The 72089-nt window shown below is 41.7% G+C and overlaps 3 protein-coding genes across 4 annotated transcripts; 1 reads left to right on the top strand and 2 right to left on the bottom strand.

Moving 5' to 3' along the window:
* The first annotated feature begins 38 nt into the window (after positions 1-38).
* edaradd (EDAR-associated death domain) lies at positions 39-14038 on the top strand. 2 transcript variants are annotated; one of them, XM_034214996.1, is made up of 6 exons: positions 39-268; positions 7598-7656; positions 8042-8084; positions 9649-9719; positions 11800-11851; positions 12631-14038. In XM_034214996.1, exons 1-6 carry the CDS (start codon positions 211-213, stop codon positions 13017-13019), a joined length of 672 nt encoding a protein of 223 aa, XP_034070887.1. In that variant the 5' UTR covers positions 39-210; the 3' UTR covers positions 13020-14038. The 2 variants fall into 2 exon arrangements, with proteins under 2 accessions (XP_034070887.1, XP_034070886.1); XM_034214995.1 differs by having other exon boundaries at positions 9646-9719.
* A 204-nt stretch (positions 14039-14242) lies between these two features.
* On the bottom strand, positions 14243-20727 carry si:ch211-125o16.4 (neuroblast differentiation-associated protein AHNAK). Its single transcript, XM_034214994.1, has 5 exons — positions 20522-20727; positions 19078-19168; positions 18806-18923; positions 18504-18679; positions 14243-18199 (listed from the first exon to the last, which is right to left on the bottom strand). Exons 2-5 carry the CDS (start codon positions 19081-19083, stop codon positions 14621-14623), a joined length of 3879 nt encoding a protein of 1292 aa, XP_034070885.1. The 5' UTR covers positions 19084-19168; positions 20522-20727; the 3' UTR covers positions 14243-14620.
* Positions 20728-41304: 20577 nt separating this feature from the next.
* Positions 41305-71431, bottom strand: exo1 (exonuclease 1). Its single transcript, XM_034215022.1, has 14 exons — positions 70839-71431; positions 69617-69813; positions 69290-69409; positions 63266-63389; positions 62231-62368; positions 58134-58346; positions 56257-56444; positions 55998-56100; positions 55709-55922; positions 55173-55350; positions 51121-51658; positions 49993-50082; positions 45958-46148; positions 41305-41522 (listed from the first exon to the last, which is right to left on the bottom strand). The coding sequence occupies exons 2-14, from the start codon at positions 69775-69777 to the stop codon at positions 41447-41449; spliced, it is 2334 nt and encodes a 777-aa protein (XP_034070913.1). The 5' UTR covers positions 69778-69813; positions 70839-71431; the 3' UTR covers positions 41305-41446.
* Between the last annotated feature and the right edge of the window lie 658 nt (positions 71432-72089).

Below are 72089 nucleotides of genomic sequence, written 5' to 3'. Positions count from 1 at the left end.
ATTAACGACTTCGAAAGGGACTTATTTGTATTTCCGAGCCGGTCTTGAATGCAGCAGTGCTCCTGTAGTGCGGTGTGCTCGCGGAGGAGTTCAGTGTGAGCTGCCGCCGCTGGCTGCCGGCGCTTCATCCCTCAGTGAAGGACTACTGTCTCATTCTACTCTGCTATCCTCCAGACAAGCTTTATTCTCTATCCCGATACATTTCTCTCCATGGGGGACTTCACAGATTCAACAATGAGCAGTTTGAGGACGTATAAGGAACCATTTGGTAAGTAAATATTCAAGTTTCTTCGTATGATGTCTACATATTAGGTAGCGTACGGTGCGTTACAGTGTTAACGGTTTTATTCAACCCTTTAAAATATTCATTTGTTTTAAATCATTAGTTAATGTTGCAACACTGACATAAAGGATTCCTAAATTAATCTTATTATGCCTTATTATTGTTTGTGTTGTACTTACACAAATACTCATCGTAAGCTTAGGATATATTTAAAAAAATGTCTTCGTCATAATGATTTGCACAGTTTGTTAAGGGAAAAACAGCAAGTGTTTCCCGGTCATATCTCTGCCACCACAATATAAAAACTCCCTCAGTGTAATAATGGAAACACCGTTACTTTTGGCACAGTTTACCTATTTATAAAGTAGTGATCTTCATCCTGAGAAATTAATGATATGCACATGACTCACTTACAAACCAACTTTCTCAGTTGTCTTAAGAAGTTAAAAGTGAGAACTCTATTACAAAACCTTCTAATATCTAAATATAGTCACGAAATGAAATGTAAAATACACATGCAGATGTGTTTTGCTCTCATAATGTGATCATAGAATGTGTATCCTCCTTAGCTCATCAAATTCTACAAGCTACTACAGACCCCCTCACCTGTAGCTGTAGTCAGACACAGATTCGTTTTTTCCAATGCCTTACAAACGCTTTATACAGCATTAGTAAGTGATTAATAACCTTAAATGAAGACATTAGTTACAACTTTCTGCCATTGTCTATATTCAGTGATTCATATGATTCAACATATGTATTCATGATGAATTATTGTACACAACATTCACTTTCATTACCCACTCTCCATTGGCCTGTTGTTGTTGTTGTTGTTGTTATTTTGTACTCCAACATGCTGTCGATGCAAACATGTTCTCATGTCATGTGTACATGCATGGGCCCACATTCTATTAACACGTGACTTTACCATTTCCTCAAGTTCAACCACTCCTGCCTGTAGCAAACCTAAACCACGTTCACAGGCTGTGTTAGAATAAAGAGCACTGCAGGTGAATGTCTGTATTCTGATACACACTGTCGTTCCCTCACCATCACTACTAGAACACCTCTAAACTAATCCAGGATGTGGACTTAGGGCTGTTGCAATGTTTCAACTGGAGATACAATATGGTTTGGTTTTTACTTCAATTCATTTCACCAATGAAAATGTTACATCACCAGAAAACATATGTATAGTACAGCATGCCATGTTAAGATAAGATATACTTTGATCATTGATCCCAAATTGGGGATTTTTTTCGTTACAGCCTCAAGTATTAATTATGTGCAAGTATTGCACATAATTAGAAATAAAAAAGAGTAGAAAAGAAACAATTATACAATATAAACATCTCAAAATAGAAGATGAAACAGAACTAAAAGAGTGAAAATATTCAAGTTGACCATAAAGATACAAATCTGTAAACTATCTGACAAATAAAACACTATTGAAAGACCAAATTACAGCTAACACAATATATTTTTTACATTTAGTGTGCAAGTAGTATATCACAGCTGAGCTTTGTCTACATAAGCCACAGCAGCAATGTGGGCTCCTAGTGAGCCAATCAGATGTCACGTCTGTTCCGACCTCGTACCTGACCTTTCCAGTGTCTGGAAACTGTTGAACTTCTCTGAAATAGCTTTGTGCTCCAGGTCTAGGGTTTGACTAATATTGGTTCTTATTGTCTGATACTCATAGAGATATTTTTGAAGTTGATGTATTCGCTGACAGGAGTATCTTCTTTAGGCTTTAAGTGTTTTTAGAAGTTAAACAAAAGTCAGGGATTAGGATGAACACAGGTTTGGGTTTTGATCTCCAGCCATGATGGACCCAAACCTTCAAACTCGTCCCTGCACCCAATCAATTAAACATTGACTTTAATGAAATGTATTATGTCAACAGGTTCCACGTAATTGTATTAGGTTAGTTGAAAGTAATAATATTATAACCTGTTATTTTTCTTATTTTAAATGAATCATTTAGCTTTCAACTAACCTAATATAGCTATGTGAAATCTGTTTACATAATACATTTATTGGAAAAAAACTGAAACATTGACTTTAATTAAATGTATTATGTAAAGCAGGGGTGGCCCGGGGGCCAAATCCAGCCCGTGACTTCATTTTCTGTGGCCCTACAAGAGCTTGCAAAGAATATTATATGTTTATTATACGGTTACATGGTAATGTACAGAAGCACGTTGCCCATAAACTACATGTTTTTTCTCAGAATTTGACTTTTTATCTTCTAAATATGCCTTTTTTCTTAGAATGTGCCCTTTTCTCGGAATTTGACTCTTTTTTTTAAATGTTACTTTCTTTTTTTTCTTCTTTTTGAATTTGGCTTTTTTTTAAAAATCATTTTCTGACATTCTCACTGAAGAGACTTGTAATTATTTGCCCCAGACTTCTGATTTCAGACGTAGTTAATTATGAAGTTATTACCAGGACTGCACATAACTGGTGCGCATGCGCACCCCCCGCCAAAAAAAGAGCACCGGATAATTTGAAAAAAACGCATTTGCGCACCAGCAGAGAGAGAGAGAGAGATATTTGCGAGTTGCATAAGAACTGGTAAGATAGCAGGGTTTCCCACACACAGACTTTACAAAGTATAATTCGCGAGCCATTTATGTTTAATTTTTTGTATCCGTCCGCAAGCACGACAGCATCTGCGATCCCTCGCTCTACATTACATTACATTACATTACATTGCATTTAGCTGACGCTTTTGTCCAAAGCGACTTACAATAAGTACATTCGACCAGGAAGACACAACCTTGAAGAAAACAGAATCATATAAGTATATCAGGTTTCATAGAGCCAAACATTTCAAGTGCTACTCAACTGGCTATAGATAAGCCAGTCCTATATTAGTATAAAAGTGCTTCGTTAATCGTTCTAACGCTCGAAGCGGAGTCGAAAGAGATGAGTTTTCAGTTTGCGCCGGAAGATGTGCAAGCTATCTGCCGTCCTGATGTCAATGGGGAGCTCATTCCACCATCTTGGAGCCAGGATAGCAAACCCACGTGTTTTCGCCGATGGGAACTTGGGTCCCCCTCGCAGCGAGGGCGCAACGAGTCGTTTGGCTGATGCAGAGCATAGTGCACGCGCTGGGGTGTACGGTTTAACCATGTCCTGGATGTACGAAGGGCCAGATCCATTCGCAGCATGGTATGCAAGTACCAGTGTCTTGAAGTGGATTCTAGCAGTTACCGGAAGCCAGTGAAGCGAGCGGAGGAGCGGAGTGGTGTGGGAGAATTTAGGAAGGTTGAAGACCAGACGAGCCGCTGCATTCTGGATGAGCTGCAGAGGTCGGATGGCACATGCAGGTAGACCAGCCAGGAGGGAGTTGCAGTAGTCTAGGCGTGAGATGACGAGAGCCTGGACCAGAACCTGCATCGCTTTCTGAGTCAGCTGGGGACGTATCTTCCTGATGTTGTAAAGCGTGTATCTGCAGCAGCGGGTTGTAGCAGCGATGTTTGCAGTGAAGGACAGGTTGTTATCTAGGGTCACACCCAGATTCCTTGCAGTCTGAGTCGGGGAAACAACTGAGGTGCCGATGTTGATTGTCAGGTCAAGAGTGGGACAATCTTTTCCCGGGAGGAAGAGCAGCTCAGTCTTGTCAAGGTTGAGCTTGAGGTGGTGAGCAGACATCCACTGAGAGATGTCAGCTAGACAAGCAGAGATGCGTGCGACGACCTGGGTCTCTGAGCGGGGAAAGGACAGAATTAATTGGGTGTCATCAGCGTAGCAGTGGTATGAAAAACCATGCGGGCTAATGACTGATCCGAGCGAGTTTGTGTACAAGGAGAAGAGGAGGGGACCAAGAACCCCTCGCTATCGCGTGAAGGGTCTGCTTTATGTGCCCCGCACAGTAACCCCGCTGCGAGGCGAACAGTTCATGAGAGTGCTCACTAGCGCACCTCCCCCCCCTCCCCGTTCATAAAGTCAAGTACCCCTCAAAAGGTCCGGTTTATTTCATTTTAAGGATGCGCACCAAGCACCATCTCCAGGTGCTCCTTTGAGAACCAGGGCAAAAAAGTCATGTGCACCCCTGGTTATTACCCTATCTGATAATAATCCAATGCAGAGGCAATAATGTAATACAATACATGTAGTTATATATATATTTATATATGTTTTTTTATAGTCTTAAAGTTACAACCGGCCCTTTGAGTGCAGCCCTAATGCTGATGTGGCCCGCGATTAATTGAGTTTGACATCCCTGATGTAAACAGATTTCACATAACTATATTAGGTTAGTTGAAAGCAATCATTTTACGTTTGAAAATAGAAAATATTAAAGTTGAGTGAAAATGATACATTTAATTCAAGTCAACGTTTCTGTTTTTTCAGTGTAGGAAGCTGTGCGCAGTCAATCCATGCAGCAATTATTTGTCAAGGAATAATTTTAGCATGTAGTTCCCCCAAACTGTCATGTTTATATTTCTCTAGTTGTTTCCAGTGTTCTTGCTAAGCTAACCAGCGGCAGGCTCTGTAATGAACCCACGGAGATAAGATTGATATCAGGCTTCTCATGTAGTTTGCAGTAAGAAAGTGAGTACGCGTATTTCCCCTAAGGCAGAGTTACCCACTGCTTTTGTTCTGTATACTGTTCATTAAGCTTTGCAGTAATTATTTTCAGAATATTTCTTGTGTCACTCCGATCAGTAAGAAACATCCAGTTATTGTTAGGAGATGTGTTATTAAACAGCTAAAAGAAACATTATTATACCAGGCTAATCCTTAGCAGGTCGGGAAAACAAACAGTGAGAGACACACTTAGCACCCTTTGTCAGCGATGCTACACATGCAGCAGATAGTTTGACCAAGGTGTGTGTGTGTGTGTGTGTGTGTGTGTGTGTGTGTGTGTGTGTGTGTGTGTGTGTGTGTGTGTGTGTGTGTGTGTGTATGTGTGTGTGTGTGTGTGTGTGTGTGTGTGTGTGTGTGTGTGTGTGTGCGTGTGGCTGCTCTCAGTCTAGACTTGGCTCAGGTAATGCCGTTCAGCCAACAGCCACTATAGGCTGCTTAGACACTGTGCTGCGCTTCAGAGGAAACATGGGTGGTCAAAACGGAGCAAAGCTGTGTTCACCTGTGGAATTATGGCCCATAGCGATGTATTATGATGTGGTTTGTATTTCATCTCTTGAACTGTATCCAGAGCGTGCAGCTACATGCCGCTGCATTCCCAGAGAGAGAAACAATGCTGATCCGGGCTCCACTAGCACCTGATCATTGTAACTGAGTCCTAATGCTTAATATACTCAACTTTAAGGGGATACCACCCATGGGTGCAATGTTCACTTATCTACTGGAAGGCTTGCAGTTCTGAGCAATGCCATTTCAAGCTTAAAACATTGTTGAACACTTTTTTAAGTGAATATAAGGACTTTTTTAGATTAGTTTATAATACAAATAGTTCACAAAGTCACATTTCTAGCCTGAGGTGTAGTGTGCTGAGAAGAAGCTTACACTGTATGCAATACAACGGAATAAACCTTTGAGTCAATTCAAAAAAGGCAAAGGCAACTATTGTTTATCATTTCATAATCCAAAATGCCAAACGTTGTTGGTGCCTTTGAAATATCTGCTGCTAAATGTGTTTAACATGTAGTAGACTGAACATCTTTGGCTATTGGTTTGCTGTTGTTCAAAAAGACACTGAAGACATCACACAATACTCAATTGTATATAACAAATCAAACAGTTTATTGACTTACAGTGAATATAAATGATTAGCAAGTAATCAATAATGAAATGTATTGGTTAGTAGCAGCCCTAAAATGTTTGCTTCTACAGTACCGATATCTCAAATCAGTGTTCTGTACTGATTCACTTTGAAAATCTAGGTAACTAAATTCAAAGATTTCATTTTCTTCATGGAGTTTTTATTTTGAGAAGCTTTCAAGTGAGAGACACAACAGCTGTTGCCCCATAGGACGGATGAAGCACCTGCTGACGGACATGAAGAGATCATTATTCATAGTTCAGCTAGTTCTAAGTTGACCAGAGCAGTGTGAGCTCCACGCCTGACTGAAGTTCTTCGGAAAGTGGTGAGCAATAATATTCAAATCTATTTGCAGTTCATTTGTCTGAAATGGAAATCTTAGTTCCTCAAATATCTCTGCCACTAACCCCTACGGCGAGATATTTCCATTATTGTGCAGGCCAAATATAAGAGGGTGGTTTTAATGGAAGCTGAAGCAGGATGAGACTAAAATGGAGTGTGTAGAGTTCTGCAGTCAGCTATGAATGATTAACTAGAGTCTAATATTGAGCATAGAAATAGAGCGGCTGAAAGCAACATTGGAGCAAAGTGACATCACTTCCCTGTGTGGGCTGGTCTGCAGGAGTGTGGTGACGGGGAAGCACACAGTCTGACACCTCCTGTTCCTGCTGTGAAAACCTGTCATTCCATCAAGAGAAAGTCACCGTCACGTAGAGATTGTACTGACAGGAAGTGGCGCACTGTCGGTGTGTGTGTGTGTGTGTGTGTGTGTGTGTGTGTGTGTGTGTGTGTGTGTGTGTGTGTGTGTGTGTGTGTGTGTGTGTGTGTGTGTGTGTGTGTGTGTGTGTGTGTGTGTGTGTGTGTGGTGTGTGTGTGTGTGTGTGTGTGTGTGTGTGTGTGTGTGTGTGTGTGCTCTCTGAGGGAACAGCTCTCTGGAAGCTGTGTGGAGGAAACATCCTTCTTACACCTGATCACTTAATCCTTATTCTAGCTTCCCATGTGAAATACACTTTCCTCGTCATAGAGGGTAACCCAAGAAAGGCCAGAAGACTTCTTTATTTGTAGGCCTTTGGATACAAAGGCTTCACAGTGACGTAGACTGATGAAGGCCCACATTGCCCTGTCCAGGTATTTGTGGAGCTGAAGAGCTGCCTTTGTGCTGCCCTCCCAACTCATCCGTGAACGTGCTTGTTAGAAATATTCCTTTTCCCTGCTGAGAGGATTTGATTCAAGACATGTTGGTTCTGAACAGCATTTTCATTGTTTTTGAGAAGCTTTCACTGAAAGCTGTTTTGCTTTAATCAGGGATTTGGTATGACTCGGCTGGATCAAAATATATAAAGCATCTTCCGAATGACCGTTTACCTCCTTTAAATGATAATGATGTGTCAATACCACCTATTTTGACTTCCTTCATTAACATGTCCAATCTTGGTCATACTCACACACCAGAACACACCCGTCGGCTGGAGGATGTGGCTTTCTGGGCGTCTCTGCAGATGATGATTTGGTGATATGTAGGAAGTGGATAGAATGAGGTGATATCATACATTGAAGCATGTTTCTCCTTTCTGTGACAGACGTCATCAGCTCTGAACCTGTGGAGGACATAGACACCACCAGCTTCGTGGCAGAGTTTGTAAGTTTCTTTATTTCTTCCTCCACTCGTGTTTGTTTAACTGGCTCATTGTCTTGACTTGTCTTCCATTCAGTTTGCTTTGCGCTCATTTCTCATTGTTCTACCTCAGAAAGCAGAGTCTAACAGTAATCTGCTTACAAATGTACCATAACAGACCACACTGTGCTGTGATTGCTGGCGCCCGAGGCTGACTGAAGAACAGGTTTCAGCAGGCTGTTTCCTCTCTTTGCACACAGTCCTTTTCTTCCACAGCACATCTTGAATGTTGCCTCAGTCTTAACACACTGCAAGTAAAGCTCCCCAGAAAAGGCTTAACAGAGAAGACCACGGTTTCTCTCTTAACTCTGTTCACTTCTAATATGATGTTGTCTGCTCTCTCCCACAGTCCCTGGAGGCCAATTATCCAGTGCAGGTGACCGATCCTAATGGTAAATAAGTCAAACCACAATGGTCCAGTTAAATGATGGTCATAGTATTTATATGTATATGCTATAATCTAGTTAACAAAAAAGTGTTAAAAAAACCCAGAATATGATTTATAATTTAGATTCTTCAAAGTAGCCGCTACTGCAGAATGCTGTGGTAGCCATGCACAGATTCACCAGCAAAGCCCCCCCCCCCACACACTTCTTCCTCCATGCTTCATGGGGGGAACCACACATGCCATCCACTCACCTTCTCTGCGTCTGACAAAGACACGGCGGTTGGAAACAAAAATCTCAAATTTGGACTCATCAGACCAAAGTACAGATTTCCACTGATCTAATGTCCATTCTTTGTGTTTCTTGGCCCAAACAATTCTCTTCTTCTTGTTGTCCATCCTCAGTAGTGGACCTTTGCAGCGATTGGACCATGAAGGCCTGATTCACGCAGTCTCCTCTGAACAGTGGATGTTGAGATTTGTCTGCTACTTGAGCTCTGTGATCATTGATGTGGGCTCTAGGCTGAGGTGCTTTAATGTGTGCTTTCTGAGGCTGGTAACTCTTCTGTATTTATCCTCTGCAGCAGAGGTAACTCTTGCTCTTCCTTTCCCGGGGGGGGGGGGGGTCCTCATGAGAGCCAGTTTCATCATAACGTTCGATGGTTTTTGTGACTGCACTTGAGGATACATTCAAAGTTCTTGACATTTTCCGGATCGACTGGCCTTCATTTCTTAAAGTGATGATGGACGGGTTCTTGCCATAATATGGATTACAACAGTAGTCAAATAGGGCTTTCCACTGTGAACTAACTCTACCTCTGCACAACACAACTGATGGTCTCAAACACATTCAGAAGGCAAGTCATTCCACTAATGGACTCTTGACAAGGCACACGTGTTCATAGAAAACCATTCCAGGTGACGACCTCATGAAGCTGACTGAGAGAAGCCAAGAGTGTGCAAAGCTGTCATCAAGGCAAAACAGCGCTACTCTGAAGAATCTTAAATATAAATCATATTCTAATTTTTTCAACACTTTTTTGTTAACTAGATAATTCCATATGTGTTCTTTCATAGTTTTGATGTCTTCAGTATTAATCTACAAAGTAGAAACAAATTCAAATAAACATAAACCATTGAATGAAAAGGTGTTTCCAAACTTTTGACTGGTGAAATACGTATGTGTATGTGAAATACTGTTCAAGTATATTTGCCAGTGATGAATGTGTTTTTAAGCCGGCGTCATTATGACAAGTCTTCTGTCTGTCAGCCTATTCTCTTTAACGCCGTATCTCAGAGAAGCCTTTGAGGGAATCTCTTTACATTTGGCTCAAACGTCCACATGGACTACAGGAAGAATGAATTGATTAGCTATTGGTGTTCAAAGGTTAAAGTCACATTTCTATAAGGTTTAATATGACAATGTTATTCAAATGTAACAGGATAAGAGGATGAAGCAAAGACATTTTAGACAGACATGGATGCAAAGCCACTTGACTGCTTTGTGGGGTGATACTGTGGTAGTTGTAGTTTATGGGAATAAACTGATGTCAGTGATGTGTCTCCAGCAGATGCTGTGACCCTCCACCTGACCTCCATGACCTCTGGATACCTGAGCCCCTCCTCAGACAGAATACGACAGGTCCGTATGAATACCTTTAATGCACAACCTGTCAGGGTACCATGAATACTTGATCGTCACATTTCACAGAAACTTCCTTTTAAAAAGAAAAGTAACAGAAGTCAGAGTAATGTTACATAAGTATCAAATAAAGCTTAGTTTCAGTTTTAGATTTCACCCACATTTTAAACTATTGTCCACATATATGCGGACATAATTAGCATAATATGTTAGCATAACAACTTGTGCTAGCATCCGGCAGTTTCTATGTGCGGGGGACCGGTACTATACATTTCTATCCCTAAACGTTGGGGTACTTCCCAGGTTCACTATCCTGGCAACTGGACTACAAGGTTAGCAGTGGGAACAGAGAAGAGAATTAGATCATTCCAGTCTGTCCAATCCTCAGGAGAGAAATGAATGCATCCCTCCAGGCGAGTGTCCTGATTCTGTGTGTGGAGCCTTGATGTTCGTCAGTGTGCAATATGTGTTCTGTTGAGACATGTTTAACTGGCAGAAGTCAATGAAAACACATCAGGTCCACAGTGTGAGGCTCAAAACACACACCTGCAGCAAGCAAACTCTGAAACACAGAACAGACCCAATGTAGAGTGACGTGTTGGAGTGACGGATTACCATTAACCAGATTATGTAATCAGCATACAAAGAAAAGGTAACTGTATTCAATTACAATAGTAAATAAGTAGTCCGATTACGCTTACATTTTTTTTAAATAGAGATGACTAGCAGGATGACGGTGTTACAAAACATTTTGAAATAAAGATGAATATATTACAGGTAGAAGTACTGAATAAATTGTCTTTTAGGTTTATATTTAGGCTACTTTAATTCTTCTTTATTTTAAATACATTTATTTTGTAATGCAGTAAGTGGGCACCTGATTTATTCAACAAAAATACAGTCTATGCTTTTGATTAATGTATGAAGTTCAAACAGCCTTTGTAAACTTTACTGTTACTACATTTTACATCTTGGTTACTGATTACATTTTTGACGAATAACTAGTTATTGTAACGGATTACATTTGTAAAGTAACCCTCCCTCCCCTGGTGACATGAAAACAGCTGATCTGTGGAGTTTCTAAGGAGTTCCACAGTGTGTTTAACTTCACTATCGTGCACTTTAGAGCTTTGTACTGCACAGTGTTTGGCTCGACAGGTTCTCCCCCATTGGCTCGGCTGTGGTACACAAACTGTTCCATTAAACCTGACTACTAAACAGTTAGAGTAGTACCAGAGTAGATGGTGAATGGAATGAAAGCCAAAGAGAACTATCATGAGTTGTTCAGTAAACCCACACAATCCTGTGATCGTGGTCTAAACCTGTCACTCTCAATACAACATGCAATTATGTATTATTCGTTTCATTTCATATCGAATTTTATAATCACTCTCCATCTTTCAGATTAACAGACAAATGGTGGGCGTATTTACTGATAAATATTCCATTTTTGTCTTGTTTCATATAAACCCATACAGTATGTCATGAGAATACTGAGCAATAGAGCAGGGTTACGACCTCAGATTCATCCTGTCAGACTGTGTTGAGGGATAAAAGTGTCACTGTTACAGCAAGCTCCGTGTTCCGTGTAAGATCTTAGAGCTTTAGAAACATAATCGTCCCTAATGTGGAACATGGTCTTTGGCTTCACCTCATTTGTTATGAATGAAATGTGAAACAATAGTAAGAAACAGTCAAAACATTGGAATAATACAGTTCAGTTCCATCCCTTTCTCTGACAATCACTTTTTGTTTGTCTGCCTAGATCCTGAACAACTCGAGCTGGAAAGCGTGTTGTGTTTCTATGACAACCAGGAACTATGCATTTTCATGTAGTAGCTGTGGCAGACGTTCATATCAAACAAAGTGTTAAATACTGTGATTTTCCTCCTGTTTTTGTATATTTGAAAACATAACCAACTTAGGCATTATCAAACCATCCAATAAATGATCAGTCACACAGTACAAGGTTGTCATTGTGTTCATTTTGTTGCCATGTTTGACTTTGACTTTGTGCAGCTGTCTTTACATTGGATGTGATGTCATTCAAAGTCATTATGTGTCTTTCTTTGTGTTGTAGCCAGTTCAAGATGGAGTCGAAGAATGCACCTGCCCAACAACTACTTCACCAGGTACACACATTCATATTAAATAGGAACATCATGACTAAAGTCACTCATTTCTGGGAGATCCATAACGCTTTTTCTCCTAAAGAAAGACTTTGCAATTCCACAATTGTTGACTGCTTGAAAGAATACTTATGCCTGCTATGACAGAGGTGGGAGAAGTACTCGGATCTTGTACTTGAGTAAAAGTAGAAGTACCAGAGTGTAGGAATACTCTTACAAGTAAAAGTACACCATTTACCTCTGAACTGTAGTGGAGTAGAAGTACAAAGTAGCAAAACATTGAAATACTCTAGTAAAGTACAAGTCTCTCAACATTTAAAGTGTACTCAAGTACTTGAGTAAATGTACTTAGTTACTTTACACCACTGCCAAATAATGAGATCATTACTCAGGAATTAGCGAATCAAATTGCAGTGGGGCAACAGATAATTTATTGCTGACACCTTTGGGCATTAAATTGTAGGATATTTATATATAATAACAACATCAACCAAATCATCATGCATAATCCAGAATGATATGAACTTAATAAGTCAATCAGCACAACTATAACCCACCTTGTGCATCTGCCACTTTCCCAATTTGAAACATTGCCTCTGAATAGGAAGGTGTTGATATGTCTGCACCTGACAAATGTTAACATTAACAATATTTATTGTGAAAGTTGACAATATTGACACATGGGGGATATGGAGAAGGGTCAGAGTATGCCCCTTGGAATCTTGTCATTTGCAATGAAGACTTTCTCTAACTCAATTTTCCTTGTCCATCTCTGAGCGTAGACTTCCCCAAAGAGCTGCAGTTACTGCACAGCCCTTGTGAAAAGTGCTGCTGCCCGGCCCCCCCTCCCAAGATAAGTGACCTCATGAACGACAAAGACCTCCTGGATCTACTGCGGCTCAAGCTGGATCCAAACCACTGCACCATCAAAAACTGGAAGAACTTTGCTAGTCGCTGGGGGATGAGCTACGATGAACTGACCCTGCTGGAGCACCGGACCCAGGGCTCCCTGTCCCACAGCCCCACCCAGGAGTTCCTGCTGCGCTACAACCAGAAGACTGTCACGGAGCTCTCGGAGCTCTGCCGCCTGTACCAGCGCATCGACGTGCTGCGGCTGCTGCAGCGCTGGATGGAGAAGGACTGGCCCTCGCGCTGGCAACAGGCTCATTAGCCAGTGGGATTTCCTCTTCTTTCTCATATTTGTTATCATTAGTAACTTTAGCAAGTGATCTTAAGAATCTTGAGAATGATTAAAAAAGTGACCAACACTGTCAACTGCCTGTGGAGAATGTCAGCTGCGATGAGGAATCTCTGGATCTTACAGACAGTAAAGCACTTGGCTTTTGAAACATGTGTTGCTGTGTCAGCAGCATGGCCAATCAGGCTGTTGCTCTGTAGAGTGCACCACACATTTGGTCAAACTTGGTGATCCCCAATTTCTTCCTTTAGCGATATCATCATATCAAATGTGTTCATACTTTGCTTTAAATTAAAATTCCTATACAACTTACATTCCCAACATTATCACAGTTAATATACTTGTGTGCTTGTAAGCAAAGGTTAACATGCTAACAAACCAATTTCAGATGGTGAACACAAATAAATAAATAAAAGTAAATATTATCTCTGCTAAACAGATAGCATGTTAGCAAGGTCATCACATGCATGTTAGCATACTGAAGTTAGCATTGAGCTCAAAGCCTGTTGTGCCTAAGTTCAGCCTCAAAGAGAAGCTGGCCCGGCTGAGCACTCTGATGTGTGTCTGACATGTGTCTACATAGACTCAGAAGGAATGGCAGAGTATTTATTTTGTATAAAAGATGTTGTTCTTTGGAAATAACACTCCATGTTAACAGGAACTGTGTCACAACCTTTGAGAAATAATCGTATGGGCTCTGTCTCGTTTACCGTTATTCCATTGGTGGAATGTGAACGATTTCTCTACGATTGAAAAGTTGTATTACTCGCATCAATAATTATTATTATTTCATAAATGTCATCCTATTTTTGGTCTAACCCAAACAATGTTCTCAAACATTTTAATTGTAAAAAGTGTGAACTAAAACAACAGTTGAAAGTGTTCATGCAAACATCAACGGCCTTTGGCATTTAGTTTGTTCTTTTTTAAGAAACAACTGATTACTTATTGTACTTTTTTTTCAGTATGAAATAAACACATATCAAACTCTTTAAAAGCTTTATTCATTATTAAAGTAAATATTATGTAATACATAAAGTTACACCAACCTTTTGGGTTTTAACTAGGAATAATATGTTTTGTCTTATTCAAAAAGTTGATGTTATTATGACAACATCTTAGTTTCCAAATAATAGAAAGCAGAAAGCTTCCTGGAAAGAACTATGCAGTGAGGTATTCACTATAGTGAAAATGGGAACAGTGTTCTTATTTATTTATATTGAGTTTCTTTATTCAACAAACAAAGAACAAATACATTCATTCACAATTCTATTAGCATCTAAAGATGAATGCACTTCTCACAAACAGCTCAATGTGATCACGTGCAATACAGAGGCTTTCATGTAATAAGTAACATACTTCAAAATCAACAATCTTTAGAAAAAAAAAAGCTTATATAAATAACAGGAATATACACATAGTTAATAAACACACGTTTCTTGACTAGGCTACATAAAGTTATGCCATAAGAAGGATAATGTAGCTTATGTGGTCAATTCTAGGCAAATATTTGGTTAAGTTGGATGTATTTACAAAGTTTCTGGACTGTAGCTTTTCTTATAGCCTGGCAGGAATCATTCAGCCTCTGAATGCTTGATATTAAGGCCAAGCATGTTGGAGAGGCTCAATGACAATTTGTCCTTTTCATCGGATGTGGACATTTCTGGGGCCACTAGGCCCAGTGCAGACTCTGGCTTTTCTACTTTGAAGGTACCTCCTCTCATCAAAGAGGAATCTGCTTCTGTTGAGGCACTGACATCCAGACTTGGGGCAGCTAGCTTCAGATCGATATCAGCCTTCCCTTCGCTCGGTGAGATGCTAGCTGATGGAGTTTTATTTTTTGCCATTTTTAGTCTCTCCATGATGTCAACCTTTTCTCCTGCTTTTGATGTTGCATTTACCATTGGCAAGCGGATCCCTTTGCTGACTACATAATCCTTTGCCTCAGTATCTAGTTTTGATAAGTTGAAGGTATCACCAATTGCTCCAATAGCATCAATGCTGTTCCGGGGCAGTCTATGGGTTTTGAATACAGGCATCTCCATCTCTGCATTAGGCACGTCAGTCTCAGAGTCAGTTCCGTTTCCCTCTTCATCGGTACTTGAACCAGACTTTAATCCCCATTTAAAGGGCCATCTAAGCTTACTCTTTGGAGACCCTTTAACTTCAGCCCCTGCTTCAGCTGTGGTATCCAGTTCAGGTGTGCTGAAGCCTGACCTCACTTCAGGAACAGAGACATTTCCATTAGGTGAACTGATGCCTCCTTCTACAGTGGGAGCTTTGACCTTCACATCAGGTGAAACGTCAAGATCTGCATTGGTGTGGTCTTTTATGTTAGGCCCTGAAAAGTTAAAATTCTGGAACAATTTGGACAACTTGGACTGTTCAAGATTGGCATCTACATTTGGAGCTTCGGGTCCTTTGATATCCACCACAGGAGTGTCAATGTTGACTTTTGGTGCCTCGATTCCAGCCTCCACTGAAGGTTGAATACTTGGAACTCTTACCTCAGGACTTGGAAGACCAACATTTGGCAAGTTATAATGAGGCATATTAAATTCACCCACATGGGAATCAAAACCTATACCTGGTGTTTTTAACTGTGCATCAGGTACTTTGAGGTCTGCTTTGGGCAGGTTGAGGTCCACATTTGGCAATCCTGTGTCTATGTTTGGTGCTGAGAGGTTTCCATCAATGTTTTGTGAGGGCAGGCTGATATGTGGTGCATTCAGGTTCAGGTCAGGTACATAAAGGTCTGCCTTTGGTAGATCCATGCTTGGTCCCTTTAGATCAGCTTTGGGCAAGTTAAGATTCACCTGGGAAGCTTTAATATCTGGGGTAGAAAGGTCTGGTACACTGATGGTAGTCTGTGGGCCTGAAAGGTCAATATCTGTCTTAAGTGAAGAACCCACATCTAGATCTGGAGTACTGAGGTCTCCTTTGACAGTGGGTGCAGATAAATTCAGGTTAGGTACGTTGGCATCAAGATTAAGATCAGGTTCTTTTACCCTCAGCCCTGATGAACCAAACTTCGGTAAATCTATTTTGGGGAACCTGATTTTTCCAGCTATGGCATCAAGCTCTGGAGCTTGAAGGTCTACAGCAGGACCTTTCAGATCGGTTTTTGGCAAATTAATGTCAAAATCTGGTGAGTCTATCCCAGCCTCCATTTTTGGGGTTGAAAAGTCTGGTGCAACCAAATCCACCTTAGGTGTCTGGAGGTCAACGTCTGGTACCTTCATATCAGCATCAATTCCACCCTTCCAACCCTTCAGTGTGCCCACTTTGGGTTTCTTGAAGTTAAACCATTTCCCTTTTCCAGAAGGACCTTCAACATCTGGACCATCAATGTCTAACTTGGGGCCCTCCAGGTCAGCATTTGGTAAAGTTAGATTAACATCTGGGGCATTTATTTCACCATCAAATTTTGGAGACGTGAGATTCAAATCAGGGGCTGAAATATCAGCATCTGCATCTAGACCATTAACCTTAGGACCTGCGAGGGACCACTTTGGATTTTTAAGAGTAGGACATTTCCCCTTCCAAGATTGACCCTCAATGCCTACATTTGGTGCATTAACATCAACACCAGCGTTGGGTAAATTCAGATCAACATCAGGCCCATCAAGGGATGCCTGAGGAGAAAGACTCAGGTCAGGTGCTTTAACATTACCATCAACGTCAACATCTGGGCCTTTCACCTTTGGCCCATGAAGCAGGAACTTGGGCTTTTTGAGTGTTGGGAATTTGAATTTGCCATGAGGGGCCTCAAGGTCAGCACCTGGTGCTGTAACATCAACATCAGCTCTGGGCAAATTCAGATCAACATCTGGTGTGGAAATATCCCCATCAATTTTTGGAACAGAGAGATCAACATCTGGGGTGCTTAGATCTGCATTCAGGTCCATATCAGCTTTGGGGCCATTAAGTTTTTGTTTCTTCCATTTCAAATGAGGCCATTTAATATTATGGTCTTTAGCATCCATGTCAAGATTGGGGGCCTGAAAATCTACATTGGGGCCATTAATGTCAGCTCCTGGAAGATTCAGCTCAGCATTTGGTGCATTAAGGTCACCATCAATCGTTGGCGTCGACACATTCAATTCGGGTGTGTTTAGGTCTGCATCAATGTCTGCTTTTGGTCCTTTGAGTTTGGGTAGCTTCCATTTCTGGTGAGGCCATTGGACTTTACTGGAATTCAGATTTAGATCAAGGTTTCCAACGTCAGCCTTTGGCAAATTGATGTCAACATCTGGGCCATTTATTCCACCCTCCACTTTTGGAAGGGAGGCATCAATATTTGGTGTGTTCAGGTTTGCATCTAAGTCCACGTCAGCCTTTGGGTCATTAAGTCTAGGTTTCTTCCATTTCAAATGTGGCCACTTGGGTTGAACAGGTTGGGCATCAATGTCAAGATTTGGGCTTTGAACATCTAAAGCAGGGATGTTTAGATCTGCATCGATCTTTGGCATGTTGAGGCTTACATCAGGTGTGGACAGGTCAGCATTTAAGTCAGCATCTGGTCCTTTAACCTTGGGACCTTTCCATTTAAGATGGGGCCACTTGATTTTTCCTGAGGGTGCCTCAAAATCAGCATTTGGGGTTTCTAAGTTTACATCAGGGCCATTGAGATTCACTTTCGGCCCATTCAGATCCAAACCTGGACTATTAAGATCTAATCTTGGGGCTGATAGATTGAGGTCTGGTGTCGCTACATTTCCAGAAGGGAGATCTACATCCCCAGAAACATCCATTTTTGCTTTAGGCGTTTTGAGGTGAGGCAGATTAAAGTGTGGCATCGTGAATTTTGGTGCCTTGTACTTCTGGTTGCCTGTTTTGAGTTCCGGTTTCTCAATGTCCAGCGAGGCATTGGGGGTGTTGAGCTTTGGAGTTGAGACACTGATATCTGGTGCTTTGAGGGTGCCATCAAGATCGCCATTTACATCAGGTCCAGACAGTCCAAAGGAGGGCATTGTGAACTTGGCACCACCATCAGCTGAAGGCTCATTTAGACCTAAACTGGGAAGACCTCCATTGAGAGTAGGACCATCTATTTCCCCCCCCAACCCCTTTGAAGCATTTAGCTTTCCCCTCAGGTCATTAACGGAAAAAGCTGCTGCATCCAGTGACCGATCTTCCTTTAGGTTTAGTATCTGTTGGTGATGGAGTGAAAAACAAACAAGGTTGACATCAATTAAAGCAGCTCATGTGTCAGTTATCAGTTATATTAAGCTTAATACTGTTTTTATTAACACTCGGCTAATAAAGAAAAACCCTGTCGCTAGCTGCTGCTACTATGAATTATAAAAATGTGCATTTAAAGCAGCTGTTTTGGGTTGTAGTTCCCAGTGTGAATAACTCTCATCAGTGGAGAATGACTTTGACCTAACACAATGTCACATCTAGAGGAGAGTGTTTGTTTTTCATCAGGGTGTGACCAACCCTTGTGAGGTGTACCTTTGAAGGGTTATCAAGATCTAATCCCAAGGAGCCAAGGCCAGCACCGGCGCTGAGCTGCTTCTTGGTCAGAACCATCATGTTGTCATCATATGGCTCCAGGGCCTGCAGGAATCGTAGCACTTCATCTTTGTTGAGGTGGTCCAGGTGTATCGTGGCTGCTACAATCTCATCCCCTGGAACCAGTAGAAACAACTCATCAATACCATCAAGTTTCACTATTTTCCTTCAATCTTTTGTTTTGCAGATATTGGTGTAGTTTCCAAAACTGCAGTAAGAATATATACTTGTTTTTCTCTTACCTGCTCGTAGGCCACTCTTTGCAGCTGTGTCATCTGTGATTCCTGTAATGACAACTCCTTGCTCAGAGTTGTCTAGGACGAGGCTTTCGGAGAATGTTCTACTTTTGCTGTCCTCACTCTGTTCAAAAGTTGTTTACAGTCAAATGAGACAGGTTTGCACTATTTTCACACATCGGCACTATTTAGCACATCAAAAAAGTCATTTTGTCATGAAGACATTTGCTATCACATATAATATTAAGCAGGTTTATATTGTCATTTGACAAACTTACCATCATTTCTTAGTTGTATTTTATACACATGTCATCGAATGTATACCAAAGTACAAGAAGCCATGGAAACTCCAAACCCAACCAAAGTTACCTGTAAAATAGAAAAAAAACACAATTGTAGGTATTATTTGGTGACTAACTTAATATATACATAACTTCACTCAGTAATGTTACCTTGCTATGTACTTTATGAAAGATAAGGAGAAGAAATGCAGGATTCAAACAAATGACCATTCCATCTGCGAAACCAAAGACCCCTTTTATTTTTTCAAATCAATGGACATGGTTTTCATGCTATATGTAAACTAGTGGTTTGTTCGGGGAATGTATGCATCTAAACCAGTTGGTTTGGATGCATACGGAATGACATCACATCGCTCAGCTCAAATACACAGCCCTCCCTTCAACCACACCCCAACATCTTCACATGCAAATGAAATGTACTTGCAGCATAGTTGCATAAATTAAGACGGATTAGGTTTTACATTTAATGTTGCAATATTACTAACCCTAATCCTAAACTCCAAACCGTTCAATAACACTATTACTAGTAAACCTTCTACACAGATCAGTGTCGATGCAACATTAATGTGCAGACCAAGCGGACAAACAACTCAGCCCTACCAATGTTCTTATACTTAGAAACATCAACAACCTTGCTTTGTGCAATGAGAGAACACATTCAAAAGAATCCGCAACTTGATGTCAGCTACACCTCATGCATCTTTTAAGGATATACAATCATGCCACTAGTTTTATCTTATAACCACTTTTTAGAATCACCTTGGTTTCAGAGAAATAACAAAAATAAATACAGACTAACAACATGAATGTTCAGTTCCTTTAGGCTCAGTGCAGACTTCCCAAACCAGAAATATGCAATTAAAGAACAGAGAGTATGGTCACTAGGTGTATCCACTAAAAGAGGGTGTCAACATTAACATTAATTCCTACTACATTGACTCACAGCAGGGTGTGAGTCACACTGACAGCAGCACTCGTGACTTTTAATTCTTCTGACTATTCTCGATCTACAGTTTTAGCATTTCGTTTTGAATCCTCACTTAATGCAACACTTTTCCCGAGACCTTGAATGTGCAACTGGGGCCATTTTTCAAACATCAACTTTTTTTTTCAAACAACATTCAAAAGGAAATTGTTGAAATGATTACAAGACATTATGTCTATAAATCACAATTTATAAAGTGTTTTTTAAACCCAGTATGTATCCTCGCACCAAACCTCAGTTCAAGTCATAAAGTCAAGTCTAAACTCTTTTCCCTAGATCAGCATCACATGCACTGAAATGAATATTCATACTGTACAAGCTTTCTGTGCTGTATTTACAAAAGCCAATCACTACTTACGGTTTAAGTCTATCAGTTGTCAAGATACAAGGATCATTTAGTATAACATGAAGTAAAAGAGAGTTCGATGGACTCACCGCGTGCTGCTGGCCCAGAAAGCGATGTGTCCTGCTCCGTGTGTCACGGCTGCTCTGTCAGGCAGGACGGGATGGATCTGTTAAATGCCATCAGTTTAAGCGAGCCAGCAGAACAGGTTAGGCTGCATCAGTACCGCCTCTGTGAGTGCCCCCCTTTTCCCCTTACAACACACACACACACACACACACTCCCACACACGCACACACGCACACACACACGCCTCAAATTCAAAGTATGTCACAGAGAGCGTCTCGCAGGCCTTTTTGGCAGCCGAAACTTGACGAGAGCTCAAAAGAGAAACACACCACTCCTTCTAACAGGACTAACCAGGTTTACTAAGAGAAACACATAGCAACCCTGACACACACACTTACACTTCACTCACAAACTTCATCTGACTTTTATGTTTAAAACATATTAATAACATTTGTTGGCACTTTGGCTGTTTAATGGCGTGTTCTGTGGGATTTGAGGTTATTGTGACGTTTCTGCTGACAAGCTTTTGTGTCCATAGAGAGAGAAAAGACATATATTGAGGACATGATTCGTGCACACAAATGTAATCTCATAAGCAAAGATTATAATTCTTCTCAGTCCTAATTTAACTTACTCCAACCCAAATGTTGATTCATTCTTGGAATGAGCTGAATAGTGGAATAATATTGGCCCCTGATTAAGGCATTTTAAGCTTTTAGGATGAGTTATCAAGACATGTTGACAACTCTGCTTTGCAAGGGTTATTGTTCATAAAAGGCAAATAAGGAGGAAATTGGGAGGACGTGAAAAGGTGGATGGTTTCCAGTGGAGGTATTCAGAGTGTCTGGAGCGATGCTGGCTCTGTTAATGCACTCCTGTACACAAAGGAACCAAAACATGGGAAAGATTTTGTTTATTTAAGGCCATTGAATTGTGCCTCCATTTATTTATGAATTGCTCTCTAAGGCTCTGTAGTAGTTTTACGGATCTTAGCAGTGTTTTTTAAGATATTTGCCAATGACAAAGAGCTATTGATTGTTTGCGGTTATACACTTGATTTTTAGGGAATGTAAACAATTAGTTTTTATTGATTCGATACTGCGTTTTGATTCATTTCAGTGCATTATGTAAAGTCGCAGAGATTCATGTCTGCTTTTATTGCTCGTGTTGTCGCGGTGCAGACTTTGCAAATCAATCAACACTTGTTACTGCATGCACTAGTTTTTAACAACAGTAACAGCAGACATGTTTTCATAGTCCTATCCCCTGATCTACATACCATATAGTAACATGAATGTGAATCAACAGCTTACAGGACTGCTCCAATAACACGTACACAAATCGAATACACCACAGCTCATCGTGAAAAGCAGCAATTTAAATCAAATACTTCAGAAATTATTTATTGTGGCTGAAAATAATACAAAGCTTTTTAAATACAAAATGTAGGATAGTTTTTTAAATACAGATTGAACCACCAAATTATGGACGGTTCATAGTTACGATTAGTTCAGCGTCAACCTATAACGGCAGTACTGCTTAATAATAATAATTCACTAACATGGGGGATACTGCATAACGAGCAACCTACTTTTACTTAATATCATTTGCGTTTATTCTTCTATTAATAATGTTTACTCTTTCTGCAAACTGTTTAGGATATAATGACCATATAAGGTATTACCTATTGTTTTACAGAGCTCCGCCCCCACCAACACAACAGTAAATGATCCCTACATTCTTCAAAAATGTATGTTTTTACTTTGGGACTTCAATTAAACTTGCCTGATTATAATTTATTTTGCATCAGTCTCAAACATTTGTGCTCTTGTTGCCAGTAAATCATCAGATTTGTATTTATATGGTCTTGTATACATTCCATTTTTCAACAGTTTTTCAGTTTCAATACCTGGCCTTCTATGTGAATGGTAGAAATACACCCTCTTTGATGTTAATGAAGTTACATTCACGGGTGTGTTGGTTAAACCCTGTGCTAAATTCGTTGTGGTTTTGTTGTGTGGCAAACCAGTTATTTTGATACAATATTGCTTTAATATCGTCTTCAGTGTGGAGCATACTGAGCTCTGCTGCATGAGTCACCACCCAACCCATCCAACCAATCAATACAATGTGATGACTGTGTACAGGCCAGGAGAAGGGTGAGGTCAGTGTGAGACAAAAGCCTCATGATGAGCCACAGAAACTACACTTCAGCATTTAGGAGGAGAGAGTTACCATGTGAGAGGCTTTTCAAGAAGCTTTTCAGGAAGTTGGTGTGCTAGTAAAGACTCTCACATGTTAACTGATGTCTGAGGTCTGAAATCAAATCCATCCTCCACCTTGAGGTCACAGAACACTGATGAGACAGACAGGAAGTCCCGTCCTCGTGGATACAACTTCCATTCTAAGCACATCTACAGCTTTTGAGCTACACAAAAGGAAGTCGTGTTAATGTCAGTTTATCAGCTATAAACAAATTGTCTGAGAGTTTTCAGTTAAAGACGGCATATTCTGCTCATTTTCAGGTTCATATTAATACTCATTGTCTCTGCCGTGACATGTCTCCATGCTTTAATGTTCAAAAAGCTCTTTATTTCTCTCATCCTGCCTGTGCTGCAGCACCTCTTTTCACCCTCTGTCTGAAACCAGAGCCCACTCTGCTCGGATTGGTTAGCTCTGCCGGCTCTGTTGTGATTGGTCAACCGCTTAGAGATGTCCCGCCCCTTAGCCTATATCGTACGTAAGGGATATAGGCAGCGAGGCGGTCAGTATTGGAAAAAGAACACCCGACAGGGTCAACAACTTGACTCCAAATATGAATTGAAATGATTGTATTGACTTGAAAATGATCGCATTGCTTCCGCTAAGAAGCACCCAAAATCATATTAGGGGCAATTTAAAGCAACCAAACTCAAAAGGAAACTGTTGCCAAACTGCAGGTTGTTCCAAAACAAGTTATTAACATCAAATGATACATGTCTTAAAAATGTATGGGACTCAGGAAAGACCAAAAAGCATTAGCAAATGAAGAATGTGTGTGAGTGTGTGTAAGTAAGAATGAATGAAGTGTGTGTCTGCAGCAGTGACACACGACCAGCTGGCTGGATGCTGTTTAAAAATCCACAAAATGACCAGATATTCCCCACTCTCTCACATACACAGCAATGTGGAAACCATTCAGAACAAATGACTATTGAGGGAAAAGGCCATCCTCAGCCCCCCCCCCCCACCAGGCTGTAGCTGTTTGGGTGTGTCGATTGGAGAATCCTATTTGCATGTGTATGCCCACATGGACTCTGACAGGTGAATGCATTTGAACAATGTGTGGGTTCAGTTGCTGTCCTCAAGCCCCCCGGGCAGAGAACACAGCTCAGAGAAGCTTCCTTATTTAAAGGACTGTGAGATATTGACCTTATTTCATCACATTTGTGTAGTGTTTCTAAAAGTACTCAGATCCTTTAACTAAGTAAAAGTGCAAATACTATGGTATTCAAATACTCCATTACAAGTAAAAGTCGTGATTTCTAAATGTTACTCAAGTAAGAGTAGAAAAGTATTAGCATCAAAATGTATTTAAAGTACAAAAAGTAAAAGTACTTGTTCTGCCAATGGCCCATTTCTACATAATATAAAGAGCAGAAGTATTATCAGCTAAATGTACTATAACCATTCAAAGTAAAATGACTCGTTATGCAGAAGTGATCTTTCACAGTATTATATTATTATGGTTATTAAATTATCCTGTTTTTAAAGCATTTTAGTGATGTATTTTGTCAATGTGGACCAAATGTACATACTATAAATACTGTGTAGATTAGTACTAGAGTACTGCATTATACCAAATCGGCACATCATGTGTTATTAAGTGTTAAAAAAATAAAGGTAGTGGATAAAAAAGTACGACATCTGCCTTTGGAGTAGTAAATTAGGAAGTATAAAATTGCAATAAATGGAAATACCCAAGTAAAGTACTTTGTTACTTTCCACCACTGCATTGTGACTGTTAGTGTTGAACAGTATGCAGGGCCCTCATTTTGATTTGAAAATGCCTACAAATGTGTGTTTTTGTCCAATTGGACCTGCTGCCACAGCCAGGTCTGAAGCATTTGAGCTCAGTTGAAGCCCCTTCTCTCGTAAAACATCCAGTCTCACATTTTACCAATAATTCATCTTCCTTAAACTAAATATTAGCATATTTATCCCTTTTTAAAATATAAACTAAACAGCACCATTGAGACTTTGTTTTTCCCACACTAAGCTCTCTCAGCTTTGAGTGTGGCCATCGGTCTGAAAATGTTCACAGTCCGTCACGTTGTGTGGGTCAGTTTGAAGCTACATTATTACCTTAGTGTACTGACTAACACTGATCTGGTTTCCACCCAATGTGACTGAGCTTTGAAAGCATGATGCCCAACTACATGGTCTAGTTTCGATTATAGACATTAGATTAAAGATTTACCTTTATTTTTAGAGCACGCTCGTGAACTGTTAGCACCGAAGCCTCGCTGCGGGGAAACGGTGGCGCGCATAATTGCGCCGCATTTGCGCATAAGATGAGGTGTGTTCTGCGTGTAGGGAGGGGCGGCCCTGGTTAGCTGGCCGGCTCTGTTATGATTGGTCAACCGCTAGAGATGTCTCGCCCCTTAGCTTAATACGTACAATGTGTTGAAGTTCTATAGCCAGTAGAAACCCAACTGTTACGTAGTGATGTCACTATGTTCCAGAAGCAAATAAAGGAGTCCAATGGAGGCGTTTCAGGCAGGGGAGGGAGAGAAACTCCCTCTGGGGGGAACACCTTTAGCCTTTGCAGATCATTTACATGCACAACAAACATATAACACACTACAGGAGAGGGAACACCCCAACCAATCAGAATAGGGCAAAATGAAAACAAACAACCTCAAAAGGATCTGTTGCACACACTCTAAAAACAAATGCCTTGGCTCAACAAAGAAAATCAACGCAACAGTTTGCATCAATGTTTATTGAGTTAAGACAACTTCTAATGAAATTGTCTTAAAGCAACAAAGTTATTTGAGTTAGGGGAGAAGGCTTTTCCTCTACAATCAGAGGTGTTTTTAATTACCACTTACTTCATAATTGGTAGCATAAACTCAAGTTTTGAAGTTGATTACTCAAAAGATTAAGTTGTTCCAACTTGTTTTACCGCATGATTTAAAAGTGATTTTAAGTTGTATTGTATGTACTTAATTACCATCATTGTGAACACACGTTTTTAAGTTGACGACCATTTATAAATGAAGTTGCTCCAAATATATTTTTTCAATAGAGAAAGAAAGAAAGAAATTGATTCCACAACAAGAATATGAGGCAATTCACTTTTTATTTTGAACTGCAGTTGTTTATTTCAACACCTGATGTTTCAATCAGGAGATAATTCATTTAGTTTGAACATTTATTGACACATGCCATATGATAAGGTGCATGAACACCTGAAACCACAGCTGACTGCAGGAGAGAGGAGAACCATTTTATAGTTTGGCTGCAGCACGTTGATTGGCTGCTGGAGAATGAGGTGAAATGTAATAGGTTAAAGAGAACGCCTGTGATGAGCTGATTATATGCAGCTGCGGAGTGAATGTATATACACCCAGTCTTCCTGAAAGAACTTGCGCTGAGCTTCATTTAAATCTTGATAAAAAAGATAAATAACACAAATTGAAATTGCCCCACAAATAATAAATAAACACATTAGCCATATTACCATGGGACATGGGGACACAGCAAATACATGCTGCCATCACAACGAAGTTAGAGGCCTTTGCATATTTAAAACCAGTGCCAAATATGTAACATCTGTAAACCTTTTGTAAAACTACAGAAACAAGCTCTCAATGGCCACCAGTCTGCAGATCACACACATCCATTTCACAAAAGATGTAACAAAGATGTTTACACTGCCGACAGTCATTATTTCAAACAGTATGAACACATTTAACGCAGAATGGTCATTCATTGGTTTCCCTCGACCACGATGGTTGCCATCGTATGGTCAGATCCTGGGGTGGACCGGTCACTGATGAAGGCGATATTCATGTCCTTTTGAAGCACATTAAATAATAGGTTAGCGCATAAGAGATAATGAATTAGGTAATGCATACTTTTTAAACTGTCACTCTTAGCGAATTCAGAGCCATTATTACCAGCTGCTAAAGCAACGCTGGTATTGTTTTCACCTATTGAGTCTGCATGTGTGTGTCGTCATGGCAATGTGGTCCTGAAGACACACAGAGGTGCTTTTGAGTACTTTGCCTAGTGTTTAAATGCATGTGGACAGATTTTGTAGATAAGTTTTAGTGTACCTTCTCATCTTTTTTGCAGGTTCCATACAATATGTGAACTGGTTAAGAAGAGCAGAAGCCACTTTTCAAATGTTACACAATCCTTTTCCCATGCCATTGCTGTCAACACCTATCCATGCTGAACGTTGCTAAGATATTATTGATTGGGGTGTGGCCAAAAGTGCAATATGCTTCAAAATGTAGCTGACAGAGAGCAGTGCTTTTGTCCTGTGTCACTGCGCCCATGGATTTTATTTTATTTCAAGATTTTTAATTACGTCGCTAAACTCCTTGAAAAGGTCCTCTTCCTTTTCTCCAAGGCACACAACAAGGCAGTGGATGGCTATAGTTCTCTGTGTAATTCAATTGTATTGTGCTATTTTTGAAAAAGGAAAAAAAGAGAAATGACCTAAATGAATATATTCTGAATGCGTGACTGCCAACAACTTGCATTTCAATGACAACTCTAAATAACGATCCTACCTCAAGAAGCATGTCCTTGATCTGCTTCACCGAGATTCATTTTGAATAAAAAGAGATATCACAATAGTAACCAAAGTATTTTTACTCTCACAGTAGCCTCTACTTTGTATCCTCTCACAGAACTATTCACAGTTCAAAGGCTGCTAGTGTTGGTCAAACAGCAATTTGCCTATACAGTGCAACTACAAGGCTATCTACTGTATTTGAATGACAAAAGATGACACTCACCTTAAAATGTCCTTTGTATATTTCTATTTGTCTTAACTGTGGGAACTTGGCCAGGCATGTTAAGTGGGAGTGGACTTGAAATCCTTAACTCAAGGTGTAGAACAATGAAGTAATCAAGCCAATTGCATTACTTACTACAACTTGAATTTTGTTTTAAGTCAATTAACGCAGAAATCAGAGTTCAAATTACACACAATATTAAGTTGATGTAATTACCAACATTATTACGTCAACACAACTTATAAATTAATGTTTGCAACTTCAAATGTTTATCTAAATCAATTAACTCACATTTTTATCTTGCAACCATGCATTTAATTAAGTGGAGCTGAAAGGTCGCCTGAATTCGTTTTTAGAGTGTAACTGCAGGTTGTTCAAACAGTTTTACATGTGTATGGTAGACCAAAAAGCAAGTTAGATGGCACCAATGCTCGTCCATAGATATCCATATTTCCTGTTTGAGATTTCTCTGATTAACCTTGATGTTTTAGATGTGTAAGAGAGGATGAACATTCAGCATATTTAACAACATCCTATCCTACAACACGGAATACATTTCAGATTTTCTTTTCTAACAATCATGGATTTTGAAATACGTAACCACCTTTGTTTTAGTGTAAAAATGACCAAAAGGTCCTGCACTACAGCGAGGCGTTGAAGGTGTTTCTGTTCGTACACGTCTGCTAGCCCACGGCTGCTTTCTGTTCTGTTGGAAAAACATGGCTCCTGGATTCATGTTTCATTCCCTGCCTCTTTTTCAGGTCCCAACTTGTGCCTTTTTAATGAATACCTGTGGAAGAGTCTCAGCAGGCTTGGGTCTACCAAACAAAGAAGCACCCGTAAACACAGGAAACACCTCTGATACACTGCTTCAACTGCACAGATGTTATGGTTGCGTCAGTCAAGCTAACTAGGCTAAAGGTTCTGCAGAGGGGTTTGTCGTCCGGCCGGTGAACTGCATTCTCCTCATAGCTCCTCTCAGTTCAAAGCAAAATGCGTCCTTTATCAGTTCTGAGCTGCAGCTTGCTCCAGGGGTGGGTGGGGTGGGGTGGGGTGGGGGGGGGGGGGGGGGGGGGGGGGGGGTGTGGGTCGTAGGCTTAGTCTATCGTGGGCGGATTCCACAACTATGGTGCTGTGTTTTGCTCCCAAATGTCATGACAAAGCTTTTTGCATTGACTACATCTCTGATTTGTAGCTCTGACTCTTCTCCATGCTCTCATACGCATGGCAGCATTTAGGCAAGCCAAAAGATTCATTCTATAAGAGAAGTTGAAATGATAAAAACTGACATAGCATTAAGCTATAGAGCCGTGACACTGCATGGATACGGAAGAGGGTTCGAGCGACATGTTCATTTTTATTTATTTAGATCTGACAAAAAGTGATGTCTTTTTTTAGTTCTGAAATTAGAGTCAAAACAGATTTTTTATTTATTTGTTCTTACATGTGGCCCTAATCATCTTCCATACCTGGGAGAATCTAATAAACAAAATGATAGAGTATACCAGGTTTTAGCAGGTATACCAAGAGTATACCAGGTTTTAGCACTTCGCTCAGTGGAGCCTCTCATTGGGCTTGTTTTGGTAAGACAACATGTGGGACTTTGAACTGTTGAATAAGTTATTTCAAAGGTAATTCAACTTTGTAAATTAATTGTATTCTATATGTATGTTGTTTGAATTTTCAGGCTACAGTAGTAGAGAGTACATATACACCCAACCAAAACTAAAACACGAGGTAACCTTGACATGTTTCCTCATTCTGAGGATGTGGTAAATAGATAGTAAGAAAACATCTGTCTATAGAAGGTGTCATTACAAGGTGGAATGTTACGTATTTTCAGTGGTAAAACCATGCCATGATGATCTCAATTTAAAAACTATTTTTTTAAATATTTAACCCTGACAGTTGTAGAAGCCTTAAAAAAACATCTCAAACTATGAGCTATAAACCAGTGTGATGCAGAGCAGCCGGTGGACACGTTATTTGGTATCAGTCCTCAATACAGTCTTCCAATAGGCCTATGTAACAAATGTATTAATACGTTTTTAAAAATGATGTTAGATGACTGGAACCTGCCCAGAACTGAGATTTAGTTACTAATTTTGAATGTCATAAGCTATTTTCTAACTCAATGCTGACATGCTAAGAGTTAAAGAGAAGCAGTTTGTTTTCCAGCAGGGCGGAAATACACAGCTCAGATTCCAACACTTCTGTGCTTCCTGAAATGAGTCAAGTCAGTTTTCACCAAACAATGTCTTTGTGTTTTGCATTTTAGTTTGTTGCATGTATAGCCCGTCTGCTTCAGTCAATCAATCAATCAATCAATGTTTATTTATATAGCCCAATATCACAAATGTTACATTTGTCTCAGTGGACTTCACAGTGTGTACAGAATATCAGTATGACAATACGACACCATCTGTCCTTAGACCCTCACATCGTACAAGGAAAAACTTCCGGAGAAAACCCACAGTTTAAAGGGAAACATGGGAGAAACCTCAGGGAGAGCAACAGAGGAGGGATTCCTCTCCCAGGACGGACAGACGTGCAATAGATGCCGTGTGTAAATTGAAAAGATAATACATTTGCAACATAGGTAGTCCAAATGTTTGGAAATGCATGTGTGTATAATAGGAAGATGAATCCATGAGGATATCCATCCAGGACCTATGATCCAGGACCACAGCCACGACTCAAGATCCAGGGCTCGCGATCCAGGACACAGGACCGCAGGATCATCCATGACTCCGGATTATAGACACCAAAAAGAAAGAAATTTGGGGAATCTGGGTTAATCGGAACATGAGAGTACACCGGTATAGACAGAGAGAAGGAAGAAGTAAGATGTCCCCCGACAAACTAAGCCTATATCAGCAAAACTAAGGGCTGAATCTAATCAGCCCTAATTATAAGCTTTATCAAAAAGGAAGGTCTTAAGCGCACTCTTAAAAACGGATAGGGTGTCTGCCGCCTGAACACAAACTGGAAGCTGATTCCACAAATGTGGAGCTTGATAAGAAAAGGCTCTGGCTCCCAACAACCCTGCATTCTTGGAACGCAATGCCCTAGTAGGACAGTAGGGTATAATGAGTTCTTTAAGGTAGCGCCTGCCCATTAAGGGCTTTGTAGGCGAGAAGAAGAATTTTAAATTCTATCCTGTGTTCTATAGGGAGCCAGTGTAAGGCAGCCAGAACAGGAGTAATGTGGTCCCTTTCCCTAACTCTGGTTCTGGCTGAAGCGACTTGACTGACTTCTTGGTACACCCTGATAATAAAGAGTTACAATAATCCAGCCTTGAAGTAACAAATGCATGGACTAGTTTCTCTGCATCGTTTTGAGGCAAGATATGCCTGATTTTTGCAATGTTACGTAGATGGAAGTAGGCGGTCCTTGAGATTGATTTTATGTGGGCGTTAAAGGATAAATCCTGATCAAATATAACACCAAGATTCCTTACAGTCTCACTGGAGGCCAAATTAATGCCATCCATAGTTAGCATATCTTTAGATAATTTGTTTCGTAGATTCTTCGGGCCGAGTACAATAATTTCAGTTTTAGCCGTGTTTAACATCAAAAAGTTTAAGGTCATCCACGTTTTTAAGTCCTTGAGGCAGTCTTGAATGTTATTTAGATGATTAATTTCATCAGGCTTGATTGATAAATATAGTTGAGTATCATCCGCATAACATTACATTACATTACATTGCATTTAGCTGACGCTTTTATCCAAAGCGACTTACAATAAGTACATTCGACCAGGAAGACACAACCTTGAAGAAAACAGAATCATATAAGTACATCAGGTTTCATAGAGCCAAACATTTCAAGTGCTACTCAACTGGCTTTAGGTAATCCAGTCCTTTATTAGTATATAAGTGCTTTGTTAATAAATCTATCGCTCGAAGTGGAGTCGAAAGAGATGAGTTTTTCAGTTTGCGCCGGAAGATGTGCAAGCTATCTGCTGTCCTGATATCAATGGGGAGCTCATTCCCACCATCTTGGAGCCAGGATAGCAAACCCACGTGTTTTTGCTGATGGGAACTTGGGTCCCCCTCGCAGCGAGGGTGCAGCGAGTCGTTTGGCTGATGCAGAGCGTAGTGCACGTGCTGGGGTGTACGGTTAAACCATGTCCTGGATGTACGAAGGGCCGATCCATTCGCAGCATGGTAAGCATAGTACCAGTGTCTTGAAGTGGATTCTTGCAGTTACCGGAAGCCAGTGAAGGGAGCGGAGGAGCGGAGTGGTGTGGGAAAATTTAGGAAGGTTGAAGACCAGACGAGCCGCTGCATTCTGGGTGAGCTGCAGAGGTCGGATGGCACATGCAGGTAGACCAGCCAGGAGGGAGTTGCAGTAGTCTAGGCATGAGATGACGAGAGCCTGGACCAGAACCTGCGTCGCTTTCTGTGTCAGCTGGGGACGTATCTTCCTGATGTTGTAAAGCGTTGTATCTGGCAGCAACGGGTTTGTAGTAGCAGCGATGTTTGCAGTGAAGGACAGGTTGTTATCTAGGGTCACACCTGTAAGAGAATATTTTTAATCTGATCTTGATTATAGAGTTTCTTATAGTTTCTTAGAATCTGTGATACTGCAAACATGTGTTTGTGGTATCAGTCAAAAACTCCTCTGTAGGTTGAGGTCACAGGTCAAACGCTTCTCCTATATCCGTGGGGGAAGGATCCAGGCCTGCCTGCATTTCCTTGAGACAAGCAGTTTATTGTCTCCCATCTGCTATTGATTAGGTAAACGCGGGCTTCTATGAGCCCGCCTCTCCTCATGTTGATGCGTGTTGGGTCTTTTCGGGGGCAGAGATGATTTGGTGGAGGCACAGGAGAGTGTGAAACCAAGTGACCTCCCGGCCGTATTGTTTGTACTGTGTTCAATAAACTCTCAGTGCTTTGGCTAACGACGTTCCAGACTCCTTCATTCTACCTCAACATTGCAACAACAGAAGTTTAACTTCACAACACCCAGATTCCTTGCAGTCTGAGTCGGGGAAACAACTGAGGTGCCGATGTTGATTGTTAGGTCAAGAGTGGGACAATCTTTTCCCGGAAGGAAGAGCAGCTCAGTCTTGTCAAGGTTGAGCTTGAAGTGATGAGCAGACATCCACTGAGAGATGTCAGCTAGACAAGCAGAGATGCGTGCGACGACCTGGGTCTCTGAGCGGGGAAAGGACAGAATTAATTGGGTGTCATCAGCGTAGCAGTGGTATGAAAAACCATGCGGGCTAATGACTGATCCGAGCGAGTTTGTGTACAGGGAGAAGAGGAGGGGACCAAGAACAGAGCCCTGAGGGACCCCTGTAGTTAATTGACAAGGGTCGGACTCAGACCCTCTCCAAGTCACCCTGTAGGTATGGTCTTTGAGGTATGAGGTGAGGAGGGAAAGTGCAGAGCCTGAAACTCCAAGTTTTTGGAGAGTGCGAAGGAGGATCTGATGATTCAACCGTGTCGAATGCAGCAGACAGGTCCAACAGGATGATGACAGAGGAGCAGGGAATGCAGTTTTGGCAGTGTGCAGTTCCTCAGTGACAGCAATGAGAGCAGTTTTCTGTGGAGTGACCTGCCTTGAAACCAGACTGGTGCGGATCCAGAAGGTTGTTCTGATGGAGATAACAGGAGAGTTGTTTAAAGACAGCGCGTTCAAGTGATTTAGACAGGAACGGGAGTAGAGAGAACAGGCCTGTAGTTTATAACATCTGACGGGTTGAGAGTGGGTTTTCTTTAGGAGAGGGTTTACTCTTGCCTCCTTGAGGACTGTTTGGAAAGTGACCAGAAGTTAGAGAAGTGTTGATGAAATGGGTGAGAAATGGTAGAATATCAGGAGCGATAGTCTGAAGGAGGTTTTGAAGGGATAGGGTCCAGAGGACAGGTGGTAGGGCGGGCAGAGGTAATGAGGGTAAGAACCTCACTTGGAGAGAGAGGGGAAAAGGAGGTTAGTGTGTGGGTGGAAGGAGGGTCTGGTGACCCAGCGGTGAGTACAGGTGAGTCAGAAAAAGAAGAGCGAATATCATCAACCTTTTTTTCAAAGTGGGTAACAAAGTCGCTTGACCGAAGTGAGGAGGGGGGAGGGGCTTTTGGAGGGTCCAGGAGGGTGGAGAAGATGGAAAATCGTTTTTTGGGATTGGAATAGGAAGATTGGATCTTATCTTGAAAGAAAGTGCTTTTTGCCTGAGAGATGGAAGCAGAGAAAGAGGAGAGGAGAGCCTGATAGGTTAGGAGGTCGTCACAGTGTTTGGATTTCCACCGTTTCCGCTCTGCTGCCCTAAGGACGGTTCTATTAGCACGCAGTGCATCATTTAGCCAGGGAGCAGGAGGGGACTGACGAGCCTGCCGAGATGTGAGAGGACAGAGAGAGTCCAGAGTGGATGAGAGAGTAGAGAGGAGAGTTTCTGCAGCAGAGTTTGGAGGTAGTAGTTGGAACGAGTCCGAGGAAGGGAGGGCTGAGAGCACCGATGAGGCAAAGGTAGAGGGGGAGAGGGAACGAAGGTTACGGCGGACAGGTGCAGGATGAGAAGAGATTAGTTTGTTATGTTTGGAAAGGGGTAGAGAGAATGAAATGAAGAAGTGATCGGAAGTGTGGAGCGGGTTTACAGAGAGGTTAGAAGTAGCGCAGTTCCTTGAGAATATGACATCAAGGACATTGCCAGCTTTATGAGTCGGTGGGGACGGAGACAGTGAGAAAGCAAAGGCGGTTAACAGAGATGTTAGTTCGTCTATCTTCCCTGTCTGGAGGTTGAAGTCTCCGAGAAGTACAGCGGGAGGGCCAGTTTCAGGGATGTGTGAGAGGAGATTATCTAATTCCTCCAAGAAGTCCCCCAAGGCGCCTGGTGGACGGTAGAGAACAACAATGGTTAATTGTATAGGATGGGTTACTGTGACGGCATGGAATTCAAAGGTGGAAGGAGTGAAGTTAGGTAGCTTGAAGAGGGAACAATTAAAGTTTACAGAATGATTCCTTATAATATTGCCTAACGGAAGCATATATAATGTGAACAAAATAGGTCCAAGCACTGAGCCCTGTGGCACTCCATGGCTAACTTTGGTTTGCGTGGAAGATTCATCGTTGACACGTACAAACTGAGAGCGTTCAGATAGATAGGACCTAAACCAGCCTAAAGCAGTTCCCTCTATGCCAGTGATCTAGTCTTTGCAATAGGATATCATGGTCGATAGTATCAAATGCAGCACTAAGATCGAGCAAAACAAGAATAGAGACAAGTCCCTTGTCTGAGGCTATTAGAATGTCATTTGTGACTTTAACCAGAGCTGTCTCTGTGCTATGATGTGTTCTAAAGCCAGACTGAAAATCTTCAAATAAATCATTGTTTTTTAATTAATCACACAGCTGTTTTGCGACTGCTTTCTCAAGAATTGTTGAGAGGAACGGAAGATTAGAAATAGGTCTATAGTTGGCTAAAACCTCTGGATCGAGGTTGTGCTTTTTAAGAAACGGGTTTATCACTGCTACTTTGAATGATTGTGGAACATAGCCTGATAATAAAGACATATTCATAATATTTAATAAAGAAGTGCTAATTAATGGAAAAACTTCCTTCAACAGCTTAGTTGGAATCGGGTCTAAGATACACGTTGATGGTTTAGAAGAGAGAATCATTTAATTTAATTGTTCAAGGTATATGGTTGAAAAGCATTCTAGTTTACTATCTAGTGTAATATTAGAACTTAGGTTTCCTTCAGTCAGTTAGTGTTGTGTAATCATGCACTTATTGGCACATGATTGATACTGGATTTGTTTACTTGGATCCATGAAGCAGGTCTTGATACCGTCTCTGCTCATTTCATGTGTTGAAAAGTGAATGCTGTCCAACTGCATTCTTACCCTGACGCACATACGTCTCACTGTCTCTACACCTTCTACACTGTCAAAAACACACATAACCTCTACAGTAACAAATTACATCCGCTCAATGTAATTCAGTACAATAGGCATTCTAAGCATTCTGCATTTATTACCCAGCAGCACCTCTACTTCCATAAGCATTCTACCAGAAACTGGGTAATCCTCCCCATCCCCCATCATCACATCTGCACCAGCATGAAGCAGGACATTAAATGAACTAACCCTCCAACATGAAATAATTAAGAAATAATCAATGAACAGGTTACATATCTCTTCAGTGCTTCTCAGCCATACATAGGCTTGATTACTTCTATTGTGCAACAATGTCCACTCCTCTTTGAATTACAGCTAGACAATGATGGGTGAAGCACAGCAAGTACCATCTTGCACAAAATATTAATTAATCCAGGAGCGATTTGGTTTGACTCAGAAATGTTTTTTGTTTTACACTTGTGGCCTCCTGCATTGTTATATGTCATTCAAGATGACATTGTCACATTTATACATCCATAAGTCATGTGTTCATGCAGCATAATATTGGGAGGGATGAAACCCTCTTTAATGGTCACACATGCAGAGCACACAGCACACACAGTGACATTTGTTCTCTGCTTTTAACCCATCCTAGTACCAGGAGTCTAGTACTAGGAGCAGTGGGCAGCTATTGCACAGCGCCCGGGGAGCAATGAGAGTGAGGGGGGAAGGGGGATGTCCGGTGCCTTGCTCAAGGGCACCACGGCAGGGCAGGAGGTGAACCTCTCCAAGTAGCAGTCCACAATCCATTTTTGGGTCTGGCCGGGGACTTGAACCGGCGACCCTACAGCTCACAGTCCAATCCCCTACTGACTGAGCCACTGCCGGACAGCATGGTGACAGACCCAATTTAAATTAAAGAAAATAGCAAAGAAGATAACTGGGTGCTGCTATTTACCTATTTATTCACCTGTCCTTAAAAGTGTTGTGCTGTAGATTGTGTCCTTATTAGGAAATCCACGTGCTAGCTAAAGCAGTCAGTGATGCCACTGCCTTGAGCAATAAATTAACTTGGTTTAAATATTGAAAAATGCCTGGTATCTGGATTAGCTCAGGTATTCTGCCTCAGAGCTACACTGTGGAATGACGTAATACAACTCATACCATACACATTCATCTTCTAAAAGTGTTGTCAAAGAAGATGACACTAAAGATTAAGCTAATACGGAGAGGAAAGGTCAACGTGCTCAGATGTTGCTCCTTGTCTTGTGAACAGAACCAGAATCCTGCATTAGGGATTGCTAATTTGAAGCGAGACTTTGTGACTTTAAGGGCGCTTTTTCATTGCAACATTACATCGGTTTTAGTCTGGTGTAGTTCCTGTTATGGTTGGTTTGAACAATTTGAGCACAGTAATAAGCTCTGTTGCATCCTGAAACTGCTGTCTATGGAGCATTTTTATTCTTTATTTGAGATTGTATTATTTCATTTTATGAGCATGACTCCTTAATTTCACATTTAGATTTTGAAGCATCTCTTAAACCATACCCTTACATTCAAAAAGCCCCTGCTTGTTCTTATATTGACAGGAAATAAACCAACACTTTATCAGGCAATTTGATCAGAACTAGAGCAAAAGTAAGCATTTGCAATGTGTACTTAATAAGAATGGATGGAATTAATGAGTTCCGTTTTTTATTCGTTAAAGGAAAAAATAGCAATTTCTTTCAAAAATGAAATGGTCTTGTTTTAAAGTCACCCATACATTTAACTTGAATTGGTGCCAGTAAAGGAATGAAAGATATATCCCCGAGCATTTGAGCACCCTCATACACTGGCTACAGCCCTGCTTCTTTAGGGCCTTTATGAGTGTGTGTCGGCTGGGGCGTGGCTCCTCTCCTGGCTCCCGGTTTTACACAAACCTGCCTGAAATCAGCTCATCACATCCATCATCTCTCCGTTTTTCAGTCGGCTCTTCTTCCACTCATCGCCCCGCATTGCAGCCTTATTACTGGGATCCCTCAGGGCTCTCGGTCCCCTTCTTTTTTCTCTTTAGACAAGCCACTGATAAGGATGACTGGCCATAAAAAGCGTGACCACATCACCCCAATTCTGGCCTCATTGCACTGGCTTCCAGTTCGGTTCAGAATAGATTTTAAACTCCTTTAAACTTTTACTTGTTTTCAAAGCCCTAAATGGGCTGGCTCCGGCCTATATAGCTGAACTCCTCCATCGCTACACCCCAGGCAGAGTCTTAAGGTCGGCTGATCAGCTGCTGCTGATAGTGCCTAAAACCAGGCTCAAAACCCGAGGGCCCCGAGCATTTGCAGCAGCGGGCCCCAGCCCAGGCTCTGGAACATTTTGCCCCTCCATGTGAGGTCAGCCCAGACCCTGGGGGTTTTTAAATCAACACTTAAAACTCACTTTTTCTCTCTGGCCTTCTAGGCTTCTCTTATCAAGAATAACTTGTATCCAAGACCTTTTCCCTCTCTAACCTCTCGAGTTTTATTAGAGGGAAACGGTTGGTAGAGTGGCTTAGACAGGCCGGGGAGTGTTACGATTCGTAGACACAGCGTACCTCACTATCTCTCATCAATTTCCAACTAAGGCTCCAGTGGGGACCTTGTTCCCTGAGTGTGCCTCTCCACCTATGTTTCTTACTCTCTTACTTGCTACCCTTTGCCCTCAACCTATTCTAAGGGAGTGCTTGTTCTTCCGTCTGTCTGTCTGTCTGTCTGTCTGTCTGTGTATTCTCTTGTTCCGATTAACCCAGCCACATTTTTCTTGTTTTGTGTCTATATCTATGCCGGGATCCGGAGTCAAGGCTGATCCTCTTGCTGTGGTCCTGGATCCTCTATCCTGAGTTCTGGATTAAGTCGTGGACTTCGGGTTGTGGCTGAACCTGTCTCTGCGGTCCTGCCTGGGTCTCGTCATGCTGCTTCCCTGAAGGCTCCCACAGGATTGTAGTTGGCATCTTCGTATTGTAGACACATGCATTTCCAAACATTTGGACTATCTATGTTGCAAATGTATTATCTTTTCAATTTACACACGGCATCTATTGCACGTTTGTCCGTCCTGGGAGAGGGATCCCTCCTCTGTTGCTCTCCCTGAGGTTTCTCCCATGTTCCCCTTAAACCAGTGGTTCTCAAACTTTTTCTGTCAGGCCCCCCCTTTGGAGAAAAAAAAAAGTCGGGCCCCCCCAACTCACATAGTCAGGCTCAGTGGCGGCGCCAGAGACTTCTTTTGGGGGTGCTGTGGGGTAGCTTGACGTTTCATAGAGGGTGCTCAAACATTTAGGGTTTCCCATTAATGTACCGGTCGCTACAGTGGAATTTTCTACTGCAACACTCTCCACACGCACATACACAGTGTTCCCGCAACTGTTACAACGAAGGCTCGATAATCAGCTCACGGCATATAGGTGTAAGCAGGGGTAAAGTGCTATTTTTATAGGTGGTGTGTGGACACATTGAGAGCAAAATGAAGAGATCTATGGATACCTCTCTCAACACCCAGATGAAACGGAACTGTAAACAGATTTACTTTTTCTTTATGGATATTTTACAAATCACCCTTTTAAACTTTATTCTTTTTTTAATGTCATATAGTATTTCATACCTGTTTTTCATTTATTCTCTTATTTTTGTATAACTATAATGATCATATAAATGTGTGCCTCGGAAATAATTGTTTACATTAATGGTGACCAAAACGTTTGAGACCCACTGAGATAACAATGAGAGAGTCCTTTAGTTCACTGAGCCTCTCAGTCTGACAGGAGAGGACTCTCCTCCACTTTGTTGTTGAAAAAACTCCTTATATCCGTTAGCGTAGCTCGCTAGCACCAGAAGCTAAGAACAACGATCTCCGGTACCGGTGCGCTCTCTCTCTCTCTCGCACACACAAAATTGCTCGTTCCACACACACAGAGACCCAGAGGTAATAGTACTGTACTGTATCATATTATTTTCGAATCAATAATTTTTCAAATTATGATTTTTTTTTCCTTTTTAATCTTTTTTTTTTTTTATATAACCATTTTTCCTCCTGGTCTTTCGCGCCCCCCCTGGCATGCCTCTGCGCCCCCCAGGGGGGGGCGCGCCCCACACTTTGAGAACCACTGCCTTAAACTGTGGGTTTTCTCTGGAAGTTTTTCCTTGTACGATGTGAGGGTCTAAGGACAGAGGGTGTCGTTTTTCTCATACTGATATTCTGAACAATCTGTGCTGTTGTATTTGCTGTAAAGTGTCTCTATTGTAGGCTATTTTTATTATATGTACAGCACTTTGGCTCGACCAAAAATCGTTTATAAATGTGCTATATAAATAAAACTTGATTTGATGTTATTTTATTCAAATGTATATTTGAACCGTTCAAAAAAGACATTTGAATATGGAAATTAATAATCAATTGTTAACAATTAGAACAATTTAGTCTTACCACAGCCGTCTGCCTTAGAGTCTCACCATTTCCACTTCACTGAATGACTTATGACAAAGTCCCTTTTATGAATTGAAATTAAGGGAACTTAAATTCAAGCTGAACAAAGAATTATTCCAAGAACAGCCATAAGGATGACAGAGAATTCAGCCACAGTGACACCCTGTCCTCAGTAAGTGTGCATGCCCTTCACACTAAATAAACAACTTGCATACCGATCAGCTGTGTGCAAGACCTGCAGGAGGAACCTTGAGAGAGTAGAACTTGCAATCTTCCTGCAAACTTCTACTTGAAACACTTTACAAATTTTGATATTTACTGGAAATGACAGAAAGTAGCCAATAGCTAATAGAAGAACTTCAGCTCTCCAGAGATGTTCCTTTAGCCAGCTACCGCTTCATGCCACTACACTCCACTGGTGGTCGGTGACGGTCTCGATCTTTAAACAACAAATCTTAGGTTGCAGACTTTAAAATAATCTGTTCCCAATTTAACCAAAATTAACACTTTCACTATCTCCTATTTGCTCTAAATGTAGTGCTTGATGACGTTAATTGAACCACATATTTGCATGCACTTATTTTAACCTGTCTTGGATTCAAATGACAGTCCAAAAATGTAACTTAAGTGGTCATAAAGTCAAGTATGAGAAGCACTGTCTTATATCAGCTCATCATAAGAGTAAACAGGTTGAACTACTCATAGATAAGTGGGGTCGACACAAAGGAGAGCATTTCTGGCAAATCAAAAGGCTAAAAAAGCATGTAAAAGCACACACTCAATCTGAGAGAACTCATTCTGTTCACCTCAAAGCCTGTGCTAAAGCAAACAGGTGAAGACACACTCCACATGCTGTGAAGACATAGGAAGTCAGCAGTCTCATCGTCCTGAGTCCTGTATCGTGAGTCCCGGATCCTGTGTCCTGAGTCCTGGATCCTGAGTCGTGGCTGAATCTGTCTGTGGTCCTGCCTGACTCTCATCATACTACTTCCCTGATGGCTCCCACAAGATTGTTGACATCCTCGTGGATTCATCTTCCTATTATACACACATGCATTTCCAAACATTTGGACTACCTATGTTGCAAATGTATTATCTTTTCAATTTACACACGGCATCTATTGCACGTCTGTCCGTCCTGGGAGAGGGATCCCTCCTCTGTTGCTCTCCCTGAGGTTTCTCCCATGTTCCCCTTAAAACTGTGGGTTTTCTCCAGAAGTTTTTCCTTGTACGATGTGAGGGTCTAAGGACAGAGGGTGTTGTATTGTCATACTGATATTCTGTACACACTGTGAAGTCCACTGAGACAAATGTAACATTTGTGATATTGGGCTATATAAATAAACATTGATTGAATGATTGATCGCCACATTCTTTAGCTCGCATGTGGGTAGGGCATTTTCAGTAAACTCTAAAGTATGCATTGCACATTTTTACCAGGTGACATTCTTTGACTCTTGTGTTGAAGCAGGATTAGATAACAGCAAGAAGATGCACAATATACAAGTGCATCAGATTACAGTTGCTTTATTTAAAACTATACATTCAAAAACATAGGTTGATGAAAAATCATTAACATACACGGTATGATGATAAAAAGATTCTCTTCCACACACTGCTCTTAGTAAAACACTCTAAGCTTCCTTTAGAAGTTCATGTCCAGCTGAGGTTGAGTTTGACAGGAGACATGGGTTCTCCTTTCTGACTGGGAGTCATCTTCTGGGTATCTCTGGAAAACACAACAGGGGGGTTTCAGAGTTGTTGCATTATGAGCCATGTCACTGATAAGTAGGGTTGGGAATTTGAAAGCAAATGTATATTCGAATATTCGACCCCCAGCTATAGGCCTACAGCTTTCATGCTTAAAACATAACTTGGTTTTTAAATGAAAGAGGGATCATACACGAACAACATAACGGGTTAGGGTAACGCAACCATATTACAACAGAGATCAACAACCTCTAGCAGGGCCTATGCACAGAATGCAGCTATTCAATACTCATTCTTCTTTAAGAATATGAGCATGTCTTCATGCTCAGGGGAGCGGCGGGTGCGGAGGCGATTTACAATCAGGCCAGCTGTAGAGAAGACCCTCTCAGCTGGAATTTGGGCATAAGATGAGGTTTGAGTCTGCGTGGTCTGCGTGTAGGGAGGGGCAGCAGCCGTATCATTAGTTAGAACTAGCTAGATCTGATGGATTTGGACATAAACACGAGGGAAGTATAACCGGACGCAAGAGAGATAGATCAGCACCTGCAGCTCTGCCCGCTGTGAGGGACCAGTGAGCGGAGAAAAACACACCTTTAGACCTAACACATTTAGCTATGGCACTGTCGTATACATTGAATTATTCCATTTGATAATATGTAATCAACTTAGGCACCCCTGCCAAAAAAAAGAAATTACAATAAAAATATTCATAACTCATATTCGAATACCTGAATAATTTCGAATATTCGATTAATCGTTCCCATCCCTAGCTTATAAGAGTTACTGAATCACAGTTAGGACGTTACAATTGTCAGCTTGGTTACATTTCTTGATATATCTAAGTTGGAGTGGGTCCAGCCTAACCTAACACCTTCCTCTCTCCTTCAGAGACAATGTTTTTAACAATTCGAATGGAGTTTATGCTTCAGGGTGAAAAAACCTTCTAATGTGATGAATAGGTTGAACATGTTGTAAAACACACCCACACTATTGGACTAAAGAGCTGATTAAAGGAAAGCAAGCGTCATGCTGCCAGGTGGTTTTCTCACAACCTGGCAAGCTACATGTGTTCTTATCACATTGGGGTGTATCAGTGGCATGCCATCAGAAATGTACTAATCACTGTGTACACTCATGAGAAATATATTTATCCCTTGAAGAAACTGTTCATTTGGATGTTTCACAACTGCACATTCTGCAGCTCTTAAACTTTAAACCTGATGCAGCAGATTTAAGTGACATAATCAAGAATGACATTACCTTTGACACTGTTGAATAATGATGGATATGTGGAAATCACTTTAGATTTTGTTCAAAATAAAGTCAAATATGTTGATTGAATATCATCTTTGATAATAACAACATCCTAATCAATTGTCTAATCCAGTGTGCTGCTATTCATATTTTCCTAACTTGAATGTGTACTTTTTTATTTTAATATGTAAACTGTTTTGTTGTTTTTGTCTCATCTGTACCGTCCCTGTGCTGTAACAATGACTCTCTGTGGGACAAATAAAGGAACTTAGAACAAAGCATCAAAACTCATTCTAAAGTGGTGACATGAGGGTTTGAAGGAATTACAGAGCATTTTATACGCAAGTAAACATCACACTGATAAATAATATAGTGAAATATGAATGTATGCTACCTGAGATTTAAGGCTTATTTAAGAGCCAGTGTGGAGAAATAGTAAAACTCATGTAACCTTCTTTTATTTTGGATTTAATTTAATCTTTGAATATCCATCCATCCATCCATCTTCTCCCGCTTATCCGTGGTCGGGTCGCGGGGGTAGCAGTTCCAGCAGAGAGCCCCAAACTTTATTTTCCCTGGCCACATCAACCAGCTCTGACTGAATCTTTGAATATGCCCCAGGAAATCAGTGGACCCACTCAAGTAAGGCCACACTCTGGACCTAGTACTTTCTTCTGGTTTTAATGTTGAAAATGTGGATCTGTATGAGGCAAGTCTATGTGTATCTGACCATAAAGCCATTACTTTTAACTGCCTCCTCACACATCTGTCTCCTTCAGTGCCAACATCTACCTCTGCCCGTGTCTTTAACATTAAAACAATCAAAAACGCCTCAGAAACCGCACTTATCAAAGTCATAAATGACTTTTTGATGGCAGCAGATTCTGCCCCATTTGAATCCTTTTAGATCTTAGCTCAGCATTCGATACAGTTGATCGTGTTATCCTATTGAAAAATGGGTAGTCATCAGGGACACTGCTCCCAAATGGCTAAAATCCTATCTATCAGATCAAACATGTTCTGTTTCAATTGGGGATGCCGCCTCCACTGCAGTGTTCTATTCTTGGACCGTTATTATATCATACAAAAGCACAATATTCTATATCACTGCTATGCGGATGATACACAAATATATGTCCCATGAAACTGCAGTGATAAAAGCAATGTGAACAAGCTATTATCTTGTTTGGATTAAATAAAGTGCTGGATGGCCCATAATATTTCTCCAGTTAAATGACAATAAATCAGAAGTACTCATTCTTGGTCATCCTAAACCTACCCCTTCTCCGTAAATACATCTGGGCTCCCTGTCCTCAAACATAAAACCTGTAGCCAGAAACCTTGGTGTGATGTTTGATAGGGACCTCTCTTTTAATCTGCAAATCACAAAAGTGATTCAATCGTGTTTTTATCAAGTCGTTATCTCCCGGTCTGATTTGGAGACAGTCAGCCACGCTATTATCTCTTCACGTCTCGATTACTGTAACTCCTTAACTCTGGATTAGGCCAATAATCTATATTGTGCAAAATGCCGCAGCAAGATTTTTAACAAATCAGAAGTCTAGACCACATCACCCGTTTTAATCTCTCTTCATTGGCTACCTGTCTGTTCTGTAATTGATTTTAAGATTTGACTGATTACTTTTAAAGCTCTTAACGGTTTGGTTCCTGATTACCTCCCTGAATTGTTGTGCACTTACGAGCCATGTGCGCAGTCTCACATCCTGCTGGCTGTTCCCAAAACCAGGCTGAAAATAAAAGGTGACGGCACGTTCTCCTCCAGAGCTCCACAGCTCTGGAACTCCCTGCCCGAGAATCAGAGGCTGGCAGAATCAGTGACATCTTTTAAATCACTTCTTAAAACTCACCTTTTTATTAAAGCTTTTAACTAATGATGACACCACTCTGTTTTACTCAAAATCCATGTTCTATTTGTTTTACTTTCTTTTTCTGTATTATTTCTGCTATTGTTGAAACGCTGTATATTTTATTAGCTGGGTTTAGGGAATTGTGACCGCATGCTTTGCTGCCGCCTGAACGGCCTGTTCTTTATCCATGTAAAGCACTTTGTGCTGTATAAATAAAGTTATTATTATTGTTAAAATAACAATGACAAACAGTACTCAGATTTCTGCTCAACGATATACGTTGTGTCAAAGAAATGGCCTGTTTTAGTCACTGTTTGGCATCATTTGCACAGAAAATGATCAAAATATGAGATTACACAGATTTGTGCAGATCAGGCTTTTAAACCAGAATGTCGAATGAGAAGCAGATAGGCACAATAACTAGGTTGCACTCAACAACAAACATAGGGTTGTTCACAGTCCGGTGCCCGCAGATGACACGGTGCGTGGTGCAGAACCAAAGTTCACAAACGCGGGTTCTACCTGGAAACTGCTGTTCTACATGTGCTGGAGGTAACAACAAGCTGATTGGCATGAGAGTCACTATGCTGAGCGAGATTTAAATGCAGAGCTTAAAGACCGGGCGAGTTCTGCTCTGCTACAACAGGATGAGAGCGTGTGTATAAGAAGAGGGTGGTGTGCCTCGAACTAAAGCAAAACTGGACACAACTAAAAAAATACTCCTCCTGATGCATGTTTTATTTTATATTATTGAATTTATAATTCTATTTCACAGCAAAAGAGATGCTTTTCAGTTGTATAGTCTATCTGTTGTCTTTTGGGTAGTGTTTGAAATGTTCCTCACTTTCAAATGAAAATACATCAGCAAAGTTACCAGAATGCTAAATGTTACATCCATCCTGAGCAAACTAATTTGGCAGTCTTTGATACTTGCAACTGTGTTTGTTTACACTTCCCCGCTGTACAGAACTCACCAGACAACTGTGTGCTGTTAAACCTCTCGTCTTAACTGAATAACAAAGCTGTTCATCACCAATATAGAAACTACTAAAGACAGTTTAGTTGGCCTCAGTTGAAACAGTCTGCCAGAAAAAACATTCTGATGTACGATGAGACATCCAGTTGTTTGGATGCTTCAAGCAGCAATACGTCCATGGTATGCTATCAGATGACTGTTTAACATGTTTGTGTTTCCACTTCCATGTGTGCCATGACGATTCCTAGGCACCTTTGTTTTAAGACTAATTTTCCTAAATCATGTAAGACAGTGATTACACTCATATATTTCATATTGTATTTATTTACAAAGTAACTTGCGTAATTCTGTTTTACTTTTTGAAGCTGAAGTTCTTCCACAGGTTGCTGATGGTGGCCTGCACACCCGGGTTGTTCTCGTTATTGGAGGTTTTTTTCCCAGAACCCACAGGCTTTCTCCTCAGTCCACTGGCCCTGGCGGGGCCCAACGTCCGCGTCTTGGCAGCTGGACTTTGGCTGCTGGACTTTGGCCGCGATAGACCTGAAACCTGGAGGTAGAAAGACCAAGAGTGGAAGATAATGTTAGAACATAGAGGGACATTAACACGAGGGATGGGAATTGGAAGGTACATTTATATTCGAATATTCAACCCCAAAAAAAACGGTTATCCAGTTAACAGAATTTAAGTAGCATACACTCCAAAAAAAAAAGATCCGTCCTCATATCATCAGTCTACCATTTTAAAAACTAATATGGAGGAAAGGGGAGAGGAGGGTGCGGAGACAATTAACAATCATGCCAGCTGTAGAAAAGACCCTCTCAGCTGGATGAGAGGTTGCGGGTATAGCCAGGTATTCCTTCGCCAGGACACTGAGTTTTTTGTATCGTTCTTCATTTTTCCTCCACCACTGTAGTCGGTTTTGCTGTGGTGGCTCACTGAAATAGAGTTCTACTTCATTGTATTCTGGGTCTGCGGTGAAATAGTCATCCCCTAACGGGGTGGAAGCGTCGGATGGAGTGGTGTAAAGCACGCCGCCTCTGGTATATGCAGGAATCCTGAAGTCAAATGTAAGACCTTTTAAGACCTTTTTTAAGACCCTTTCCAGACATTTTAAGACCTCATCGCAACTTGGAGTTCTAACCGGTTATATTGGCGACACACTTTACCTCACATTTACTATATTGATTGTAAGATAGCACAACTAAACAGAGTGCAGACAGACTACTGAAGCCTCCTCTCCACATGAACTTCAACCTCTCTGTGAAGTAGGGCTGGGCGATTTGGCCTAAAAATAAAATCTCGATTTTTTTTTCTAACTAATGGACAATTTTTGATTTAAACCTCGATTTTTTCTGTTTTTTTCTAAACAAACCAGACCAAGGCAAAATTTAAATACATATTTTCTTTATTAACACAATACAAATAAATGAGATTACCAAGTAGACTAGGCCTATGTGAACAACTCAGTTGTTCAAGAATAAAAAAAATAAAAACAGCACCACGGCACTTGGCTGTCATTAATGTGCAAAGATTTTTTTTAAATCAAACTGAAAAAAAATCTCTTTTAGGCCATCCCTGAAAAAACTTGTAAAATGAAATACAACAAATAATAAATAATGATAATGAATAATAAAAAAATACCCTCAAACAAAATAACATCCCTTTAACTTTCTAGGAAGTTGTCTACAGGTTTTTCGCGAGGAAGACAAGCCTGTCTACTGCCTCTGGCTTGAGGCATGCTCTTTGGCATGTTACAATGTTACCCCCCCGTACTGAAAACCCTCTCCTAAGGGGCACTTGTGGCAGGAATGGAGAGATATTTCTTGGCCAGATTACTCAGTCTTGGGAAGTTAGCTTCATGTAGCTTCCACCACTGCAGTGGGTCTGTATCAGGGTCTGTCTCAGACGACAACAAATAGGATGATAGCTCAGCTTCAATTTTGTCCTTCTCTGACTGGGAGGTAGACGACACTGTAAGTAGTGATGTGTCGGTCGCGAACGAGCTGGCTCAAAGAGCCGGCTCTTTTAAGTGAACGACGGGAGCCGGCTCTCGCCCGCGAACGAGCCGTTTTTTGGGGGTTTTTTTGCGGAGGGATCGAGATCGGCATGAAGGCACATTATGCAATGTGCACATTATCCCGCTTATTACATGGCCACATTCTCAACAAAGTAACGACATGACTCCCAATATTAATTGAAATGCTTTTATGGATTTAGAAAATGATTTTATTGATTTAAAAATAGTTTTATGTATTGATTTAAATTGACATGCATCCGCTAAGAAAAATAGTCCGTTGTTACTGTTTGAACGTAGCAACGGCAGGAACTGCTTCGATAGTGTTTTTGAGGAGCTTTTTGATTACAGATTTGAAAACATCGTTGCTTGCTTTAAAAGTAGCACAATTCATTTTGTCAAACCTTGGAAAGTATCCAGATATCCCTGCCCTAATGCCAAAGTAACTGCCAACTGAATATGTGTCGCCGTTTGATGTCTATGTCTGGACCGCTGCGTAAAAAGGAGGGTTTCTGCCCCATTACTTCTCTTCTTACTTCTATAAGAATAAAACACGGAGGACGGAGATCTCTTTTTCTCCCCCTCTTCTGACAGCCCAGCAGCTGATCTCAGAGCACGCTCCCCTCTCCTGCAGGGGGGCGTGGTCAGCTGCAGCTCACAGAATCAGCCCCCTGCAAAAACAGCGCTGGAAAGAACAAATAGAGCGAAATGAGGCATGGCTAAAATGCAGGATCTTTTTGGTATTTTGAAAAAATATATATATTTATATAGGTCGATACAGTAGCCCCTTTTTTTTTAAATAGTTTTTATAGGTGTTGCTATCTGTTTTGTGTAGCGTGGTTCTACAAGCAAGTCAATGTATTCATTGGGTGGTATCAGAGAGTTACACGGGTCTGTAAATGCAATGAAAACAATTGGCCACAGCAAATCATTTATATTAAACATGTAATGCTCTTCTCTGTAACGATGCTCTGACGTCATCACCCTCACACATTTGTCATAGGTTTACAAAAAACGATATATATGTTAAGACTTTTCTCGTTCTTAATATAGACTATATTTAGGGTCGATATGTGTTGACCTTACTTTAAAATAGCAGATCTCTGTGATAGTTTGGCTTAGACCCCGGCCCCACGAGGACGCATACAGTAAAACGCATACGCAAACGCAAAAAAGTCTTCCGTTCACACGCATTCGATTCATTAACGTGTCCGTTCACACTAGACCGCTGGAAACGCTGTAGTACATATGCCAGGCCTGTAAGTGGCGCTGCTGCCGCCACAAAATACACCAAAAGTAGCAAAGAAGACCCCGGATCATGGTTGTCATGGCTGCCCTTCTGTTTATGGTTTAAACTCCGCGGTGGACGGCGTGTTCTCCTGCTGTATATCTCTCAGGTAGTCCACCAGCAGATTAAACCCCCCCCCCCCCCACAGAGCGGAGCAAGGCAACGAAACTTAAAATAAGAAGCAGCATTTTATGGCACGTTATGCATGGGGCCACCTTGAGGGGGTTTCCCGACATGTTGTTTCAGTAAATTAAAGGGTGTTTCATGTTGTCGTTGCTGTGGACCTTCTTAATACCTTGGAAAATGCCTTTTAATACTTTTTAAGATCCCGCGGACACCCTGTGGACTCTGGAGCAGTGGAAACGTGTTCTGTGGAGTAAAGTCACGCTTCTCTATCTGTCCTCCGATGGACGAGTCTGGGTTTGGTGAATGCCAGGAGAAAGTTACCTTCTTTTTCTTAATGCTTCATCTTACCAAGTCATTTTGGACAATTCTATGCTTCCGAATTTGTGGAAACAGTTTGGGGAAGGCCCTTTTCTGTTTCAGCATGACTGTGCCCCACAAAGCAAGGTCCATGAAAGCATGGTTAGATGAGTTTGGTGTGAAAGAACTTGACTGGCCCCACAGAGCCCTGACCCCCACCCCATTGAACACCTTTGGGATGAACTAGAACGGAGAGCCAGCCTCTCGTCCCACATCAGTGTCTGACCTCACAAATACTCTTCTGGATGAATGGGTGTCCCACAGACACACTCCAACATCTTGTAGAAAGCCTTCCCAGAAGAGTGGACACTGTTGTAGCTGCAAACGGGGACCAACTTCATATTAATGCCAAATCCTTTGTGATGGGATGTCAGAAAAGCTCCTGTAGGTGTAATGTGTAGGTGGCCCAATACTTTTGTCCATATAGGGTATATATATTTAATTAAATACACATTTTCATAACTCCTAATCGAATACCAGACTAATTTAGAATATTCGAATAATCATTCCCATCCCTAAAAAACCCATTGTTAAACTGCTATGAGAAGTGAACTTGATTGACATTATCAGTTTGTTATTGTAACGTCATTACCAGCAAATCCTACCTTTGGTCTGAGCATGTCAGGTCTCTTATCTGCTTCTGCTGAGTGGGCGGGACTTTGCTCTGGCTCAGAATCTTTACTTGAGTTGATTTCCTGAGGAAGCAAATGAAAGACGCATAAGAAGACAAAGTGATGCTACACGAATAGCTTTCTGCACACCCACTCATGAGCCATGAAACTCTGCTGATGATGAATGTGTGAAGGCTGGCCCAACCACAAGCACTGCATAAACATTTCAAAAGGAAGTGGAAATGTGTATGAACTAGTGGTGCACGATAATTATCGGCCCGATAATTATCGGTCCGATAATTATCGGTCCGATATTAGGAATTATGACGTCATCCCGATAAACCCGATAAAAGTATTAATAGCCCCGATAATATACAATATATTTTTTGGGTAAAAAAAAAGAAAAAAATACTGCGGTGTGGTGGATTGGGATGAGGGGCGCTTGTTTTTCACTCGGCTCCTCCCGTTTTGCCAGTATTGTGGTATTAGTGGTTTAGGAAGAGGGGAGTTTTTCACAAATCCAGCGCTCCCTAACTCATGCCTGGCTGTGACGTAAATGGTGTGCGGCCGTGAAGCCAGGACAGTAAACAAACATGTCGCCGGTAGTATGGGACTATTTCAAAGTTTCAGAGTTAGATAGTTCGCTTGCTATTTGTATTAACAAATGCAGAAGTTCCACGAGGAGGGAAAAAGGCAACGAGCTATAATACTTCCAACCTGATTAGTCACCTGAAACATCGCCATCGCTACGATGGTGTGTTAAAAGTGTACAAAGACGCCTGCGCTGCTAAACTAGCGGTGAATCCAAAGCCAGCTGCAAAGGCACCGGGGCTTTTACCTATCGACGAGGCTTTTCAAAAAGGCAAGAAGTTTATTTGAAAAAAAATATGGTCACTTTGAAGAGTCAAAACTGTTCTTGGCTTTGTTTTGTTCATAGTAGTAATGCTCATGTCATTTGCTCACTACTAGTCTTTGTTTTACCACCAGGTGTGCAAAAACGACAGGTACATTTAATATATATATCTATATATTATATTATTATGGGTTATCGGTATCGGTCTTGAGAAGCAGGAAGTTATCGGTATCGGTTTCAAAAAACATGCATCTCTAGTATGAACGTACAGCTTCCTCCTGGTAGGAGGAGGAGAAGTTGCAGGTGAGGATTTCCTCTTTGTGGCAGGAAGTGGGGTGAGGCTGGGACTGGGTAAAGTAGGCGCTGTCTTGAGAAGGGGGTGAATCCGGGAGGTCCTCCTTTTTCTCTGGGTCTGGGTCAGTGGGAGAAGGAGGAGGGAGTGACGTGTCTCCAGAGGATCTGTGTGTCTTTGTAGACGAAGAAGAACTCTCCTTCTTGTAGTGAAACTGCTGCAGGGCGGCCAGGCCTGCAGAAGACTGAGGTGTTTTCTGATCAGCAGAACATGAGCTGCCAGACCAGCGGAACAGCTTGAGTCCCTGACTGGCTGAACAGGTAGATGTGGTGCTAGGCGATGGAGGTGGGCTGGGGGTGTCAACTGAAGGAATGTCAGGATCGTCGCTGCCATTGGTCTGGTTGTTGGGAGAACTGTCCTGATTCACAGCTGTGGGCTCCACATCCTGAGGAAGATCCTCCCGAGCACACTCCTTCATGCTGACACTGGCTGCTGAGCTACAACTGCTGAAGAATCTACACAGAATAAACACAACCACATCAGGACATTAGATTGCAGTTATAAATGTGGGCACAAGAATACATCTTTCGATTAATAGATGGGTGAAATAAAACATCCTAATTGTAAAAATAAATCAAAAAAGAATAAGAAGAGGCCCCGTTCTGCTTTTGGGGTTTTCTCTTCCCTGTGATGTTTTAGTGCATGTAAATGGTCTGCAAAGGCAAAAATCCCTGAGTTCCCTCCAGAGGGAGTTTCTCTCCCACACACCTCCTGCCTGAAACGCCTCCATTGGACTCCTTTGTTTACTTCCAGAAAATAGTGACATCACTACGTAACACTCAGGCTTCTATTGGCTAGAGCTCCAACACATTATACAAGGGGCGGGATATCTCTAAGCTAAGCAATCACAACAGAGCCGACCAGCTAACCAATCAGAGCAGACTGGGCTCTGGTTTCAGACAGAGGGTGAAAAGAGGTGCTGCAGCACTGAACATTAAAGCATGGAGACATGTCCCAGTAGAGACACTACATACTGATATACACCAGAACATCAGCAGGAGAGGACTCTTTAAAGTAGAGACACTACATACTGACGTACACCTGAACATCAGCAGGAGAGGACTCTTTAAAGTAGAGACACTACATACTGATATACACCTGAACATCAGCAGGAGAGGACTCTTTAAAGTAGAGACACTACATACTGATATACACCTGAACATCAGCAGGAGAGGACTCTTTAAAGTAGAGACACTACATACTGATATACACCTGAACATCAGCAGGAGAGGACTCTTTAAAGTAGAGACACTACATACTGATAAACACCTGAAAATCAGCAGGAGAGGACTCTTTAAAGTAGAGACACTACATACTGATATACACCTGAACATCAGCAGGAGAGGACTCTTTAAAGTAGAGACACTACATACTGATAAACACCTGAACATCAGCAGGAGAGGACTCTTTAAAGTAGAGACACTACATACTGATATACACCTGAACATCAGCAGGAGAGGACTCTTTAAAGTAGAGACACTACATACTGATATACACCTGAACATCAGCAGGAGAGGACTCTTTAAAGTAGAGACACTACATACTGATATACACCTGAACATCAGCAGGAGAGGACTCTTTAAAGTAGAGACACTATATACTGATATACACCTGAACATCAGCAGGAGAGGACTCTTTAAAGTAGAGACACTACATACTGACATACACCTGAACATCAGCAGGAGAGGACTCTTTAAAGTAGAGACACTACATACTGATATACACCTGAACATCAGCAGGAGAGGACTCTTTAAAGTAGAGACACTACATACTGATATACACCTGAACATCAGCAGGAGAGGACTCTTTAAAGTAGAGACACTACATACTGATAAACACCTGAAAATCAGCAGGAGAGGACTCTTTAAAGTAGAGACACTACATACTGATATACACCTGAACATCAGCAGGAGAGGACTCTTTAAAGTAGAGACACTACATACTGATAAACACCTGAACATCAGCAGGAGAGGACTCTTTAAAGTAGAGACACTACACACTGATATACACCTGAACATCAGCAGGAGAGGACTCTTTAAAGTAGAGACACTACACACTGATATACACCTGAACATCAGCAGGAGAGGACTCTTTAAAGTAGAGACACTACATACTGATATACACCTGAACATCAGCAGGAGAGGACTCTTTAAAATAGAGACACTACATACTGATATACACCTGAACATCAGCAGGAGAGGACTCTTTAAAGTAGAGACACTACACACTGATATACACCTGAACATTAACAGGAGAGGACTCTTTAAAATAGAGACACTACATACTGATATACACCTGAACATCAGCAGGAGAGGACTCTTTAAAATAGAGACACTACATACTGATATACACCTGAACATCAGCAGGAGAGGACTCTTTAAAGTAGAGACACTACATACTGATATACACCTGAACATCAGCAGGAGAGGACTCTTTAAAGTAGAGACACTACACACTGATATACACCTGAACATCAGCAGGAGAAGACTCTTTAAAGTAGAGACACTACACACTGATATACACCTGAACATTAACAGGAGAGGACTCTTTAAAGTAGAGACACTACATACTGATATACACCTGAACATCAGCAGGAGAGGACTCTTTAAAGTAGACACTACATACTGATATACACCTGAACATGATCATAAGACAAAGACTTCAAACAGGACAAGTTTGACAAGTAGGACAAGTACTCAAAGTGGTTACCTGTTATAAATACCTAGGTATCTGGCTTGATGATTGTCTTACTTTTAAACTTCTTGTCAATAACCTGCTGAAAAAGCTGAGGGTTAGACTAGGTTTCTTTTTCAGAAATAAGTCCTGTTTCTCTTTTGAAGCCAGGAAAAGGCTCTGTGACCTTTTTACCTGTGCTGGACTCTGGTGATTTGTTGTATATGAATGCACCTGCCTATTGCCTGAACAAGTTAGATGCCGCCTATCACAGCGCACTGAGATTTGTCACAGATTGTAAAGCACTTACTCATCACTGTACCCTGTATGCCAAGGCAGGTCTGCCTTCACTTACTGTAAAGAGGCTCAGTCATTGGTACACGTTTATTTATAAAGCTTTGTTGGGTAAACTCCCGTATTATATCTGCTCTCTGATAACACAGAGAGTTGCAAGCAGCTATTGTCTGAGATCGCAGGATGTAGTATTGTTAGATGTGCCAAGAGCAAGGACTGTCTTAGGTAAGACAGCTTTTATGTGCGCAGCTCCACTTGCTTGGAACAATCTTCAGCAAGAATTGAAACTGAGCATTCCTCTGCATGTTTTTAAAGCTAGGCTAAGTGAAATGCTCGTTGATACTATGGGCACTTGTAAATGTCTATAACTATGTAAATGTATCCTGTAAATATAATATATGATGTCCTTTATTGTTTTATGTTTCATGTGGAACCTATATGCTGCAGGTCACCCTTGAAAAAGAGATCTATGATCTCAATGGGACCAATCTGGTTAAATAAAGGTTTGAAATGAAATGAAATGAAACACTTCAAACCCTGGATGTGTGTATAATGTGCCACTAGATGCCTGTCAATACAACAGTGGTGTGCAACAGTACATGGGACTGCCGCTCGCCAGTGCCAACATCAGTCCAGCACGGACAGCCATGATAGCTAAATTGGAAAAAATTATTTAGAATGGATCATGTGTTGTGCAGTTGTGCACCAGGCCATTGTTCTCTGCTCCTTGCTCTCAGCAGCAACACCACACAGGGATGCACCATGATTCTTTCCCCCCCTCTCTTTGGACATTTCTCTGATTGCTGCATGTTTGATGGGCTGGGCTGAAAGTTAGGCACTGCCCGGGTTTGGACTTGATGTATGCAGATTGAAAACACAATTGCCTTTTTGTCTTGTTTTTGGTGTATTTACACCCTTCCTTTCATATGGACAAGCACTATTTTGTAGCAACCCAATCAACCAAAACACTTGCAAGATGTAAAGGGGCCTCCATTATGTCACCTGCTGCATGTGGCCTGTCCGTCCTCCTCAGGCTCCTGGTTCCTCCTCTGCAGCAGGGTGGCGAAGCGGTTGCGGGGCCTGGTTATTGTTGGCTTCTCTGGAAGCTGGTCTGACTTGGATCTCTTCTGAGTGGGGGACGAGTATTGCTGCAGCACATCCTGGTCCGATACACTAGAGTCTTTAAGGAGGAAAAGACAAGTACAGTGAACATGTCATAATAGGCTTCACACTGCTGCTTTCATTTGTTTTGCTCTATTATCTTGGTTCTGCTGTTTGCTGCCACAGAGATTCTGTTTACTTAACAACAAATACATTAATCGCAGATACATTATTTTTGAAGGATTGGATATAGATATTTATTTATCTAAGGACTCTCAGAAGCATAGTCAGTAAATTGTTCCACAGCTTGCAGTGATCATCATTTATCATAAACTATTATTCAGACTGTTGTGCAGTAGTGTGTTTACTGGGAGGTTTAAATGGGTGCAGTGTTAAAGGATATGCAGCAAACTGCACATCACACATTAACAGCTCACCTTCTCTGGGTCTCTTCACCTGCAGCTCTCTGCAGGGAAGCCTCAGACCGACCAGGCTGACGACTCTTTCCTTCCCCCTGGTGGAGGACGGCCTGTCTGGGGAGGCAGCAGGCCGGGGCGGGGCAACACATGCTGCCTTTAGGCCTCCACTCCAGATACTGGGCCCAGTGGGGGCTGCTGAGCTGTTCCAGCTGCGACTGCGGGGTTTAGAAAGCTAAAAAAGGGACATTTGCCGAGTTATTCTATATGAAATATGACACTTATTTCAAAAGAACAGCTGATCTGGTACCTGCTGAATGGGTTTGTCTGGGCTGAAGTCGTCTATCCTCTCCAAGGTGTTGATGTCAAGGTTTCCCAGGGCCATCTGCGAGCCTTTGTCATCTCCTAGATTACTGAGTTCATCATCATCAAGGAATGGATAGTGTGCAAGTGAATGAGAGTTACTTACCATTCCACATTTCTAAATAAAATATAACAGCTGGACACTGTATCATTTCCACTATTTACAGTGGTAATTTGGTCAGGAGCGATTCATGACGGTAGGATACAGTCCAGCGTAGCTGAGGGTGGCCGGGTCCATGTGCTCTGGGTACGGGTTGAGGGGAATCACCTTCCTCTTGACAGGATCAAACACCAGCTGGTAGAGGAAGGTGTTGTTGGCTCTGATGAATCCCTCAATGTATTCTTCTGGGACGGTGATGTTCATCTTCAGGTACTGACCCAACTTCCTGATCACCTGAAGGGAACAAGAGCTCACAATCAAATGTCTGCCACTGCACCCAGTTACATGGTTTGACTGACGCAAAACCTTTTGTGTCCTATATATACATTTATAACATATAACTTAGATTACAAGAACAAATGAAAATGAACAACATTTAGAAAGAACAAATGAAATAAGATGAAATATGTTATTGTATCTCTTCCTGCATGAAGGGAGTTGGGTTAAACTACTAATATTTCCTAGGTCAATAAATAAATGTAATGCCACATTCCTGTTAGGCCCCAATCCTGTTTTTCAGGTCTCAGGCTCGAAAATGACATTCCCAGAACAAATGACCATATCTTCCCTTCTAAAAGGGTTAAATAATAATCTTTGTTCTCAAAGTAATGATAAACCTGTGAGTTGGATGTAGAAAAGTCAGAATCAATATAGATGTTTTTTATTTTAAAGAAAATTCAGATTGAGCACAGTAAAAAACTGTAAATTATAGTGTCCGTCCAAAAAATATTTTTTACTTATAGTGAAAACTACCCTTGGATGATGGTAAAGTAGACTAAAAGCTTTAGGAATCCAAAGTACAACATATAATAAGTACCCTGTATCAAGATTGATGCAAAACAAGTGACATTTGACCTTTTTAGAGAGGTTTAGCACAAAAAAAACACTTCTGGGGTCATTTGGGTGGAAATGGGCGTTTTTGCCGTTTCTCTGGAACCCATTGGTCGATTTTGGTGATTGACATCTCTTTTTAACCGTTAGAGCCAATAGAATGGAAGGGGAATTTCCACATACACGCCAACGTTAACAAAAAAGAAGGTGGGGGCTTTGCGCATGCAGGTTTGCATCAGAGTGAACCTATCTCTCACGCTGACATCTGGAAACGGAAAACTAGGTTTATTACTCATGGATTATCAGAAATCAAAAAAGGGACAGACACATTGGATTAACCTATGGATTAACCTTCAGCAGCGTTGTTATCGTTTTAATGCCATTGAAGTCCACTTTTGACCAGACAACAACAAAGGTAAGACATATTGCCGTTTTTGCTACCTAGCGCCAAGAGTTATGATTAGTGGTGCACGATAATTATCGGTCCGATATTAGGAATTATGACGTCATCCCGATAAACCCGATAAAAGTATTAATATCCCCGATAATATACAATATATTTTTTGGGTAAAAAATAAAATAAAAAAATAACCCTAGTTATGAGTGAGTTTCTGTGCACACGCCGTTAGCATTTTTTCGCTCAGGGCTAATTCAGAGGCTCAGTTAGTATTGTGTTTTTTTTTTGCTAAAAATAGTTCATATCATCAGTTAGCTGAGTTTCTTCCCGTTACATGGATATGAAACATTCATAGTTTATTAAATCTTAAGAAGCCCTCAGACACTGTTGCTTGCAGATGTTGTGGTTACGGCCCCTTCGGCGGGTCCGTGGGCTTAAGAGGGGAATCATTTATACGAGTTATACAAATCTACTTAAAGAATACCTACCTTTAACAATACCAAGTATTTTAATAAAGCAATAAGATGGTTTAATTCAACTTTATGTTATTTAGTGTCACTTTAAATCTGTTGGATGCCATTTTGATCACAAGCCGTTGGAAGATTTGATCCACTTTGAATCAATAGACTTAAACTTAGAAGCAGGTTTGGTGTGCAGCCAATCATGCTGACCTGTCCTTGTTAAAAGTGAGGTACCTTGAGGATATCTGGGTCTTTGGCCAGTCGGAGCAGCTTGCAGGCCTTGCCCAGGCCGATGCCATGTAAGGAGGCCAGATAGTCGCACCCAGAGAGGATGCACATGTGGCGAAACTTCTCCTCGGTGAACACGTTCCCAAGAGAGCGGCAGCGGCCCATGTTGTCCTGGTCGATCTCCAGGCCGTTGCCCTGCTTGTCCATTTTGAGGATCACCTGCATGATGTGAAAGACAAGTGATTTAGAAGCATAGGGTGAGCAGTGGGAGTATCTGAGGCTATTTCTTAAAAGGTTGTTTTTGCTTCTATCTAATGCATGGTTTGTTGCAAACAGGATGAACACTGAAGCCAACGCCCTTCTGATATCATCTGTGCTGGTTGGCCAACTGAATTGATCTTACACAAAGTAAGCATAGGAAATCTTATCTGCCAAGCAGAATTGAAACTGCTTTGAATGATGAAAATAGGCAAAATACCAGTACTCTTATCTCAATAAAACCAGCATAGCCCTGTTATCTAAATCTAGCTTTATTTATGCAAGCTAACAAGGCTCAAATAACCTGCTGATTCTCATTCAGCCTTAGGGCTGTGCGATTATGGCAAAAATCATAATCACGATTATTTGGGTCAATAATTGATATCACGATTATTTTGACGATTATTCATTGACCATTTATTGAACTTTAAAACAAATAATATTTTACCAATAAACAAGATCAACAAATATGTTGGAGCGCACTTCCAAAACCATACTAAACATATATTATTAATATGATAAATAAAAATAAATTAGACCAAAATAAATGAAATCAAACATGTTGCAGTGCACTGTCACAACCTACTGAAAACTCCTTAACATATAGCCAACATTTTGGTAAAACATATTCAACATATTCCACTCAGTTAAACGATGAAGGCTGGCCAACCGTCATGGTCCAGAAGTAACAGGAAATAAATACAATAAATACAATTTAAGACCAAATAAAAATGTTTAGGCCACCATGGCAAATGCTGGTAGGGCTGCTCATGTCATCTCTTAAAGATTGTTCGCGAGAAACACCAGCCTGTTTACATGGTCTGGTTTCAGAGATGAGCGCAGGCAGGTGACAATATTGCCACCTGTACTGAAGACCCTCAGCCACGCCCCGACACATGGGGTGACGCCGGCCAATCACAAAGCTTTGATGCGTTCAAGTGCATTATTCTGGCACAGGAAGATTATGTTACAGGACATTAACGATAAAACAGAATATTGTTGTTCTATTTTTAGACACATCTCGCGATCGACTGGTTGGGCACCCCTGGGCTAGACCATAGGTCTGTTGTGGTAGCAAAGTAGTCAGCTGAAGCCACATCTCTCTCAACTTCCCCACGGCATTTGTCATATAGCGCAGCCGCAGACCTGCTGAAATAATCCCGAGACGGCATCGCGTAACGCTTGTCCAACGTGTTGACAAGTTGCTTAAAGCCCTGGTTGCTAACAGTGCTAACTGGGCACATATCTTTAGCGATGTGAAATGTAATGGCACCTGTAATATCTCTGTGTCTCTGCGAGCTCGTCGCGTAGGCCGTTGCTCTGTACAATGCGTCCAGAATCGATGACGGTGATGATGTGGTGGATGAAGTCGAGCGGGCATCTGCTTTTTGTTGCATTACTGCCCGGTCGTATTGCACTTTGTGGTTGTATTTCAGCTGATTAAAGACATTGGTTGTGTTAGCGTGTGGTGCCAACACAACCTGGTAACAAATCCTGCACTATACTTTGTTTTGCTCCACGTCGGACTCCTGAAAGCCAAAGTACTTCCAAATAGTGGAAATAGTTGTACCAGGGTCGGCTCTAGAACAAATCAAATGGGGGGGAAATCATTTACCAAGGGGGGGCACATACTGCCGTCAACAACCAACACACAAACACCAACGCAACTTCAATTTAAAAAAACATGCTGTAAAGTTTATTGTCTTTCACACACATTGCAGGGTGTAGTGCTATTGTATAGCGCACCTATGACTTGTGCAGACATGCACGGTTGTGGCACGACCACCAAAACAGAAACATATGGACATAGGCCACCATATAAAAAGTGTGCAAATGTATTTAGTATCCTATCCATGTGAACATGTTTTAGGTGGGGGGTGGACCTAACCTCCTCTAGTGGGGTCCGGGGGCAAGCTCCCCCAGGAAGATCTTTTTAAATATTGAAGTTAAAAGCATCAATCTGGTGCACTTTGAGAGCAACATTAAGAGATCTATGGATACATCTCTCAACACCCATATGAAACAGAACTGTACACAGATTTACTTTTTCTTTATGGATATTTTACTAATCACTCCCCTTTTAAATGGTATTCTTGTGTTATTGTCCTATAGTATTTCATACCCGTTTTTCATTTATTCTCTTATTCTTTAATAACTATAATGATCATATAAAGGTAGCCTATTCCTCGCAAATACTTGTTTACATAAATGGTGACCAAACCGTTTGAGACCCACTGAGATAACCTACACTAAAGTGAACTATCTAAACACTGAGAGAGTCCTTACCTCACTGAGCTGACGTTATAAGATCCTCTCAGTCTGACAGGAGAGGACTCTCCTCCACCTTGGTGTAGAAACAGCTCTTTATATCCGTTAGCATAGCTAGCTAACCAGATGCTAACAACAATATTCCACGTTACCGCTCGCGCACTGACAAACTGCGCTCGTGCCACACACAGAGAGCCGAGCTTGAATGAAACACAGAGACCCATGTACTTGTACTGTACTGTATATCATATTATTTTCGATGGCTTTACTGTAATCAGTGTAACAGATGGACAGATCGCCACTGAGCTTTCATCTAAACACACAGCCACGTAATGATAACAAAACAAAAGTCGGGGTCATTGGTCAAGCAACACACCAATCAGAGAGCAGCAGTGAGCACACCTCAGGCTGTGTTTCATATAAAGAATAAATAAAGAATACAAATGTGTATTTTTTATTTCTGATGTATTTCACACAAAAAACTTTTGGTGGAAACGTTTTAACTTATATGATTAAAAAAAAAAAAACGGCAAAGTGGCAATAAGGCTTGCCCACCCTGCGTTGGGGGGGCACAGTGACTCATTTGGGGGGGCATGGCCCGCGAATGACCCCCCATGACGCCGACCCTGAGTTGTACCCTTCTTTTTAACGAGTTGCTGCACTTGATCTGACATCTTCGCTCGCGCTGAACACTCACAACACATGTCACTCCCACGTGGCCGAGTGGGCATTTAGGGAGGGGCGAAAGCGCACCCAGCAAAATAATCGTATTTTGTCAATTATGCTGTTTTCATAATCGTCGCAAACCATAATCGTAATCGCGATTAAAATACGATTAATTGCACAGCCCTATTCAGCCTGTTATGAAAACACAACCTCACTAATATATCTTAAAAGCAGCTTTAAAGCCTTTGTTAAGTGTATTTCATTTTGCTCACAGTATCCTAAAACTACATTTAGTTAGATTCTCTTTTGTTGACAAACTTTTGGTTAGAAAGAAATGTACACGCAGAAGTCTTTGTTATACGAGTCATGTTTTGCTGTTCCTACATAACACATTTGAGAAGTGTTTAGGAAGCCTCTGGTTATTCTGGACGCTCGGAAAATATCTCTTAGGCCCACCATTGTTAACCTTTTTCCATCTCAACAATTCCAGGTAGATCATACTCCTGCATTTTAGTTGATTTCATGCAATTGGCGGGCCGAGTCCTCCTCTTTGAAGCTGTCTTGGACCTGTTGTTTTGTTTCGCACCAGAGAATGATTACTGCATTCACAACTTCTCAAACAAACCACATCATGAGTTGAACTACACCAGGGTTTGGTTTGTGTATGTGGTCCACAGTTAAAATCTGGGGAACGATCCAGCAGAATGACAATTAGTCTGGTCTTTTAGATATGAATACAATTCCACATGAATTGAAAACCAGCTTCAAAGAACTAAAAAAAGGCCAGGCTCATGTTAAAGCGTCAACATAATCTGGATCATTCTAATCCACATACCAACCAAGGGGCTTTCCTTTTGAGCATTTACATACTTATGCAGCTGGAAATGCAGCCTGGGTCTTGCACTCCTTACCTTCTTGCAGCCGAATGCCAGCAGGTCAGAGTCCTCTGTGATGACAGCCTGGGCCAAGCCACTCTTGGTAAGGTAAGCTAACTGAGCATCAGCTTCATATGGAGCCACCACACAGTCCACTCCTCTCGCCCTTGCAACCTGGTTGAAACAAAATGTCATACATCACTTCCCCAACATGGAACAACAACATGCTGTATGTGGCCACAAAGAAGAAACCAAAGCATGCATTTGTGGGGTACAAAAAGTCTTATTTGAAGATTATACTTATTGAAGGCCATGTGTCACAAATTGATAAAAAAAAGAAAAGAAAATCAATTGAAATGGATACTTGTGAAGAGATATTACAGATTATAGTTTACTGTCTTTATAATCTACTCTATACTTTGAGCAGAAATGTTTTGTATACTTTTGGTTCCATGTACCAAAACATACACATGAACAAGAAAAGCCCATTCTTTTTCAGGGGGATTTCTTTAAAGCATTCCTTTTCTCCGCCTCTATTCATGAATCTTTTTCAGTGTACTCTTATGAGCTTGTATGTTATTTCCATGTTTGAATAGACTGCATGTTTCACAACTCAGAGAGTCTGCTATGATGTACTTGGAACCCGTTTGCCCCCTCCCCTATTGTTGCTACATGTTCTGTTAACTGTTAACATTGACTTGTTCAAATGGATAAATATTTAATATGTGAAGTTTAGAGCATTAAGAACTGTCATATAGTGCTTGTGGTATATTTACTTCATACCATTATTGTGTACCGATAAAGTTTTATAAACACTCAACATTATTACAGACTGACTTTTTGATCTTGGATTATATGAAGTAAAAATCAATCAATCAGCATGGGAAATGTCAGTTTAGCTGCCCCGCACCAAACTCCTATATCAGTCTACAATATATTTTTACTATATAAAAAAAGACAAACTCTTAAAAATGCGAGGAGACTCTGAACCACTTCAGTGGGCAGCCCCAGAGTAAAGACACTCATATAAGTATGTTATATAGGAGAGATAGGAAGATAGGAAATCCTCACCTTAATAAGGTTATGAGCCATTGAGGGGGTGATGTTCACACAGCGAGTGAAACAGTCCCTGGCTTCAGACAGTTTGCCTTCACGTAGCAGCTGCCGGCCTTTCTGAAGGTTGCTTTCTCTGCGCCTAAATCGGAAAAGAAAGAAACTGAATAAATATTGGAACGCTTTACACTGAATGTCTTTAGCACAATACATTGTCAGAGTTAAAGGTCCCATGTCATGCTTTTCCGGTTATCACCCGTCCCCTTGTGTTATGAAGCTTTTTCTGCATGTAAACGGTCAGCAGAGTCACAAACCCTCAAAGTACACCCTGTAGCGAGTCAAACTCTAACACAGAGAAGACCTGTCTATGCTGCCCCAGAACGCCTTGTTGGACATTTCTCTTTTTCCATTGTTTTCTTCCTGGGTACTGTGCCGTGCCCATACCCAAATGGACCAATCCGTGGAGCCGTTACGTTACGTCCGTGGAGCCGTTAGGTTAAGTCCGTGGATTGGTCCAAATTGACCAATCCTCGGACTTCCTCACACACACACTCAATCTTTTCTTAGCTGCAGCTCCGCCGATTTCTCCTCTCTGAGACGGCGGGACGCGGCGAGGCTGTGAGTCGGTGTGTGAGCACACACACAAACTCCCAGCCAGGCTGCGGGTGTGTGTGTGTGTTCGGGCTGGGTTTCGCTGTCTCGCAGACGGCCACTGGGCTCATAGGGAGGGAGGGGGGGGCAGGAGCTCCAACAAGCCGTTTAGGACAGAGAGTGAATACACATACTATACAGAGATGCTGGATGAGAAACCAATGTGAGTTTGGAACATTGAACAATATAAATGTATTTTAGTAGACCTCAACAATGGAATCATGATCAGTAGAAATGGCCATGACATGGGACCTTTAAAAGCACACTTCAGATCTGTTGATCAAAACAGGTTGTTCATAAGGGTTGGAACCCCAAATAAGAGAGTCCATAAACACATCAGTCTCTACTTTTGCTTATGTACTATTAGCGAAAGCAGAGACTGATGTCTTTGTTGCCGACAAGGGGCTAAATAGGGGGCTCTGTCATAACACCACGCATTAGCTGTCTTTAGCTAAGCGGTGGTGACGTGAAGTCATGTGACTGTGTGGTAGTTCCCTTTTAGCCTAACGTTAACTTTTTACATCTAGCGATTGCATTTACACTCAAAAAATATTTTAAAAGGGATGTTTATATGTGGAGATTATTCTGCTGAACAAAACAACGATTCCAAATCAAAACTAACTAAAGAAAGTTGATTATTCCTAAAACTGAAGGCTTTCTGGACAAATTCAACGACATAAATAAAAATAAAAGGCAACTGTCTGGAGGGAGTGATTGTGTGGCACCACTGTAAGCAAAGACACAAGTAGGACAGCCAGATAGAGCTCAGCTTCCTTGTTAAAGATAACAATGAGGTGTTGGACCTTGATGTTCAACTATTTGTTTGCGGGGGGTTGTTTGGTCTCATCTGTTGGCAGGTCGGTACATTCCGCTCTGCACCTTCACACATAAACAATGTTGCTCTGTTGCGGTTGTGGAATGCATTCCTTCTAATAAACCAAGCTTTGTTTGAGCGTGTTTGTTAGCAGGTATGCATACCACTGTATTATTGTGTTTGGAACAGGCCCTCAGTTATTCTGTCATGTTTCCGTTATAGTCACATTTCTTTTCTTTCATACAGGGTTCTCTGTGGAGTTTGTTTTACTTTGATTCATGGTGCAATTCTGCTGTAGCTCTTTTCCCAACTTTAGCTTCAGTATTTGTTATTAGTTTTTAAGCAAATAAGCATACTCCACGACTGCCAGTTTGTAGCTGCTCACAGTAAACACACAGATAAGCAACATTATCAGGATTATTAATCCTTATTAACCAGGATGACAAGTGAAGATTGTAAAATGACCGCGTTGTTTGACTTGACATTGTTTTTGCGTCTTAAACTGCATGGATGGTGACCGGTTAGCTCAGAATGAATCATTAGCTGTTAGCTCCAGATACCTGGTCAAGCCATGTCGCCTAAGGAGGCTAAGCCATGGCTGACTTCCCAACACCTCAGCCTGTGAACCATGACGTCACTGGGCCAACACAACTGCAACACAGGCCTGCTTTCTACCTCTCCTTCTCCTTTCTCTCTCTGTACTGCAGTCTGTACCTTTGCCAGAGCCTGCCTGAAAGCGTGCAGTTAGCCATCTCTGCTAACGCATAGTACAACAATGCTGTGTAAGCAAAAGTTATTTTTCTTTAAACTGAAATGGGAATGGCTGATCCACCTTAACATAGCCTGAGCCTTATAGTTGCCAACTTCAAGGCTAACCTTTTCGTATCTCTAACCTATTCCTGTGTTTCACATTCTCTGATCACCGAACTCTGCTTCCAACGATGAGCCTTTGCCAGAGCTTGCCTGAAAGCATGCACTTATCCATCAGTGCTCATGCACAGTACAAAAGTGATGTGCATGCAGCAGCTAGACTTCACAACAATGGGGGCAACAAGCAGTTAGCAACAAGCTAACTCTAGGAACATAATCTAGGGAGCTACCGGCTCCAAAAATAGCAAAAACATATTACAATACAAAAAGAGTTTAACTGGTGTAAATGATCATCAATATTTGATTGTAGGGGGTGAATAGCTTTGTGGAGAAAAGCGCCCCCTTTAAGGTAAGACAGCTCACACCCATACTGTGTGTTTATGACTGTTGAAAATGTGTGTCCCAAACAGTTTGGGACATGGGGACGACCTCTGATGAGGAGAGAAGCCGACTGATGGCTTTACTAGGACTTGTGAGGTCGCAGACAATAATATGCATGTGTCATGTACCCAGCCATACACTTAAAGGTCCCATGTCACGCTTTTCCGGTTATTACCCGTCCCCTTGTGTGTTATGAAGGTTTTTATGCATGTAAACGTGTGCAGAGTAAAAACCCTCAAAGTACACCCTGTAGCGAGTAAAACTCTAACACAGAAAATACCTCCCCAAAACGCCTCGTTGGAGATACGTCACTGTCCATTTGATTCTTCCGGGTACGCATGATGTCAACCGTACCCGGAACGAAATGGACCAATCCGTGGAGCCGTTACGTTACGTCCGTGGAGCCGTTACGTTAAGCCCCCGCTGATTGGTCCAAATTGACCAATCCACGGACTTCCTCACACACTCAGTGCAAGCAGCTCTGCTGATTTCTCCTCCCTTGCTGCAGGCTGATAACAGACAGTTGGGGTCGCGGCGAAATTCTCTCTGCAGACCCATTCTCTCTGCAGACCCATTCTCTCTGCAGACCCATTCTCACTGCAGACCCGTTCTCTCTGCAGACCCATTCTCTCTGCAGACCCATTCTCTCTGCAGACCCCATTCTCTCTGCAGACCCATTCTCTCTGCAGACCCATTCTCTCTGCAGACCCATTCTCTCTACAGACCCATTCTCTCTACAGACCCATTCTCTCTGCAGACCCATTCTCTCTACAGACCCATTCTCTCTACAGACCCATTCTCTCTGCAGACCCATTCTCTCTACAGACCCATTCTCTCTACAGACCCCATTCTCTCTGCAGACCCATCTCACTACAGACCCATTCTCTCTACAGACCCATTCTCTCTGCAGACCCATTCTCTCTGCAGACCCATTCTCTCTACAGACCCGTTCTCTCTGCAGACCCATTCTCTCTACAGACCCATTCTCTCTGCAGACCCATTCTCTCTACAGACCCATTCTCTCTGCAGGACCCATTCTCTCTGCAGACCAATTCTCACTGCAGACCCATTCTCTCTACAGACCCCATTCTCTCTGCAGACCCATTCTCTCTACAGACCCATTCTCTCTGCAGACCCATTCTCTCTGCAGACCCATTCTCTCTGCAGACCCATTTCTCTACAGACCCATTCTCTCTACAGACCCGTTCTCTCTGCAGAACCCATTCTCATCTACAGACCCCATTCTCTCTGCAGACCATTCTCTCTACAGACCCATTCTCTCTGCAGACCCATTCTCTCTGCAGACCCATTCTCTCTACAGACCCATTCTCTCTGCAGGACCCATTCTCTCTACAGACCCATTCTTCTGCAGACCCATTCTCTCTGCAGACCCATTCTCTCTGCAGACCCATTCTCTCTACAGACCCATTCTCTCTACAGACCCGTTCTCTCTGCAGACCCATTCTCTCTTACAGACCCATTCTCTCTGCAGACCCATTCTCTCTACAGACCCATTCTCTCCATGGACCATTCTCTCTGCAGACCCATTCTCTCTGCAGACCCATTCTCTCTGCAGACCCATTCTCTCTGCAGACCCATTCTCTCTGCAGACCCATTCTCACTGCAGACCCATTCTCTCTACAGACCCGTTCTCTCTGCAGACCCGTTCTCTCTGCAGACCCGTTCTCTCTACAGACCCGTTCTCTCTGCAGACCCGTTCTCTCTGCAGACCCGTTCTCTCTACAGACCCGTTCTCTCTGCAGACCCGTTCTCTCTGCAGACCCGTTCTCTCTGCAGACCCGTTCTCTCTGCAGACCCGTTCTCTCTGCAGACCCGTTCTCTCTGCAGACCCGTTCTCTCTGCAGACCCGTTCTCTCTGCAGACCCATTCTCTCTGCAGACCCATTCTCTCTGCAGACCCATTCTCTCTGCAGACCCGTTCTCTCTGCAGACCCGTTCTCTCTGCAGACCCGTTCTCTCTGCAGACCCATTCTCTCTACAGACCCATTCTCTCTACAGACCCATTCTCTCTGCAGACCCATTCTCTCTACAGACCCATTCTCTCTGCAGACCCATTCTCACTGCAGACCCATTCTCACTGCAGACCCATTCTCTCTGCAGACCCATTCTCTCTGCAGACCCATTCTCTCTACAGACCCATTCTCTCTACAGACCCATTCTCTCTACAGACCCGTTCTCTCTGCAGACCCGTTCTCTCTGCAGACCCGTTCTCTCTGCAGACCCGTTCTCTCTGCAGACCCGTTCTCTCTGCAGACCCGTTCTCTCTACAGACCCGTTCTCTCTGCAGACCCGTTCTCACTGCAGACCCATTCTCTCTGCAGACCCATTCTCTATACAGACCCATTCTCTCTGCAGACCCATTCTCTCTGCAGACCCGTTCTCACTGCAGACCCATTCTCTATACAGACCCATTCTCTCTGCAGACCCATTCTCTCTGCAGACCCATTCTCTCTGCAGACCCGTTCTCTCTGCAGACCCATTCTCTCTGCAGACCCATTCTCTCTACAGACCCATTCTCTCTGCAGACCCATTCTCTCTGCAGACCCGTTCTCTCTGCAGACCCATTCTCTCTGCAGACCCATTCTCTCTGCAGACCCATTCTCTCTGCAGACCCGTTCTCTCTGCAGACCCATTCTCTCTGCAGACCCATTCTCTCTGCAGACCCATTCTCTCTGCAGACCCATTCTCACTGCAGACCCATTCTCTCTGCAGACCCATTCTCTCTGCAGACCCATTCTCTCTGCAGACCCATTCTCTCTACAGACCCATTCTCTCTGCAGACCCATTCTCTCTACAGACCCATTCTCACTGCAGACCCATTCTCTCTGCAGACCCGTTCTCTCTGCAGACCCATTCTCTCTGCAGACCCATTCTCTCTACAGACCCATTCTCTCTGCAGACCCATTCTCACAGTGTTTATCAACCTTTTTCTTACTCAATATCAAGCCACACTTATTGTTTTTACTTCGGCTGTGACTTTGTGTGTGCTCAGGGTGAGTTTGGCTGTGTTTCGCTAAACAAGGAAATCACACCTCCACGGAGCTCAGCGCGATTCACAACGTCCCGACCAATCGGAGCACACTGGGCTCACAGGGAGGGGGGGGCAAGAGTTGCAACGAGCCGTTTAGTGGAGAGAGTGAATACTGCTGAATACACATATTTACAGAGATGCTGTATGCGAAACCAATGTGAGTTTGGAAAATTGCACAGTATAAATCTATTCTAGTAGACCTCAACAATGGAATTATGATCAGTGGAAATGGCCATGACATGGGACCTTTAAGTACGATACAGGTTAATACTCACTCTCTTCGAGCCTTTTCCACCTCTCGCTTTGACGGCAGATTGCGTCCATCAAACACCAAAACTGGTTTGACACCGAAGTTCAACAGCATGTCCACAAATTTCATGCAGTACCACACATACCTAGAATTGGATAAATACAAATTATAATATCAGTTCTAAACATTGAACCATTCTAAAAATATTACCCATTAGTAGAAAAAAAAGAGGATATAGATAATATAGAAAATAATTGGGTAATAACAGACCCACTAACCGTTAGAAAGAAAATATGTATCTAGCTATGAACACTTTCCTTTTCATTTCAGCTAGAATAATACAAATGCTTACTGGTCAGTTGGTTCTCCTTTAGCGAGCTTCTCAGCACAAGAAAAGGCTCCTTTGTGCAGCCAACAGTATGTGTCCACTGCCACGGTCTGGCCTTTGTATTTGTTCATGCTGATAGGCTCTCCAGCATCTTTGATGAACTGCAGCAGGCCAGAGATTCCCATGTTCAGCTGGTGATTTCAGCCACGCTGATTCTGAGACTGTAGAACAATCAGAAATACTGATAGAACAACTGTTCGAAATTGAGCAAAGATATATTCAAGACACAAAACAGGATACGGGAGTTTTCACACATGCCAAGTATGTGGACATTGTAGATTTGCTGCCTAGTGGTGCTGGCCATCTAGGCCCTTGGGTGACCTTTGCTGCCCAGCACTTCAGCTTTAGGACTGGATGTCTCAGTGGAGAGATGATAGGCAATACAGAGGAGAGAGAGGACAAAGGACATGCAACCTAATTTGCTCTTGAATCTAAGCAACATGTGCAGTCCACTGAAGACAGAGCTACTAACAGATTACAAATAACTCCTGATCTATTGGGTTTTTTTCCTGACAGAGACAGATTCGGTCTATTGTTTCACTCTTAGGGAAACGATTAGTTATGTATAGTTATTATTAGAGTTTTTTTGTAAAACGGATACTTCATTTGCCCATTACAGCCCTTCCCGCCCAGCTTTAATGTAAAGTAAACCCAGTTCCCTCATTTGAGGATTAACCCTAGCAAAGTAACGTAGCTGCCGTTCATCAAAGACAAGAGAGGGCTAAAGCTAGCAAACACAAACAACAGAGAATTTAGTTCTGAAAATTGAGTTTTCAGGTTACAAAATACCTACCTCTGGGAAAGTATGTGCGAAGAATTTAGCATAACGCCTCTAAAAATGATTTACCATTTGTGTAACAAGACCTGTGTATGTTTGTTAGTAAGCAAGCGAACGTTAAATCGGAAGTGTACGTTCAAAAGTAACGTAGGAAAGTGACATCCTTTCTTTTGAGTTCAGTGTACTAGTTCCTGCTCTTACATAATTAGCTATTACGACAAGATTACTTGTCTTGATGAGTTCATCATATTATATAACCGTACGAAGTATCCTAACTGAACACAGTGGACAGTCTCAACGGTGCCTGAAACCTCTGTCCGTGTGAACTGTAAGCAGTCAACGATGACATACATTGACCTAGACAACATGCAAAAGCAAGGAATGTAATGAAGTAAATGAAAAACTTACTTATTTTTGTTATTTGTAATCAAAACATTCAGGCAGCTTGGAACGGCAGAAACTGGAGCGAGTTTGGTTTTAGCGGCAAAAGAAGGATTTCCGTACATGAGCTGCTGCAATTGGCCGGATGGACCGAGAGGGAGGGATCAACGGAAGAAAAGGTGCGTTCCAAAACTGAACCGCTTCATCCGGCTACTCACGTGACGTTAACATGTTTATGTAGGCTAGTTACTAAAGACCTGTTTCTTGGTTACATTCTACAAGTTTCACACTAGCTGTTTCTCTCTGTTCATAAAATATAAAATAACATGGCCTTATGTGCAACCTTTAGCATGTAATGTTAGAGCTAATGATGATCTCACCCTCGTCTATATATCAAATGCGGTACACTGGTGAATATACCAAGCATGCAAATATACCAAGCATGCAAATGAGCATGGCGCTCGCAACAACTGTCTGATTTTAAAGATTTCTCAGGCGAACGCCTGGATGGACAATAATCATCAGAGGTGGACAAATTAATCAGATATATTGTACTTAAGTAAAAGTAGAAGTACCAGAGTGTAGTAATACTCTTCCTGCCTGTCGGCTCTGCTCATGGATGTATAATAAGGTCTAGCTTCAGCAGCTACGGGTGCGTTCGTTCATATTAACTGTGTGGTCCGGAGTCACTGTGGCACAGACTGGACCGCTGGTGAACAGCTGTTAGAACGGGCCGTTCAGGTGTTCAGAGCAGGGCTCCCTGTCGGAGCGGCAGAGCGTGATGTGCACTGAAATTTTTTTCTGTCGCAATATTATCGTTGAGCTATCATACATTGTCACTATCTGCTAACGTTAGCTTTAGCCTTCGTTTTCTAATAGTTTTTTTCATAGGCTATAAACGGAGGTGGTATAAGTATAGATCTTGTACTTGAGTAAAAGTAGAAGTACTCAGATCTTGTACTAGAGTAAAAGTAGAAGTACTCAGATCTTGTACTTGAGTAAAAGTAGAAGTACTCAAATCTTGTACTTGAGTAAAAGTAGAAGTACCAGAATGTAGGAACAATCCTGCAATCAAAATGTTCCTCAAATAAAAGTACAAAAGTATTATCATCAACATATAGTTAAAGTAGCGACAGTAAAAGTAGAGTGTAGGAATACTCTGAGTAAAAGTCCTGCATTCAAAATGTTCCTCAAGTAAAAGTATTAAAAGTATAAGTATACAATTGTGGATTTACTCCAGGTGGAACTACAGTCTGATTTAACACTTGATTATATTTC

This window comes from Gymnodraco acuticeps, unplaced genomic scaffold (assembly GCF_902827175.1).
Source record: "Gymnodraco acuticeps unplaced genomic scaffold, fGymAcu1.1, whole genome shotgun sequence".
NCBI classification, from domain to species: domain Eukaryota; kingdom Metazoa; phylum Chordata; class Actinopteri; order Perciformes; family Bathydraconidae; genus Gymnodraco; species Gymnodraco acuticeps.
This window is presented reverse-complemented; position numbering and strand designations above follow the sequence as displayed.

Excerpts from the sequence above, each read along its gene's own strand:
- exo1 (XM_034215022.1), bottom strand. The coding sequence starts at position 69,777 with ATGGGAATCTCTGGCCTGCTGCAGTTCATCAAAGATGCTGGAGAGCCT. Across the intron at positions 56,101-56,256 it reads ACCCTCAGCTACGCTGGACT|TAATCTAGGAGATGACAAAG; the intron begins GTATCCTACCGT and ends TGATGAACTCAG. Across the intron at positions 55,923-55,997 it reads CAGACAAACCCATTCAGCAG|CTTTCTAAACCCCGCAGTCG; the intron begins GTACCAGATCAG and ends TCCCTTTTTTAG.
- edaradd (XM_034214995.1), top strand. The coding sequence starts at position 211 with ATGGGGGACTTCACAGATTCAACAATGAGCAGTTTGAGGACGTATAAG. Across the intron at positions 8,085-9,645 it reads GCAGGTGACCGATCCTAATG|CAGATGCTGTGACCCTCCAC; the intron begins GTAAATAAGTCA and ends ATGTGTCTCCAG. Across the intron at positions 11,852-12,630 it reads CCCAACAACTACTTCACCAG|ACTTCCCCAAAGAGCTGCAG; the intron begins GTACACACATTC and ends CTCTGAGCGTAG.
- si:ch211-125o16.4 (XM_034214994.1), bottom strand. Across the intron at positions 18,680-18,805 it reads AAAGAGTGGCCTACGAGCAG|GGGATGAGATTGTAGCAGCC; the intron begins GTAAGAGAAAAA and ends TACTGGTTCCAG. Across the intron at positions 18,200-18,503 it reads ATCTTGATAACCCTTCAAAG|ATACTAAACCTAAAGGAAGA; the intron begins GTACACCTCACA and ends CATCACCAACAG.